The sequence below is a fragment of the Eschrichtius robustus genome, chromosome 14 (assembly GCF_028021215.1).
Source record: "Eschrichtius robustus isolate mEscRob2 chromosome 14, mEscRob2.pri, whole genome shotgun sequence".
In the NCBI taxonomy this organism is placed as follows: Eukaryota; Metazoa; Chordata; class Mammalia; order Artiodactyla; family Eschrichtiidae; genus Eschrichtius; species Eschrichtius robustus.
In genome coordinates, this window is record NC_090837.1 from 95744097 (window position 1) to 95816185 (window position 72089).

Consider the following 72089-nt stretch of genomic DNA (forward strand, 5'->3'; position numbering starts at 1 on the left):
GCTTTTAGGGACTGGGCTTACTGCCAAGTAAACTTTACCAGCTTGGAAGAGTCTACAGGCTCAGGTCTGGGGCAGGTTTGCTGAAGTCATGAGATACTGCAGCTCAGCAGAGATAAAGAGTAACTAGCAGAAGTTAATCAGACTCAGCTCCAAGAGCACAGAACTTTCCTGACCTCTGGGTGTGTAACCAGCCTTGCCCTCCTTTCTGTTTGCAACTGATAACCTTCCACCCTCCCTCGCCCTACATTTTTGGACAGGCTCCAAGGTCTAGGTACTAACCTAGCCTCACCAGCTAACAGGATCCAACATGCTAAGAATATCAGGGGCTTGTCAGATAACGTCTTTCTCCGCCTCTTGCCACTGCTGAGAAACTACTAGAGTCTAAACGCACCTGTACTCCAATATACGAAACTGGGAGCCAGCCTTCTGGCTGCAGTTCTTAAAGCTCAATATCCTTACAGGCTGAGGAGCAGTCTGCCAAGTACCTTCAGCACCACCTTGGACTTGGTGTTATCGCCAAGGCTTTTGGCCAAGAGTGATATCAAAGTGGTGTCTTAGTAAAAATAATCCGATAATGGGAATAAGAGATTAGAAATAGAGATGTGAGGTGGGAGACCAGCTAAGGGACTTCAGTCATTTATTAGTTTAGTTATTCAGTTAACAAATAGACACCTCCTATGTCCCAGGAATTGGACAAGCCTTAAAAGATACGCCATGGAACAGAAATAACAGCATGGTCAGATCCAGATGGGAAAAGCCAGGAAGGATTTGCAGCAAAAATTTAGAAGAGCTGAAGGCCTGAACTAAGGCAGTGACACTGCAGGTGGAGAGGGGAGATGGATTTGGGTAGAGAGTAGACAGACCATTAGAGCTATTTCTTATTTTTAATTGCTAAAGTCATACACTTTCATTCAAATAATATATGAGGACAAAATATAAAGTAAAAAAGCAAGAGTCCCTTCTCTAGCTTCACATCCCACATCTCACAGGAGGCCACTTTTAACAGAGTGCTGATTTCAGGAAGTGATGTTGTGGGTGAGCGGGATGTGAGGAACTCCCGCTGCTGGCATGAACTGGGCGGATGCTTCTAAGACAATGAACACAGGAGAAGACCAATTTCTTGGGGGTAGGGGATGTTTACTTTGTGCTGAATTTTTAAAATAACTGCTTTATTGAACTATATTATAATCCCACACCATACAGGTCGCCCATTTTAAATTATACAATTCAATGTTTTTTAGTACATTCACGGATATGGGCAACCATCACCATAATCAATTTTAGAACATTTTCATCACCACCAAAAGAAACCCCATACACATTAGCAGTCACTCCCCATTTCTCCCCAACCCTAGGCAACCACGGCCTATTCTGAGCATTTCATATAAATGGAATCATACGGTATGTGGCCTTTCGGGACTACTTTCGAAACAGAGCGGGACCCTATGGTCCTTGTCCCCCCACCATGTCCTCAGCCTGCCTTTTGTCTGTGGAAAAACTTTAGCCAAAGAATAAGTTTAATCAGAGAAGTGAGAAAGTGCAGAAACAAAGGAAAACAGTCAAAGGAGACCAAATGATAATAGTTTAGTCATTAAGCATAGTCAAGAACCTTTAGCTCCTCCTTAAGGGCTATAGATAATATTCTGAGCCATATCCTGTGAGCTGTTTTGCAGATACCGAAGCCCCCACCAGGGCGAGGAGGATGACCACATGATGACCAAACTGAAGCCATGACAGAAGTTGCCACAATTCCGAGAACTGGCCTCAAAGAAATGGGAACGAACCCTGGAACTAAAGATTAACCGTACTTAAAACAACCAAGGTGATGCTGATCAGACCACCACATTACTGGTTTCAAGATGACTGTCAGAACAGACTGTGCTGTTCTGCTCCCTCCCTCCCCCTGAAACTCCCCTTTAAAAGCCCCTGTCTCCTGAGCAGCCATCAGGAGTTGGTTCTCCGACAGTGGTCCACCCTCTCCCTGGGCTGCCGGCCTCCGAAATAAAGCAACCTTTCCTTTCCTACCAACACTTGTCTCTCAAGAATTGGCTTTCGAGCCTTGAGCAACCGGACCTGGGTTCGGTAACACTTTCACTTTGCATACGTTTCCAAGATTCACCCATGTTGTAACACGCACGGTACTTTTTGTTCTCAAATAATTCAACATTGCATGAATATAACACATCTTTTATCCATTCATCTGTTGATGAACAAATACTTGGGTTGTTTCCACTTTTTGGCTATTATGAATAATGCTGCTGTGAACATTCATGCACAGGTTTTTGTATCAGTACCTGTTTTCAATTTTCTTGAGCATATCGAATTTTGGGGTCATAGGTAACTCTATGTTTAACTTTTTTTTAATTGAAGTATAGTTGATTAACAATGGTGTGTTAATTTCTGCTGTACAGGAAAGTGATTCGGTTATACATATATATACATTTTAAAAATACTTTTTTCCATTATGGTTTATCATAGGAATGTTTTTTTAAGGAACTGCCATGTTTTCCACAGTGGCTGTACCATTTTACATTCCCACCAGCAATGCACAAGGGTTCCAATCTCTCCACATCTTTGTCAACCCTTGCTATCATCAGATTTTTGTATTATGGCCTTCTCAGTGGGTGTGAAGTGCTATGTCATTGTGGTTTTGACTTTCATTTCCTAATGACTAATGCTGTTGAACATCAATTCATTTACGTGCTCATTGGCTTTGAACATCTTCTTTGGAGAAGTGTATAATCAGATCTTTTGCCAATTTTTCAAATGGGTTATTATTTTTTATAGAGTTTTAAGAGTTCTTCAAAATTTCCTCATTAAATATGATATGCAAATATTTTCTCCCACTCTGTGTGTTGTCTTTTCACTTGCTTGATGGGGTCCTTTAAAACACAGAAGTTGTTAATTCTGAAGAAGTTCAGTTTATCTATTTCTTCTTTTGTAGTTCGTGCTTTTGGTATCATTATCTAAGAAACCATTGCCTACTCCAAAATCGTAAAGAACTACGCCTATGTTTTCTTCCAAGATAATTATGAATCTTTTATTGTTCTTGAACTGGTTAACTGAGAAAACGAATGTGAAAGTAATGCAATTACTTATATATTAAATATTTCCATCTGACAATACTCAAATGACTTCTTCCTGAAGAGCTATTGACGTGACAAGCATAATCATAAAGGTGAAATAAATTCAGTTTATCAATAAAATATTAGGACAATGAAACAAGAGTTTTCAAAGTTGTTGAATGTTCACCACAGGATAAATGTTACTTAAAAGTATCAGGTAAATTCTTTCTACCAGAACTTCTAATTGTTCAGTTATTTCTAGAATTCCCCCATGGCTCCAAGAATATTAAAACAAACAGAATTTTCTTATCTAAAAATGACAATATGTCATTTTAATGGTTTCTTAAATTAATTTGGATTGAAGGTGAATTTTTTGCAATTGCACTTTTTGCATCATTTTTCTGGAGGACCTACGCTGCAGACACAAGCAAATTCGTTTCACTTGCTTCTTTCTTCTTTAAAGGGAATGATGAAGGTGGAGTCAACCCACAGCCCCACCCCTGGAAGTATAACTGTTTCAAGGCCAACCTGAAACCTTGAGTCAACTTCAGCTTGGTCCTTGAGATGCCAAATACCACCAGATGTGGAGAGACCACCCGTGGGATCAGAAAGACCTGCTGCCCACCCACCCTCCTTAAAACAACTAGCCTTTATTTAAGAAATTCTACTTCCAAACTTCACATGGGCTTTGTTTGGTTCATAGTGAATTTCATGACTTATGGGATTCTTTGCGTCACCTGCCTTAGTAGGAAAAAGGAGTGACTAGGCAGAGATACCTGGGCATGAGGCAACAGTAGAGAGAAGCAGGAATACAAGGGTTACCTATTTCTCCATTTTTGGGGACTTTCCCTGACAGGTGCATCATTCCCACCTACAACTGGGGCTTCATTTTCTATCTTGATGGAAATATTCACATTTGACATTCAAAAAACATATAAGACTGTGATTTAGTTTTAGAACTTACATAATGATTTCGTGATCAATGAACTTCTCAAACATCTGTTGATCTTTTACAAAATGTGCCTCCAGATGAACCCTCTGCCCCTCCCCCACTCACTACGGGAATCCCTTGTTATCTTTTTCTACTGTTTCTGAGACTGACGCCAAGCTTCCTGCATAAACATCTTCCTCGCCTGTGGCCCCTCCCCCAGCCTGCCCAGCCTTTGAGCAGTCGGACACAGCAGACATAGAAGTCCAGCCCGATCCCCACCACTATGTCTTCTCTTCCATGCCTGCTCCTCCCAGGAACTTGGTAAGGCTCGCTGAGAGCAGGGACAATATGAAAGCTTGTCCTTGCTAATGCCGATGGCACAGGAGTGGACCCTGATCCCTAAGAGCAATGCTGGACTATCTCAAGTACCAGAGCTCCCCACCCTGATATGGAACCAAACCAAACTGGGCCTCCAGATAAGGTGACAGTGAACACACACGCAGTCAGAGAAAAGCAGAAAGGAGCCTGGAGGCTGGGTCGACCCAGCCTCACAGAGATTTCTGCACACGGACAGGACATGGCTTTTAACTGTAAATTCGCAATTATTGTACGATTTGCTTTGTTCAAATTTCACACACCAAGTATCTCATCCAAATTTAAAGCAAGCTCTTCTCTAAGAGATCCAGATGGGGGACATGCAAACATTCACCGCACGTGTGGGCCAGGGAGAGGAGTGCAAGCTTGGTGGTCATTTCATTCCAAGCTTCAGAGGAACCTGCAGAGCCCCTATCTATGGCGCGGTGGGGTGGGGGAGTGGGAGAGGGCAGATGCAGAAACGCTCACCAGGGCACTAATTTCTTGCCTTAATCCCTTTGGTTATATACCGTTTATTTCCAGACACACCCTTCATAATGATGCTGAAAACCACGCCCGGAACAGTGAACCGACTGCTCTCCTATCTTAGAGGAAGAACTGTGGAACTCGACATGGATATCCTTGATACGGTAGCATCAAAAAGCAGAGTGAAGGTCCCACAGTCACTTTTATTTAGCTACTGACCTATCCATGATTGCACAGTCATGACAGCACGTTACAGCAGAGCCTGCTGACTCATCTGTCGATGTATCAAAACGCAGAGGGATGTGTCGGGCACTTCAAGTCCATTACAAGAGGCATGATTTTGTTCCAGGCTTATGTTTATTAAAATCTAAACAAAGGATTCCTCTGCAACGTATTTTCCCATGTGATAGAGACAGCTGCCCCACTGCCCTCCTACATTCGCTCTAACTTCCAGTGACAAAAAAGGCAGAGGGTGATACATGTCATTGATTATAAAAATCTATGCTCTGTAATTTAAACAAATTCCTTTCCAATGTGTTTAGTTATTTCTGAAGAACTCCATGGCTCGTCAGTCGGCTAGCAGGCCAATGGACAATCATCGCTAACTACAAAGTACTTCGAATCTATAAATTCATCTCTCAAGTTTCGACATTTAAAGAAAAAGGCACTGGGCAGAGAATAATAAACAAAGACGGGATAACTGAATCAATCCACTGAATCAGTCCATACCAGAGTTCTTCATGGCCCATCACCAGAGCTAAATTTCTTCAAAAATCAGATTCCAAATGTCCCACAATCTCTTTCAAATGTGTGTTTTTACAAATTAGGGAATCACCATTTCTTTACAGGAGCACGTAAACAGTTTTCACCTCTGAAGGAGGGGTCTGTAAAACCTGAGAACCTGCATAACTGAGAATCTCTTCGGAATGACATGTTTACGCTGAGAGGAGGGACAGTGGTAATGTTCTCTCATGGTTCACAGGCTTTTGTTGATGTTGCTGGTGTTTTCAATCAAAGAAAAGATGGAGTATCTTTTCTAGGTCTTGCAGGCCACTTTCTCTTTTTATCATCTATATGATTGTTCAAGTAGAACAATTATTAGAAATCTTTAAGCTATTATTTCTGGGCCTTCCTTAATTTACTTGTAAAAAAAAAAACTACATTGGAAGCATGCAATACCTGATTATTCAATTAGATGAAGCAGCACAAGAAGAGATCCCAGGACACCCCTACTCACATCAGACAGACAACTTGGATCTGAAAGATTAGCACATTAAATGACTGCCAAATAATCAGATTCCAAACATTAAAGACAATTACATATCAAACAGACAGCCAAACACAGTGGTATGTTTTAAAAGATTGTGCCCACAATAAGCAAATGACATAGTGATGGAACATCAAAACAAAGCTGATGAATAAAAAGGCACACTCTAAAAGTTCAGGACTAGAAAGAACAGTTCTTCTCGGTTTGTTTTGTGTCTAATGTAGGAGGAAAGGAAAATAGGTGTATTCAAATCATTTTCAGGTGAAGCGTTCTGTCAGTTGAAGCAGTTAACGGTGGCTTCTTTCTCCCCAGACCAAAGCAGTCTTTTCTTCCATTGGCTTCTGAGAACGTGTTTAGTGTTCCGATGTGTAGAAGTGATACATCAGGGCTACAACCAGTGCTGAGATGGCTGGGATCACCCAATTGGTCCACCAGCTGGAAAGAAACAGCAGTGACGCTTGCATGGTGTTCGAAGGAGGGGACTCGAGACTGTGCTCCTTCTCTTTACCATGGAAGTCACCATGGCATGTTTTTATTACCTCTCTAACCTTTTTGGATGAAAAGGTAACTCTGAATTGCTGAAAGTGCAGTGAGTACAACACATGTCCCGGTATACTGGCAACTGGTCTGTCCTTCCAGCCTTATAAGAAAACTAATGTCCTCCCAGTTCCATTTAGATCTGTTTCTACGTACTTATACAAAGAGCTATGAATCACTCCCCCAACAGATGCCACCTAGAACTAGTGACTTATCGAAAAGACATCAACTCTGGGTTATACATCACAAGTTCACGAAAGTGAATATTCCTAGCAGGTTTTATTCTAGTTACACCCGTAAGTGAAGAATTGAAAATGGCACTGAACTGAGAACCAGAAGACCAAGGTTCTCATTTCAAGAGAGCCATCAGCAAGCTCTATAGCCAAGGGCAAATCACACCTCCTGAGCATAAAGTTAAGGAGTTTGAAGCATGGGATTACTACGGTTGCTACTAGCACCACAGCTCAACAATCTGTGATTTTGTTTTGAAAATCTACTCTTTACATGTGTGTAGTAGGTTTAACGTGTTAATAAACAACATGCCCAAATTATTTAATCTGTGGTCCATAGGTATAAATTCACAAAAATCCCTAATTTACACACTGTTCAGTCCTGATGCATAGAATTTTTGATCTACTATAAATGACAGATGATATCAGGGGCAGGGTTAGGATGATCTTCAATACAGATTTGAACCTATAATTTCTTACAAAACAGAAATTAATGTATAGGTTTTAGAACCTGAATAAAGAGCTGGTAACAGCTACGTATATATTTTCTGTCAAAGTTTCTACCCTTTAATATTCTTCACATATCAACCCATTCAAAGATCAAGTTCAAAATAAAGATTTAAACTGCAAAAGGATTACAAGTGTAATTTGGTAGGTTTTCAGTTTCCATTTAGAAGGAGACTGACATTTCAGGGGAAAGCAAGAAGAAATAAGGAAATACTGCAGGGAATGTACCAGAATACCGACAGCCTGGGGGCAGCAAAATTTGACAGGGCGAAATTAATAAGCAGGACTGTGTAGCTTTGAGCTTGGGTCCAAAAAAGATGTATATAATGGCAATTAAACAAGTCAGGATGGTAGAGCTGCCAAAAATGTCATTATGATCTTAAAGTATAATAAAGCAATCTAGTCCCTAGAACAAGTGATTCATGCTACACTTGGATTACTGGGTTCAATTTTAAGACCAACCTAGAAAAGGGACAAGGGAAAACTGAGGCATGCTTAGGGAGATATAATCATGACAATTTAAGAAACTGACCACATATCAAAATGAGGAAGGAAATGAGGAATGTCTGCCTGGAGATTAAAAGATTGCCCGGGCCACAGGACTGCCACAGGGGAACAGGAGACTACATTTGTTCTGTTCCTTAAGGTAGATGCAGCTGGAGGGTGAGATCCGGGGTCGCTCTGAAGTGTCCACGGTCGGAGCTGTCAGACAGTTGAGGAGGGAAGGCCCTGGGTAGTCTGGGTGCTAAGTGGAGATGACCCCTGGCCTGTCCACTGAGAGGCACACGGCGGGAGCCGGAGCAACAGAGGCGCCTCGGATGAGGGGAGAGGCCCCCAGTCCAACTCTGATTTTAGGAGCCTTCTGACCACAGTAATGCTTTTAAAGAAAACTACCACATACCTGGAATTAGAATCAATAGTAGTAATAAGAGTTTCCTGAAACACAAGAGAAAAAGTAAAGTAAGTTAAAGGGAACATCTAAACATTTATTCAATTGACTAAAACCTGTTTTAAAACAAGATCACAATAGTTTATTCAATTCATTCTTCTTATTCAGTGCATTCTTCAAAAAAAGTTGAAAGGGAAAATTATATCATAAACTTCTCACCTGAATACCTAATTTCACCATTTTTTCAGAAGAAGAAAATTAGATAATTTGAAAGAAAATGTTAAAAATAGGCTACCTAAAATATTCTGCACATCTAAATACTTTAACATAGAAACCGAACACAGGTATCATTTATACATACACAGAACCTATCACTGTCTTTAAGGTTTCATTATCTTTAAGTTTCATTCTTCAAAAGCATGAATGAAATGTTCGATAAAAACATCAGTTACTTCATCAAATCTCATATGAAGTAAAAGTGTACCCAGATTATATAAAAAGACATGCCAACCAAAAAGAAAAAATAAGAAGTATCATTTAAATTATAACAGTCTGGACCACCTTTCCTGGCCTTCTTTAACTCTGTCAAGAAGGCTCTAAAAAGACACTGGAGGCCTCACAGGCTGACTTCACACTGTCACCCACCAAGAAACCTTCAAATGCCACGGTCTTTCACAGCTACAGCCTGTATTACTTTCCAGCACTTTCTGAGAGGGGTCCTTCCTGTCAGTACCATGAAAATGAACTATGGATGGCTCTAGGAAGATGCATACTTCCCCAAACAGCGGGGTAACTAAGGCCTAGTGAAATGTAAGCTTTTTCGGGCTTAAAAACTTGTTAAGAAGCATTCTTTTGAAGCGCCACACCAGCAGAAGTATTAGTGCCTCAAAGAAAGGTAGCCAGAAATAAGGCAGCTTCAGAGAGAGCTCTATCTCTGTAGTTTCCCCAAAACACAAGATAAAAAACCATTAGCAAAACAATCAGCGATTTGCAGTGAGGCAGAGCTACACACAGCAAGGCGAGTTAAAGACATTCCCGTGAAAAGGCAGAAACCTTCCAGGAAGAGCAAGCAAAGCAGTTATGAGACCCACCAACCTGGTAACATGGCCTTTAAGATTCCTGACACAGGAGGAGGGAAAAAAATAGTCATTTAAAAGAAAACTTCAGTTATTATCTTTTTAAGCAATATTAAATCTTAGAGACTACAAAAAGTATTCATAACTACTGCAAGATTAGGTTTCAAATTTTGTATAGATGAATAAAATTAATAAGGATTACTAGAAGTAACTGGACAATGAGAAAATATTATTTAGCTATTAGAGACATATAAAGAAAGACATAATCAGTTCTGAAACAAATGCAACAGTTCATTTAAGGTAAAATGTTATTGTCACACTAGAAAGCTAAGCCTGAAATAGTAAACAGAAGGCAAACACGGATCTGTTATTTTGTTATACTGAGCGCATGCATTTCACCAAACATGCTGACAACTCGGCAGGGAAACTTGGCTGGCTTGCCTTCCACTACTAGTGCGTCGTCACCACCAGCAACAACAATGATCCTCTAAAGAGCTGAACTGTAAAAGATAATATGCATTTTTGATAGCTTATTATCTGTTAGGCTCTTAACCCAGGGATGCTTAAGAGTTAAGGCAAGTTTGAATTACCACTTAGCACTTGGGCCACAGTTGGGTATTGGTATGTAACTAACAAATTTGTCAGAACAGGGGAAAAAGACTCTGGTCTTTATTACAGGCTGTGCCTTCTGTTCACTCCGTGACCTTGAGGGGTTCAATTTCAAGTAGGAAAAGGTTAATAATGAAATCAGTACATGATAAGCTCTCAATAAAAGCATGCAAAGCCCATCGAGCTTTTGCAAATCAAAGACACCTCATTTATAACTTCATCTCACTTAGCCTATTTCTTCACTGGAAGGCTTCCCTAAAAACACTGCTGATGGAGTGATGCCTTTTATGCAAAGGCTAGAGCCTACAGAGGCATGAGAGACTTGCAACTGCCAAGCCTTAAGTGGGTGCTAGCAGTGGTTCTGCAGTGTGTGACCTTGAACAAGGTCAAAGCTTGGAACAAGGTTGAGTTGCATTGCCTTCACCTTCCCTAGAAGGTCCAGGGATTCCCCCATGATATCATGAGAACCAAATCAATTCACTAACAGAGCAATGTTCTGAAAACTGCAACCACAAAAATCTATCAGTAGGTATTGCCACTAATGATATCATCCATGTCAAATAGATAGATATGGATTTGCTTACTTAAAAATGCGTCTCTGTGTCTACAAATATCTTAACTTGGCAACTTCACCTGTTTCCCTTTGGGCAGGTTCAAGCTAATAATCTTTGGTGCAGCTTATTGCACAATTCGAATATTTTCAGCAGGCAAAATTTCAAAAATTCAGACCACGGTGTACATTTATCAGACTGGAGATAGATGGAATGTTTATAAGACACACCCAAAAAGGAACACTCTCTTCTGATAAACTAGAAGCACAGAAAAGATAAATCTAGGAAAGTGGTCATGTATTTTCTTTCACTGTGTTTGCTTCTGGCCTCTACGAAAAATAGCAAGTTCCTGTCCTATATTCCTCCAGTTCTGCTCTAAAGTCAGCAGAGTCACGTATGTTCTAAAGGAAGAGTCTGACTCTCAGAAGTAAAACAGTTATGTAGGAGATCTTAGCTCTAACTGGTGCTTTCTGCTGGTAGGAATCGTGGTTCAGGACATGGTTGGACCTACATTAGTTCCAAGTTCAGGTAACAGGCCTTAGCAAATCCTTGTTTTACTACAGCTGAATGATATGCACCAAGCTTACTAACATACTGAACACCTAATGGGAAAAATTACACATTTTCCCCTGACAGACTTTGGAGAAAAAGCAAAAAACTTCATGTATCACAGAATTTCAACCGTCCAAAAAGGAGCCTCAAAAAAGGTACTAAGTCATCTAAGTGAGGTGATCAGTTCAGAGAGAAGGGCTAGTGAACCAGGGCATAAAAGTAGCACTACTAGAATTATTTTCCTTTCTTAAGGAAAAATACATCAAAAAGTTCTTTAATTAGCATTAAATTCAACCAACAAATATTTACCGAACACCTACTATGTCCCAGAGACGTGGAGATGAAGAAGACATAGGTAGTGTCCTTAAAGGTTTAAGTATTAAGACCTCTGCTCAGATTTTAAGTTCTCTGAAAAGAAGGCTTATGTCAAATCTTTCAGATCAGAAGCACAATGCTACTTATAAAAAGTAGCTCTTCAAAAGGTATCTGTTGATAATTATGGTGAAAAAGTTATTTTAAGTATTGAGAGTCTTGTGAAGAGAATACACAAGCTATCCTAATGAAATATACTGACCGGCCTAAACAAATAAAAAATTTTGCTGAGACAACAGGGTACATATTCATCTAACCTAGAAAGACCTATGCTGGCCTCAGGTAAATAAATGCCTTCCACTTTGACAGGTATGAAATACAGTGCAGATAACTAAAGCCACCGAGATACTGGAGATGGTCACACTTACCGAAGGCTTGGTTATCTTTGACCTGTCATCCTGCAATTAAAAAAAAAAAAGTAAGCTCCATTATGAAAGGAAAAACTACCATTTCCAAAGTACTCGCTTCTACTGAGATTTAAAAAAAAAAAATTATTATTCAGTAATTAGCATTTTAGGTTCCATCTAGGTTATCAAATACACAGTTTGACCCACCTGACTGCAAAAATTAATAGCAGGTTAAGTGCCTAGCTTTATTTCAATCTGGCATTCCAAAGTTTAAAATAGCATCCATGATAGTCATATTTATATGCTGATCTGTATATATATTTATGAGACCCGGAGTCTGATCTGTAATTCAGGGAGCAGCTGAGACCTAATTAGATTCTTCCCTTCTATCCTCTGAAATTCACTTTGAGGTGGGGGGGTGGGGTGGGGTGTGTGTGTGTGTGTGTGTGTAATTTGTGTGTGTGTAATTTGTGTGTGTGTAATTTATGTGGTATCCTCAGTGAATTCCTGCAGTCTCCCAATTATAGGGTTATCATCTACTCTCTAAAGGGTGATCACAGGTGAGGCAGAAATGCTGCAGTCACAGCCTGAAATCCCACCTGATCTACCCTCACAAGCTTTGGAATGGAAAGAATAAGGACAGGATGCAACATTTTAAGGGCAGGCCTTTCCAATTACCATACAACTATTTCGCTTTGGTGACACAGAAGATAAAGATGAAAATATGTGGATGAATAAACCTTCCTGACAAATGAAGCTTCCTTTCTCAAAGTACCATCTCCCACCACCAAAAAACCCACGTCCCACTCAACGGAAACTGCTCTAAAACAGATTTCCTACCTTCAGGCATTCCCCAAAGAGCCTACTTCAACCCTTCCTTTATTCACAGTCACTACAAGAAGCATCAATCAGACGCAACAAAACTTTTTGCATGGCTGTTTTTCATATGGTTTCTAGGTGTGCTCACTGGGGTTGAGGCTATTTGCTATGTTTTTTTCTTGTTGGAGCCCGCTTCTAGGAGCACCTCCACCCCTTCAGGTTGGCCACTGGTAACGTGCCCAGAGCTGGGGGAGGAGAAAGGAAGGCACTGGCTCGGAGGAGAGGTCCAGGCTCTCTCTAGAGGTGAGAGGGATCTACCTGTCTGCTCCAGATTCCAAGTTTGCACATCTCCAAGTTTGCAGCTATATTCCGGATAACTTTGGTTGACAGACGAGTGGAGTTATAAATGTACATTTTGAAATGCTGCAGAAGGGCCTAAATTCCTATTACAGCCCTGGGTTTACATAAAAGCCAAAACAAGCCTACGTTTTTGCAAAATCAGTCCATGGCTTGCCACCAAAGGTGATGTTCTCAAAGGTCTCAGGTAGAGTGAGAAGGATGAGGACCACGTGTGGGTTTTACAGAAGGCAGAGTTTATTCATTTAACATAGTTGATTTTTTTAAAATTTCTAAATCATTTTTTAGAATTTAAATATCCTCAAACTAATGAAAGTAGAAAGGAGCTTCTTAAGAAAAATATTTTGGTCAAAGAAGAAAAAAAGACAAAATAACACTACTCTGGGTCAATGCCCCCACCTTCTAAAATCTGCTGCTCAGGGAAACTTCAGAGTCTGAGATGCACTGTCCCCCGGACATGACCCTGGAGTGAGAGGATTCTAAGTGCTGGTGAAAAGTGCAACCAAGGAAATACAAAGAAATTTCTGGTCAATTTATTTCTAAAGTCAGGAGCAATTGTTTTTTGCTTTTTTCCTTTTTAAATTTTGTAATATGCAAGTCTACAGATTTGAGTAAGGTCAACCCACAGCCTTAAAGAGAAACAAGGCCCCCAAAAGGTGCTTACTGGATGCAGCTCCCCAATAATAAACGTTTTGGACAATTCTCGAGCATCCGTAGAGTGTCCGACATCCTCAAAGTTTTCAGTAGCATCACCTCCAGCTTGTTCCCTCAAGACTTCTTCCCCACCGGGGTGCTGTTTGAAGGACAGACAGACAGAAAAATGAGTATGCTTTCCAGGCAAATGAATTAAAAGGAAGTGGCCAGTTTACTTAACCAAATAGCCTACTCCAGAAGTCACAGATGACAATGTAGCAAAATAAATCATTCATAACCTGGGTGAAAACAATTCCTTTGTATTCAATTTCCTACTTGAAAGTGCAGACAAACTTTCTCCAATAGTAAGACATTTATTTCCCGGTTATTCACATGGCAATAAAACCATTAGGCACACATTTTTCATCCTTTGGGAATGTCCTCTTTGCTTTTCCATAAAGCTCTCAAAATCTCAAAAAGCTTTTCTCAGTCTTTATCCAATCTACATCTTGTACGCATTTCCACACTTATTTAAAAGCCTTCCACTGGGCCACAGAATATTAGAGTCCACTTAAACATGGGAAGCCGCCCTGGAGGTACAGGCTGTTGACTGGCTCACTCTGAAAGCCAGCTTGAAGCTTCCTGATGCATCTCCAAGGCCGTGGCAATGACAAATGTGGTTTGTTAATTCTCGAACAGTCTGTTTATTCTTAGGCACAGCCTGACAGGCACAGAAGCAACAATGTGGGAGACACAAAATGACTAACTTACGCAGCACCCACAAATTATGCAAATTCACAGATTGTTGTTTCTTCTGTGTGGGTGGCTTCATTCATGAGTTCCTTAACTTTTGGGTCCTGTTAAAGATATGTGACCATAGACAAGTCTCCCAAATGAAATCATTATTTTCCAATTACAGCCTATCTTCAAAGGAAAATTTCAAATGAGGTTAAAAACATAGATTGGCCTTTTGTAAACAATCATAAAATTATACAAGTTTTAAAAATACAGAATTTTGGGACTTCCCTGGTGGCGCAGTGGTTAAGAATCCGCCTGCCAGTGCAGGGACATGGGTTTGAGCCCTTTTCCAGGAAGATCCCACATGCCGCGGAGTATCTAAGCCCGTGCGCCACAATTACTGAGCCTGCACTCTAGAGCCCACGAGCCACAACTACTGAGCCCACGCGCCACAACTACTGAAGCCTGCGCGCCTACAGCCTGTGCTCTACAACAAGAGAAGCCACCGCAATGAGAAGCCCCGCACACCGCAACGAAGAGTAGCCCCCGCTCGCTGCAACTAGAGAAAGCCCACGTGCAGCAACGAAGACCCAACACAGCCAAAAGTAAGTAAATAAAATAAATTTATTAAAAAATATATATATAGAATTTTATCTTCAAAGTGCTAAAATGAAGTAAACATTCTACTTCATAGACAGTAACACAATAGTCTTCACCTAAAACAAAAGGACAACTTCTCAACTTAATTTCTCGTCAAGCACAGGAAACAAAAAAGTACGTGTCTACATGTATGTATGCACACATGCATTGCATGTGCAAGTGTGCATGCATTATGCATGTGTATGCATGTACACATGTAACCATTTATGATTTAGACGCTGCCTAAACCATTTATAAGGCAGTTTTCTAAGGAAAAAAAAGAGAATGAGAGAAACATCTTGGGTTATATTGGTTTGAATGACCACTGTTTAGGAAAAAACATAGAATAAATGAATTGATGCTAAAATACATTTGTTCTACTTTTTTAGATTTTTTTGGATTTTTTTAAACAATTAGTAAGGAAACAAAGCCTAAAAATTGATTTTTGGAAAAAAATAATTCAAGTCTTGATAAGACAATAAATACGGGACTGGCTTGTTATATGCAGGGAGAGACAAACAGAGAGAGACACATTGCCAAGGAAATCAAGTCTAAATCATGATGGTGTGGAACTCCACAATTCATCTTGTCACTGTCCTCACTCTTGTGACTAAGTTCATGCTGCCGTTTTAATAAGCACCCGTCACATTTGAAGACTAAAAGAAACACTCTTCCTTACCTGCTGGCGCCCGAAAGTCACAAAGAAAACTGGGAATGCTGGTGTTGGCGCCATCTTGGTTATTCCCAGAGACGGTCTATGTCTCCCATTTCTTTCCAGAAACTCTCAGAGAACATACTACTATCTTTGGGGCAGGTTATAGAATTTGGGGTAGCCCAAAGAAAAGGCAAGGCTTTGAAAAAGGAAAGTGATAGAAGAACAGGCATGCAAAGCAAAATTATCTGAGGATTTTCTAAAAGATTAAGGAAAAGACCAAAATGCCTAGTTACAGGCAGGCAAGATTAGAGGTAACAAAAAAGAGTCTGAGACAAACTTTGGTGAAGTCTGTATCAGAAATCTGTCCTGGTAAAGAGTCACTCGCTAGGACCTCCATTCATCCCACCGTGTGCAGGCAGTCAGCCGCTGTAGAGCCCAGAGAGAGAGAAAGACGGGAGGGAACGTCAGGGGTGATGGTAGGAGGACCCAGGAAGGACAGAACCAGCGGCAGCCATGGCAAAACAAGCCATTCCCACTGGAATTGTCCTTCTAACAAAAAATATCCCATTTTTCCAGAGGAAGATTCCATTTTCCATGTGCATAATTCCCTGTCTGCTTCTGTGAAATCTCTACTTATTATAAGGTCCCCAAGTACCACCTTGCGCTGATAACATATGAGAATCTCCAGATACAAACTAGGGAATACCAGTAAAATAACTGGAAATAGCTTTCATTTTTTACATCTTTTTGTATACAAGGGTTATTTGCAAGCAAATAAACAGGAAATAGATTTTAAAAGATGAAACACTGGCATAGTCCATAATTCAGAAGACATCAACTGTCACAATCTCTACCCATTCCTAAGAACACTTTCAGAAAGACACGGTAAATTCTTGTGGTATAAAGAGAATGGTGGCTACCAGGTCCTGAAATTACAACTGTCTTTTCTACTGCTCACGGCATAAATGCTTTCAGCGATGCTGGCACAGTGGATCTGTTCTCCTTGAAATGCTTTCTTCAAGTGGCTTCCAGTACAACAGGCTCTCCTAGTTTCCCTTCAACTTTATTTCCTCTCCTGATCTTCTCCGAGTCTCAACCCCAGTGCTCAGTCCTTGGCGCTCTCCCATTCCACCTGTACTAGCTCTCCTGGTGATCTTACCAGGTCTCCGACCCAGAATATGACCTGTTCTCTAGTGAGTGCAGTTCATTAGGCTTCCTTTGAGCTCCAGACTTCTCCCACATGCAACAGCCTACTTACCTGTTCACTCAATGTCTAATGAGCATCCTGAACATAACATAACCAAAACCGAATGTTTTACTTTGCCCCCAGATACACTTCTTCCCAGTCTTTCTATTCTCAGTGAATGTTGCCACCATGCATACAGTTGCTGCAGCCAAACATCAGAAATCAAACTTCATTCCTCTTTCCTTCTCACTCCCATCCATCAGCAAATCCAGCTGGCTATCTTCAAAACATATTCAGAACCCAACCACCTCTCCCCACTTCCAATGCTACCACCTTAGACCAAACCAGCATCTCCTGAATGGACAACCACAACTGACCCCTAACGGGTCTCCTGCTTCTTCTCGATCCTTCCCACGATCGACTGTGCTTCCTCCATCATGCCGTAAGGATTTTCAGATGTCAGCTTAGTCCAGGGTAGCAGGTCATAGTGGAAGCGAGAGAGGTAACAGGTAAAATCGAAAAGCAAAACAGACACACTTCAGTGACAGGTCTTCTGACAGGCCCTCAGACTTGCCAAACTAGTTCCCCATCTCAGAACCCCTACGTTTGCCTCTGTGTGGAATGCTCTTCTCCCAAACCTTGATGAGATTTCATCTGTCCCCTCGTTTATCCCTGCTCACATGTCAGCTTTTCAGAGCCCTTCGCTGAGTTGCCCGTCCAGAAGGGCCTGCCCCGTCCTCACACCACGGTCTCTATCCCCTCCCTGCTCTTTCCTTCACAGCACCTAGTACTCCTGAAGCTCTATTTTGTCAATCGTTTGTAAGATTCATGAGGACAGAGGCCTTTGTCTGTCTTACTCATCCCTGCTGCCCAATACCTAGTTCAATGCCTGGCACATGGCAGATACAAAGAAATATTTGTAAGCAAGTTTGGATAAATAAAGGAGATGTACACGGCTGATTACACATTGGTCTTAAAACTAGTATATACAACTGGTTAAGTGACTGACAACAACTTTCCCATTCCAACTATTCTAGTTCACACCCCTTTCCTTCTCCTGAACTATAATAGTTCTTACCATTCAGAAACCATATAATTTCATATTCAATTGTTGTTTAATTCATTTAATCAAAATATTTATGAATACTATGTGCAAAGCATTGCATGGGACACACAAAAGTACATGAAAAATAGACATGATTTGATCCTGAAAAAGCATACAATTAATTTGAGGTCAAAGAAGAAAAACACAGGGCTTCCCTGGTCACGCAGTGGTTGAGAATCTGCCTGCCAATGCAGGGGACACGGGTTCGAGCCCTGGTCTGGGAAGATCCCACATGCCACGGAGCAACTAAGCCCGTGAGCCACAACTACTGAGCCTGCACCTCTGGAGCCTGCGCTCCGCAACAAGAGAGGCCACGATAGTGAGAGGCCCACGCACCGCGATGAAGAGTGGCCCCCACTTGCCCCAACTAGAGAAAGCCCTCGCACAGAAACAAAGACCCAACACAGCCATAAATAAATAAATAAATAAATAAATTTTTTTTTTAAAAAAAGAAGAAAAACACAGATATAGCCTCATAGTTTTGCCTATTCATGTGTGACCCACAGCAGTGATTGCTACCATTCTGTCTTCCAGGTCACTTACCTGTTCTTCTGCCTCAGTTATTCTGCTACTGATTCCTTCTAGTGTATTTTTCATTTCACTTATTGTATTGTTCATCTCTGTTTGTTTGTTAATTCTTCTAGGTCTTTGTTAAACATTTCTTGCATCTTCTCGATTTTTGCCTCCATTCTTTTTCCAAGGTCCTGGATCATCTTCACTATCATTATTCTGCATTCTTTTTCTGGAAGGTTGCCTATCTCCACTTCATTTAGTTGTTTTTCTGGGGTTTTACCTTGTTCCTTCATCTGGGACATAATCCTCTGCCTTTTCATTTTGTCTATCTCTCTGTGATTGTGTCTGCCCTCTGGTGGATGAGGCTATCTAAGAGGCTTGTGCAAGCTTCCTGCAGGGAGGGCCTGGTGGTGGGTAGAGCTGGCTGTTGCTCTGGTGGGCAGAGCTCAGTAAAACTTTAATCCGCTTGTCTGCTGATGGGTGGGGCTGGGTTCCCTCCCTGGTGGTTGTTTGGCCAGAGGCGCCCCAGCACTGGAGGCTACAGGCTCTTTGGTGGGACTAATGGTTGACTCCTGGAGGGCTCATGCCAATGAGTACTTCCCAGAACTTCTGCTGCCAGTGTCCTTGTCCCCGCGGTGAGCCACAGCCACCCCCTGCCTCTGCAGGAGACCCTCCAACACCAGCAGGTAGGTCTGGTTCAGCCTCCCGTGGGCTCACCGCTCCTTCCCCCTGGGTCCTGGTACACACAAGACTTTGTGTGTGCCCTCCAAGAGTGCAGTCTCTGTTTCCCCCAGTCCTGTCGAAGTCCTGCAATCAAATCCCACCAGCCTTCAAAGTCCGATTCTCTGGGGATTCCTCCTCCCATTGCCAGACCCCCAGGTTGGGAAGCCTGACGTGGGGCTCAAGAACCTTCACTCCAGTGGGTGGACTTCTGTGGTACTGTTCTCCAGTTTGTGAGCCGCCCACCCAGCGGTTATGGGATTTGATTTTATCGTGATCGTGCCCCTTGTACCGTTTCATTGTGGCTTCTCCTTTGTCTTTAGATGTGGGGTATCATTTTTGGTGAGTTCCAGTGTTTTCCTGTCAATGACTGTTCAGCAGTTAGTTGTGATTCCGGTGCTCTCGCAAGAAGGAGTGCCAGACATTAGAAATTTGGTTTCCAATAAGATGTGACTTCAGAAATGGCTTGGAATAGTGATGTAAATGATTGCACCAAATACCCTATCTGTATGGAAACAAACAAACAAAAACGTGGTTCCTTCACAAAAGCTGCTTTAGTGAGAGCTCCAGATTTGTACTTAGAATGTTTTGCAATGATAGAAATGCTCTATATCTAAACTGTCCAATATGGTGGCCACAAGTGGCTACTGAACATTTGAAATGGAGCTGAAAAATAATGTAAATTTTATTTAATTTATTTAAATTTAACTAGCGATTTTTGTCTATTAGCTACCATATTGGAAAGTGTAGCTATAGACAATGCAAACATTTTTCAAGAGATAGAGACAACCTAGGTGAAAACTGAAAAGGCATTTCATTTGCAGTGAAAGACATGAACATTTATTTATTGTGTGTGTGTGAATAAAGGTGAGCTCAGTACATTGAGAAGGGTGCTCCTTTGCATAATGTGATGATGATTAAAGAAGTGGTGGCATCAGCTTTAATCTGAAAAAACACTCAGTGCAGGTGGAGTTCAAGTGTTCCTGGGATTGCTTCCTTCAGGAGAGATACCAAGGTTATCAGGGTTAACCCCACATTTGCAGCACCTCCCATCAGGGACCACATGATAAGCTTCATTCATAACCAAAGTTCCAAGAATCTCACGCGGCCCACTGAAAACTGAGAAGCTCCATGGTGTATCCCCTAGGACATAACAAAACAGTACGTGACCCAAACCTGATATGCAATGCCCTCATGGCCCAGCAATGCTACACCACACTGTTCAAGAGGCGAAGGCCAGTCCCTAGGAGGATTGCACCTCGTCCTCTAACCCCTGGATATTCTCCACTTCAGGGATAACTAGTACTGAGAGAGAGACCACATACAACATGTAACTTTTTTTCAAATAAAAGTAAGAGTCCAGTTTCCCACATACAGGGGAGAAAGAAAAAAAAAGAGAATATCAAGAGTAAAAGAGCAGAAGGTGCTTTACCAGACCACAAAAGTACAAATATATAAGGGGTCAGGTACAGAGTAAGTGTTACAATCGATGAAGGCAAGGTCTTGGATAACTTTTGTATGTTACGAGGCCAAGAATTCTAAAGTCAACGTAATGAGAGTTATGCCTCACGTCCTTTTTAGAATGAAGCCAAAGAGAAATGCTAAATAAAGCAATAAATGCATTATTAGAGATTCCACAAGATCAAGGATTATTTTATATTATAGGTAAATTCTACTTCATATTTAATAGTACAGTAAATAGCAATAATACATTAAAAATGGATCTAGAAAAGCTGGGAAGGTAAAAAAGATAAACTTACATGCCACTCCTGATACAGATGCTTTCAATAAATACTTAATATGAAGGCAATAATCTTAATCAGAAAGAAAATGTTGTGGGTAAAATCAAAATGTTGAATCACTCTAGATTTGAACATGCAGTCTGTAACTACTATTAATTGGGAAACTGATTATCGAGTGAAAATACCTTCCAGGTCCATTCTGCATTCCTACTGTTTGCTTCTATGGCCATTTACAGTTCCTTAGATTCTCTACCCAGAAAATAAAAATGGGTCTATATTATCTCTTTGAAATTGTCTTTGCTAGTTATATTCCTCTTTAATACAAATAATTTCATAAATGAGATACTTTTAGGCTTGATACAGAAAAATATGTTTTACTTATTCTTTGAACTTAACTCCTAGAATTCCTACATTTTAGAGGCTTTGGAAAAACAAGTTATAAAATTTCGAAGTCAAAGGTTAGAAGGTCTTGTTAGTAAGACAGCAAAGCCCTACATTCTTGTAAATAAACCAGGGAAGTGCTTCTCATCAAATTCATGGCTCCAGCCACCAAACTAGTCTTCCCCTCTCCGATCCCTCAGCACATTCTTAACCACCTTACATATTGCTGCTAGAATATTCATCCCCAAATATTGTTTTGACCCTCCCCCTACCCACTTAAACTTTTAGCTGGGAAATGGCTACTTAGAATAGAAGATTTTCCCAGCCTCCCTTGCAGCTGGGTATGCCATGTGATTAAATTCTGCCTAATGTGAGCAGAAGTGTCAGGAGAACCTTCAGAGTGATGTGCACCCTTTGCCCTTTCTCTTCATCCCTTCCTTCATCTTGCTGTCTGGAAGGGGAACGCAGCCTTTGAGAATAACGATGAGGGCCTGACTCTGGGGATAGGTGAGAAGTGAGCCAGAAGGAGAGCCCCAGGGGACTTGATGGAACACAGCTAGCACACCAGACCTGGACTGCAAAGCTCATTTCTTTATGACAGATGAATAAACATCTACCTTGTTCAAGCACAAGGGGGTTCTTCTGAGCTTAATTCTAATTACTACATCAATCACTTTGTCAAAAAAATACCATGTGGCAGGCACTGTACTAAGTCCTGAACATATAAAAGACATAGATAAACATACTCTGTGTCAAGAAACTTAAAACCAAATTAGGACAATGATCTTTATGTACATTAAAAAATTAGAGAAATATTAAGGGATCATCTTAATGGTTGACTGAACAGAGTAGAAGTCTAGAAAGGTAGATGCTTTTAAAAAATAATCTAGGCTGCTTTAGGAGAGTTAGTATTTGGATAAATAGAGTAGATAAAGATGAATAAGCTCAAGAGGAATATGAACACGAATGAAGGCTTACTGGCTGAAATATGCATGGCATACTTGGGGCAAATGAAGAGATAAGTGTGAATAAAGTAGAATATGTGAGGCTGTGTGATGGCTTACTTTACATGTCAACTTGAGGTGAAACTTGATTTCTGGGAGGTGTTTCTAGATGAGATTAGCATTTGGATCAGTGGACTCAGCGGAGGAGATGGCCCCGCCCAATGTGGGCGGGCACTATCCAATCCATTCAGAGCTTGAATAGAACAAAAGGTGGAGCAAGGAAGAATTCACCTGTTTTCCTGTATCATTATTTGAGTTGGGATCTCTCATCTCTCCTTCCCCTGCCCTCAGCCTCCCATTGACTCCTCTGGTTCTCAGGCCTTCAGACACAGACAATCACTCCACCAGCTCTCCTGGGTCACCAGCTTGCAGATGGCAGACTGGGGGACTTCTCACCCTCCATAATCATGGGAGCCAATTCCTTACAATAAATCTCTTCATACATAAATATATATATGAAGTATGTATGAGTATCTCCTATTGGTTCTATTTCTCTGGAGAACCCTAACACAGGCTGGATGGTTAGAAGGACCAAACCATTAGGGCCTTGAGAGCCAGTGTGAAGTGGAAGACAATGAGGGCCACTGTGGGCTCCTGAAGAGCAGAGCGACCATGACAAAATGCCAGATGGACCTGTCATGGTTAGAACAGAGAGGCTCAAAACCGAGACAGGGAGAGCACCACTGCAGACATGCAGCAATCTGACCAGCATGAACAGCACAAACCCCTCACTCTCCCTCTACCAGCCCACAGGCACCAGTCTTAATAATAAGCCACTCTCGGCTTCCTGAAAGTCGGATGTCCTCCACCTCACCTGTGAGCACAGCATCAAAAGCATAAAACTCAACTGGAGATCTTAACTCAGGCACTGTAAATAACCGGTTTCACATGGATAAAAAGGCACCGCTTGATCATTTTTTCATTTGTTTTTATTTGGGGGAGGCAATGAGAAAAGAGAATCAAGCACATGTCACCTCCCAATTACTATCGATAACCCTTCCCCATATCACTCGACAAAATGTTAAAGCAGACCCCTCAGTAGTCACGTATTTGGCCATAAGCCCCTGCACCTTTGTTGCGGTTTGGTCTCCAGCTGTCTTGGCCTCCACGTCCAGGCAGTACTGTGTTACGGAAGAAGCCCAGGTTTGGAAGCAGAGGAAGCTGAATTCAAGATCCGGCTCTGCCACATCTTAGCAGAGCGACCCAGGAAGGTAGCAGCTCTTCCTGAGCTTCCATTTCTCCATCATTAGATACCTCTCCCACTTACACTACAGAGATTAAGTGATATAACTAGTACAATACCTGGCATGTAATAGGTGTTCCATCAATATCAATTTCGTTCCCTTTCTTATCCAATACTGCCCCATTCAATACTGCCAGAAAGAACCTTGAACAGAACCTCGCACAGTGCCTGGTCCCTGTAACCTGCTGAGGCCAAGTCCAGCACCAAACGCCAAACCCCAAGGGACCCCTTCTTTCCACCCTGCCCTTCATCTTCAAGAGATTTCTGTGGATTAAATCAACTGGCTTGATCCTACTAAGCCACAGACCCAATGACAAGAGTTAATAGAAACAACATACCATAAGGACAAAGAACATTCGCTACATGAAATAATTCTTAAAGGTCATTAGGATGAGAACAGATAAGCAATGCAGCTGTGAGCTGGTAACTATCCTGCAGAGTGCTGTTATAGTGTTCTCTCCTTGAAAAGAAAGAGAAGCAAAATCATTCATGGTTACTCTTAGAGTTGAGACAGTAAATGTTTGGCCCAAAATTTACCATGAATCAAAGATAATTTTGCATTTAGTCAGTGTGCCCTGACCAATATTTTTAATTCTACCATCACTAAACTTATCTCATTAGGTAAAATAAGTGAGTTCATTGGAGACGTAACAACTCCTGGGATCTCTGAAGGAAAGAGTAAGTCCCAGACTGAGAAGTAAGGACCCTGGGGTAGAGGAAGGGGCAGGGACAGGTCTGCCTCCGAGGGACAAGAGCAGGGCACACCGAGGCCAGGAGAGTTAGAACACACACCGCTTGCCTTGTGACCCAGCTCAACCCAACGCTCCTCATAAGAACAAGCAAAGCCACCAAAATTGAGGGCCCAGTGGAAGATGGGTTATGATCTAAGAGGGGCTATTCCTCTATCTACGCTAGGATCCATCTTGAGTTGGAATGGCCAAAAGATGAGAGGACAGGACAGGCTACGATTGAGACTGAAAAGGAGGATTGAGGGTGGAACCAGTCCTCCTCAATACCAAATCATTAGGCCTATTTTTCCTTTTATATCTAGTGTTAAGAATAAAAAAATTTGGCTAAAACAGGCAACTGGAGGCAAGGGAGAAATAAAACAAGCTGTCAGGAAATTATCCACGCTGGCCCAATAGCCATTCTGCATCGATTTTCTAATATTTTACACTTGTAAACTTTCGCTTATTCATTTAATAAATAACTTTATTGAGTCTTTTCTATGTGCCAGCATTGTTCCAGTTGCTGGGATATACCGGGGAATAAAGCAGAAAAAAATTCCTGCATTCACAGAGTCTACATTCCAGTGGAGGGAGACAGATAAGCAGTAAGCATGAGAAATAGGTTACACGGTATGTTAGAAGGTGACATGTGCTATAGGAAAAAGAAAAACCAGAGCAGGGTGGTGGGGTCCAGAATGCAGGGGGCTGAATGCAGATGTCCAGCTGTAAATGGGGGGTCAGGAGAGGCCTCGTTGAGAAAGTGAAGGAGTGAGCATGCTGCTATCGGGGGGATAACCTTCCAGCGCAAAGGGTTATGGTGGAAGGGTTCCTGGCACGTTCTTAGAAGAGCAAGGGCATCAGCATGCATGACGCAGGACGTGCCAGAAGGCGGTGGGACCTTGTAGCTGCCTTACAGTCTTGGCTTTAACCACGAAAGAGAGGGAGCTGATGAACGTGTTTTTTGTTTTAACTCTTTATATTGAAAATAGCTGCAGAGAGGTGCCATGCGCCCATCACTCAGATTCCTTCAATGGGCAACATTTTCCATAACTGTAATGCATCGTCAGAACCAGCAAATATCTTAAATAGGAGTCCCTAGACTGACTTAGAGTTGTTGTGTGCACTTGCGTGTCTGTCTGGTGTATCTTTGGGTCCTGGTCTGTGGCACTTTCCCACATGCAGATTCACAGAACACAGGACCATTCTGTCACCACAAAGGCGCTCCCCCTCCTGCCCCTTTGCAGTCCCCCTCCCCCGCCACCTATCATCTGTTCTTCACTTCTGTGACCTTGTCATTCTGAGAATGTCACAGAAATGGAAGCACACTGTGTGCAATCTTTTGAGACTGTCTTTTTTCACTTAGCGTAATACCCTTGACACCCAGTCAGGTTGCTTTATTCCCTTTTTACTGCTGAGTTGTCTTCCCTCTACGCATGTACCAGTCTAACCAGGGACCCACTGAGGAACATGTGAGTTGTTTCCAGTTCGGGGCTTTACAAATAAAGCTGCCAGCCCAACAGCCACTCTGTATCAATTGTCTGATATTGTTTACACTTATAAACTTTTATTCATTCAATCAACCAATATTGAGTCCTCTCTCTGTGCCAGCATTGTTCTAGTTGCTGGGATTTGCATACAGGCTTTTATGTGGACATAAATTTTCATTTCTCTAGGACAAATGTCAAGGAGTGCTACTGCTGGGTCATATAGTAAGTCTATGTTTAGCTTTTTCAATCAATCAATCAACAGGTAGATTGATTTCCAGAGTGTCTGTACCATTCTGCATTCTCACCAGCAACGCATGACCAATTCAGCATTTCTACATCCTCACCAGAATTTGGGTTACCAGTATTTTTTATTCTAACAAGTATGTTATAGTATCTCACTGTGGTTTTAATTTGCATTTCCTTAGCAGCTAATGATGTTGGACATCTTTTCATGTATTCATTTGCCATTCATATATCTTCTTGGAGGAAATGTCTATTCAAGTCTTTTTCCCATTTTCTATTTGGATTATTTGTTTCCTTATTGTTGAGATTAGAAAATTCTTTATATATTCTGGATATAAGTCCTTTGTCAGATATGAGAAAAAGTTTTCTCCTAGTCATTGGCCCTGTCATTTCATTCTATTAACAGGATCTTTTAAAGAACAGCATTTTTAATTTTTATGAAGTCCAATTTATCCACTTTTTCTTATATGGATCATGCTTTTGCTGTTGTGTCTAAGAACTCTGCCTAATCCTAAGTCTCTTCAAAATTTTAAAATTTTATATTTAGATCTATGATCTACTTGGGGTTAATTTTTATATAAAGTGTGAGGTTTGGGTCAAGATTTATATTTTTGACTACTGTTGTCCAATTGTTCCAGAACCATTTGTTGAAAAGGCTGTCCTTCCTCCATCAAATTGCTTTTGCATCTCTGTCAAAAGTCAGAAGTATTTGCATGGGTCTATTTCTGGTTTCCCTACTCTGTTCCATTGATCTACGTATATGTCTCTTTGCCAGGACCACGCTTTCTGGATTACTGCAGCTATATCCAAAGTCTTAAATTGGGTGGTGTCATTAGCCACTGAAGGGTTTAAATAGGAAAGTGATAGAATCTGACATCTTAAAATAGCACTCTACTACCAAAAGTACACAGTCAGGGGTGAGGGCCACCAGGCTGGAGGTGATGGTGCTCAGAGCAGGGAGACGGCGTAGAGGGGGAAAGATTAGTCGGATTCTGACTCCTTTATAAAAGTTGAGCCCACAGAATGTTCTGGGGGATTCAGTGTGGGAGTGAGAGAGAGAGAAGGATCAGACATGACCCCAGGGTTTTCGACCTGAGCAAATGGGTGGAAGTGTCACCACTGAGATAGGGAAGGTGACAGCAAGATGTGTGAGGGAAGGTCAGTTCAGTCTTTAACACGTTGGGTCTGAGAGGCATGTTAGAGATCTGAGTGGAGATGCGAAGTGAGTTGCGGATACAAGAATCCTGAGTGTAGGAGAGACATCTTTGTGACCTGGAGATAGAAATCCAGGAGCTGTCAGCACATTTAAAGTCGTGACACTGGATGAGACGGCTGAAGGAAAGTGGAAAACACTGGGCCCCGGGGCCTCCGACACTGCAGGATGAGACAGAACATCCCCCTTTCTGGTAAAAGACATTGGGCGGTGACCTGAAGAGGGTGGTGAAAGGAGGGCACACCAGGCAGAAGGGAAACTGCACAAAGGTCTTAAGGCAGAAACGAGCCCGACTTGTTAGGGACACAGAAAGGCGTGGAGGGCAAGGTGACAGTGTTACCAGCTGAGGTGGGAGAGGAAGGAAGGGGCCAGATCACGCAGAGTTTATTACACCAGGAGAGAGATGGCATTTTATTCTAAATGCATTGGGAAGCCATGGAAAGGGACTAAGCAGAGAAATGACAGTCTGTTTCTACAAAATGAAGTTTTTTATGTTCTTCTAGAAATTACATTCTTTAACATAATAACAACATACATTACCTGAACTGAAAACTCATAAATCAACAACCAATGTGATGGAACCACTGAAATCCTGAAGACTATGTCAGGACAGGAGCTCTGAAGAGGAAGATAGTCTAACAACTAGAGCCACAAGAAAGGAAGGTGCAGACGGATGACAGTGTGAAGGAAGGAGGGAGAGACCCTTCCCGAGGCCCCCAGGAACCACGTGTAAGTGAGACAGGGACGTTGGCGGACAAGGAAACACGGTACAACCCACAGCTCAGAGGGCAGGACGGAAATCAGCGAGGGGGTGGGAAGGGGAGGGCAGGGGATTAGCTAAATCCGCAGAAGGATTTTCTCAGAGCAGTAACCTCATCAGATTTCCACTCAGAACAAGCCCTTCCAGGCCAGTTATTTAAGAGGCCTTTAGAAAACAACATTTAACCTCTGCACGCATGCCCAACAATCTCTTTCTTGAATGAAATAATACAGATTCTTAAAATCATCCAGATGTCATCTGTGTTAGGAACAAATGGCATCCTTGAAGACTCCTCCAGAACTTTCTCTACTTAAAAACTCCCCATGGGCAACTGGAATGGCTGTTTTCTCCACCTTCTAGAAGGCAACACAGTAAAACGACAGCAGATGGAAAGAAAAGCACATTTTAGCCCTTTGACCTTCCAAAGGTTTTCTTTTTATTCTTTCACAACTCCCCTCTGCTTTCTCCCCGGTTCCTATGGAGAACCCTGGATATGGGGGTGGGGGGGAATCTCAAAGCAAATAACAGCAGCTGTGTACCAACTGGATGTCTGTTTTCTTTTAAAGCTGTACTAGTTATCTTAGGTCCCCTGCCCTAGTCACAGAGTTAGTGTTTTCCACTTTCCCTCGGCCATCTCATCCAGTGTCACAGCTTTAAATGTGCTCACAGCTCCTGGATTTCTTCAACATATAAATTCTCACATTCACCATTGTGAGATGAGGCTCTGATGCCTATTTACGCAAGATGCCTGAACCACCTTTACCACCAAGGATCCCTTTATATTTTCCTCCTATGGATTTCATATTTGCTGAGTTTTATTTACCAAACTATGTATGTTAAATAATAATAACTTTTCCATTTCACACTCATCAAAGACATATTTGCAACTGCAGCTTTTTAGTAGTATAAGATTCAGGATATTATCAAACTTCCTTGAAAAAAGCAAAGGCATTTGGGATTTTAGCACTAAATATGACAGTCCTACCAACAGTAAAGATGTAGGGTCCTCTGTGTTTTTCAAAATTAAGGACACTGAGTTTCAAGCACCCACACTCTCTTCCTGGCCCCCCAGGGTACTGAGGTCCCCCAGGCTTGGAACCACTCGTCTCTGCAAAGCAGGCAGCCATGTTCAAGGAAAACAACAAAAAGTAAGTCCCTAAAACAAAACCTGCTATAGAGAATACTGCCTAAGACTCAAAAGGCAAAAGTGAGTCAGAAGCCAACAGCTTTGTAAGGCAGAATGCTGTTAAAGAACATCTAAGATGCAGATACAGAGCATCAGAATCCCAAGATCACCAGCAAAAGTTCTACAGAAACAAGTTTCCATTTTGATCATGTAAAGGAGGAGGACAACTTGACACAAAATATTATTCTTTATAATATTTTTCAGGAAGGTGTCTATTTCACAAATTAAACACGTAAAGACTTAAACTGAAAGCAAGTTAATATTACTGCCATCAATTATGTGATATTTTCTTCTCATATTCCACAGCACTCATAAAACCTGAATAAATGCTACTGCCCAAATCACAGAAAGGGAAAAGCAAACCATTTTTCTCCCTGGCCCCAAATGGCTGCATTTTCATTCAAAGTTCTACAATCATTAACCTTGCTAATAATATAACCAGAAATGACAAGACTCAAATTCACAAACATAAGTTCAAAAACTATAACTCAGAATTGAAAAACAAAACCCACCTACTTCAAAATACGTAGGCAGGGACTTCCCTGGTGGCACAGTGGTTAAGAATCTGCCTACCAATGCAGGGGAAACAGGTTCGATCCCTGGTCCGGGAAGATCCCACATGCCACAGGGCAACTAAGCCCGTGCACCACAATTAGTGAGTCTGCACTCTAGAGCCCATGAGCCACAACTACTGAGCCCACATGCCACAACTACTGAAGCCCGCGCGCCTACAGCCCGTGCTTCGCAACAAGAGAAGCCACTGCAATGAGAAGCCCGCGCACCGCAACAAAGAGTAGCCCCCGCTCACCGCAACTAGAGAAAGCCCGCGCGCAGCAACAAAGACCCAACGCAGCCAAAAATAAATAAATATTCAAAAAATACGTAGGCAACAAGGCTCATAATCTCATAGATCAGTATCAGATAGTAACTGAACACCTGCTGCTATTGAGATTGCCAGCAATAAGGAGCCAATCTTCCCGCTCAGGTATCTACCCTTCTCTGGAAAACAAAACAGCTTTATAAGGCTATTATTTCAGGAGGTGGAGCTCACTGAACAACTTAGAAACTTCACTTGTGTTCTTGAGCAGAGGGTACAATTTTTATAATGCTCTCCTGTTTCACACCTTCACCTAAAATCTCATGTTAGCACTCAGCTGCACATGATGCTACAGAAAGAAAGGCACACCACACGCTGACCTGTACAGGTATGGGAGTCTGCATTTACTGTGAAAACCATACACCTGCCATTGTGTTATATGTTTAACCAGCATTATTTTGTTTCTTATCGTAACCCCTCCAAGTTGGCACTATTGTCATCCTCCCATTTTACGTTAAATAAGGCATATGAGGCATAGAGAGCGTAGGCACAGACTAGGACCCCCTTCCACCCATCACAGTATATACTGTCTCAACATGAATACACACATGCATATACATCTATGATATATACGGAGATGTAGCCTATAATGAAAGTTCACTATTTAGAGGTAGGAAGGCAAAAAACAAAAAACAAACAAAAAACTTCTTTCATATTTGGGTAAGTTAGGGAAAGTAGAATATTCTTTAGTTACCACGCAAAAGCTTCATGAATTTCTGGAGCTTTTAAATGATGGAAGAAAGGGGGCAGGGCAAGGGAGGAGAAACAGATCTTCTGGGCTCCTTTCTCTGTTTCAAAAGAAGGGATGAGATAAATAGCACTGCCCTAATAAAGTAATGGAACAGGAGGAATCTAGGAAGAAGTGAAAATTCTGGCAGAGCGCCCTGCAGGTCTCTGAAGGAGATGTGTGTTGAAGATGCAGGAAGCCACTGGCAGGGAATCCTAGGATGGCTAAGCTGGGGCAGGAAGCCAAAGCCTAGGACACTGCATTAATCAGAGATGGTCACAAAAAGTGAAAACAGATAGTGAAAACAGTAAATAGAACATATGTCCCCTAAAAGTAGAATCAGATGTTCTGGGGAGGCTGGCACCGCCGATGACCAGCTAGAACAGGTTGCGTGAGCCTCCTCCTCGCTGCACACCTTCATCCTTCTGATCGGTCCCATTTCACAATGTCAGCCACTGTCCTGTTCTACCTTAATCCAGACCAGCTCTGGGAGCCGGTCTGTCACCGCTGATGTTAGGCCCTACTCACCAGAGTCGATGCCTGACGCCTCACACGGCCACTCCGGGTCCGCTCCCCACCGCTGAACTAGACTCTGGCTGATACAGCACAGCTTTGTGTATAATAATCCCTGCCCATTGCATTGTTTTCTGTGTTATTCCGGCTTCCTCAAACGGAAACTTCTGAGAATAGAACTGATATCTCTTCCTCTCCAGTTCCACAGTCTCCACTATAAGAACTCAGCAGATACAGGATCACTGATCAAAAGGAAGGGCGTGAGTGAGTACCAGAGAGCAGTGGTGTCCCAAACTCAAGTCCAGATAGGCTATTCTGCGGAGTTTCTACCAAGAAGCAATTAAGAAAAGTTTAGTTTATAGGAACTGCTGTAAACTTGTTTTTATGTATCTCACTATAAACAGTAGTTTTGAGTTATCTTGCTATAAGTTATTAGTTATCAAATATTAGTGATAAACTCGACTCATCGCATTTTTCTGGAGAGATGTTCTCCCCAAGCTACTTTTAAAGAAAGAGTATTGAAAACTGAGTGAAAAATAAAGGAATTTGCTGTCAGCTAATTCACCCACTGAGCAGCTGGTTTGCATCTCTTCCCGTTTCGCTTAGAAAACCTTGTGCAATTCCTTTTCTGCCTCATAAGAATGAAATGTAAATGGTTTATAGTAAAGCTTAATAATCTTCTCTTCCTTATCTCCTGACAAATGTACCCATAAAAGTTATGCAAAATATATCTTAGGGCAGTGATTCTTGACTAGCAGTGACTTTGTTGTCCCCAAGGGGACATCTGGCAATAGTTGGAGACATTTTTGGTTGTCACAACGAGGGGAGGGGGTGATACTGGCATCTGGATGGGGGGAGACCATGGAGGCCCCCTGTACAACACAATGAATAGAACCCCACAGAAAAGAAGGAAAAAAGTGGCAAAGCTTCATAACATAAAATATCCTATTACTTTATAAATGCTCTTCTTTTTTATAGACACAAATAAAGAAAGCACACAATGGATCTTAAAATTCTACAATTACATATACCATGGGAAGGGGGAAGGAACAGTTTTAAGCAGACATCTGGTATCAATTAGACCTGATGTTATAATGCAGGATTATTAGTTCAAGAATCTCTAACAGCAAATAAGCTCTGTAGCTCAGCAGAAGGAACAGGACAGATCAGATCTGACTCCCTACTATAAACCACTCTTAACCAGATCAGGACTCTATTTTATCTTCTGGCACATCACCTGAGGACAATTTAACAGTAATATATCTTACTAATAACCATCAACTTCAACCTTTAAAAAAAATTTTTTTAAAACATTCTCTACAAAACCAATGTCCTTTGATATAAATTGTGATCCAGCTCAGACCAGGCCTCTATCTTCATTTTCCTCACAAACTATGTAGAAAATTCCCATTACTAAGCATTCCTGTCTATTGTCTGGGGAAATGAAGGAGAGTAAGTGTAAGATTTATGACTGAAACTCCCCCACAGTGATAAAACACAGCCAGAGGCAGCAAAGAAAAACTCCTTAGAATTTATTGCAAAAATTATAATCAACGCAAAGAATCTTATCAAAAGAATGTTTTCCTCAAAGTTAAGCAAAGTTACTTTACAATTCCCAAAGCTGCTTAACGATGAAGTCGCACTGGCATTTTTCACTTCTCTGTCCCTCTCCCTTGCTTCTCATCAAAGCCACACACATACCCCCATGCTCACTCGCAGGAGTCCAGTACTGTACCTCACCGAAGTCGTCACTGGATACCTTAAATATCACTGGGCGCCTTCTAGGTGAACAGCGGGTGGGTGGGCGTGGATGGTGGGGTGGGCTTGTGGATGCCAGGGGGAGAGCCGGCGCAGACCACACCTGGACCTCCGAACTCAAGGTCCCCTCTTGTGGGGTCCCACAGCTCTCAAGGTGGGTGGTCTCCAACCGGCTCCAATTAGGAATCCACTCCAGGAATAATAAGTGGGACGACCCCTGTCCTAGATGAAGACCTGGTCTATGCACACTCAAGGATAAAAAGGATCTTCAAAAATCCTTCCGTAGTTGCGCTCTCTCGTAGGAAGACAGCTCCAGATGAGATTTTGTTTCCCACGAAGTGCGAAGTGGTGCTCTCCCACATGCCCGCGCAGGGTCTCGGGAGACAGTTTCTGCCCTTCAAGGGCTGCTAAACTGGTTCACCTCGACGCGGCACTGACTTATGCACCTCCAGGTGTGAACACGCGGGCACGCAGCCTCAGGTGTACAAACTTGGGGTCCGCTCCCAGGTGTACAGACTCAGGGGGTGCACACACAAGTATGCAGACGCGGGGAGCCGCTCCCAGGTGTGCAAAGCCGGGTGCGCACGCACTGGTGAACGCACTCAGGCGCGCACATAGAGCCGGGCAGGTCAATCCCACCACGCTGCGAACGACAGGTCTCGACAGGGAACCCCCAAACTCCGGTCGGCATCCTGCCTCCACCAACTCACCTCCTCCAAAAATTTGGTCAAATCGTACACCTTGTAATGCAGGATCAGCCAGGTGCTCTTGCTGTCGTTGTGCTTCTGGATCTCTTCCAGGGTATAGTACTTAACGGCTTTGTCGGACTCCTCTGCCATTTCGGAACGCGTCGAGCCTCAGGCCCTAAAAGGAGCAGCGGAGCCGGGCGGAGATCAGCGGGCGTCTCCGCGAACTCGCCCCGGGACATTCCCCAGGGCCCTGCTCAGCGCCTGGGCAGGGAGGCAGGCACTGGGGTGGGGCGGGGGAGGGGGAAAGGCCGAAGCAAGGCCTCCGATGATTGGCCAAAATTCGTGTCACTCAAGGGTCCCGCCCTCGACCGACACTCCACCAACTCCAACGGGCCGCGCCCAGTGCGCGAGTGTTGATTGGCTGCAGAAGGTGCCCTTCACAATCACAGCTGTGGGACCACGCGGAGGACGGGGCTCCTTTTGCGTCTGCGCAGAAGGTGGTGCCGCGGAGATCCAGCGCCAGGACCTGCGCCCGCGGGTGTGGGTGTTCCTGGCGGACTTGGCGAGGTGGCCGGAGAGGGAGGGTCCGACGGGGCGGGCGCAGAGTCCATCTTGTGCAGGGCAGCGACCCCACATCAAAATCGCCGCGATTTCCCAATCAGGTCAGATCACGCAGAGCCGGGCGTTAATTTGTAACAAAGTCGTTCCGCTGCGAGTGTCGGGGTGGACTGTTAGTGTGAGAGGAGATGTAAACGAGCCTCGTGGACGTTAAAAGACGCAGTTACCTCATTTAGCCTCGACAAAACAAGTGTGCTGCCCAGAACAGTGCTCTGTAATTGCCCGACCCATCCCCAGAACTGCCCCATTCTCACAGGATAAACAAACACAGGGAAATTGTTCTATAAAAGCAAAAACGTCCTAATGTGCGTAGGACGTATGTCGCTCTGAAGTTATTCGCTATTGACCCTGACTAGGCGAGTACTTGTATTAGTGCCTCCTGTCTATTCTCAACAGTATATTGTTTAAGGTAAATCCTAAATAACTGATTGCTCTTGGAATATAGTCTGGAACAGTTACCTCCCCAGCCGGGCACCCATAGGAAGATTTACAAATGTTCTATTTTAAAAAGGCGGGGGAGAGAATTCCAGCATATTAAAAAGTCGTCTGATATTTATTAAGGTCTTTTTCGGCAATGGTATTTAATTCCAAAAAGAACTACACAACAGGTTACACATGTAGGTCATCCTCCCAGAAACTAAGCACAGTTCTTCCACACTAGCTGCTGATGAATGTTAGCTTCCTGTACCCCTGCTTACCTCTTCCATAGGAATGCAAGGCCATGGAAAAGACATTTTCCCAAACATTCCAAATAGTCTTTAACCTTTTCATATGATGGAATACACTGATTTTCAAATACTGCACTAGCTTTGCATCTCTGAAATAAACCCCACTTGCTTACGATGTATAATTCTTTTTTTTATTTGCTTTTAAAAAAAATTGAAGTATAGTTAATATACAATGTTGTGTTAGTTTCTGATGTACAGCAAAGTGATTCAGTTATACATACATATATGTTTTTTCATATTCTTTTCCGTTATAGTGTATTACAAGATATTGAATATAGTTCCCTGTGTTATACAGTAGGACCTTGTTGTTTATCTATTTTATATATAATAGTTTGTATCTGCTAATCCCAAACTCCTAATTTATCCCACCCCCTTTCCCCTTTGGTAACCATAAATTTGTTTTCTATGTCTGTGAGTCTGCTTCTGTTTTGTAAATATGTTCATTTGTATCATATTTTAGAGTCCATGTATAGATATCATATGATATTTATTTTTCTCTGACTTCATTTAGTTGTTAATCTCTAGGTCCATCCATATTGCTGTGTCATAATTTCATTCTATTTTACAGTTGAGTAGTATTCCATTGTACATATATGTGTGTGCATATATATATATATATATATATATATACACACACATATACGACTTCTTTATTCATTCATCTGTCAATGGACATTTAGGTTGCTTCCATGTCTTGGCTATTGTAAGTAGTGCTGCTATGAATATTGATTGGGGTGTATGTCTCTTTTTGAATTAGAGTTTTCTCTGGATATATGCCCAGCAGGACTGCAAGATCATATGGTAACTCTAGTTTTTTTAAGGAACCTCCATACTGTTCTCCATAGTGGCTGCATCAATTTACATTCCCATGGTGTAGGAGGGTTCCATTTTCTCCACACCCTCTCCAGCATTTATTATTTGTAGACTTATTTGTATTGTTTCTGACCTGTGTGAGGTGATAGCTCATTGTAGTTTTGATTTGCATTTCTCTAATAATTAGAAATGTTAAGCATCTTTTCATGTGCTTATTATCCATCTCTATGTTGAAGAAATATCTATTTAGGTCTTCTGCCCATTTTTTGATTGGGTTGTTTGCTCTTTTGTTATTGAGTTGTATGAGCTGTTTGTATACTTTGGAAATTAATCCCTTGCTGGTCACATTGTTTGCGAATATTTTCTCCCATCCTGTGGGTTGTCTTTTCATTTTGTTTATGGTTTCCTTTGCTATGCAAAAGTTTATAAGTTTGATTAGGTCCCATTTGTTTATTTTTGCTTTTATTTCTGTTGCCTTGGGAGACTAACCTAAGAAAACATTGCTACGATTTATGTCAGAGAATGTTTTGCCTATGTTCCCTTCTAGGAGTTTTATGATGTCATGGTTTATATTCAAGTCTTTAAGCCATTTTGAGTTCATTTTTGTGTATGGTGTGAGGGAGTATTCTAACTGCATTGCTTTACATGCGGCTGTCCAGCTTTCCCAACACCACCTAATGAAAAGATATGTAATTCTTTTTATGTATTGCTGAATTATATTTTGTTAAGAGATTTTCTGTCTATATTTATGAGAGATATTGGTGTGTAGTTTTCATTTTATGCATTGTATTTGTCTGGCTTGGCTATCAGAGTAATACTGGCTTCATAGAATGAGTTGTGAAGAATTCCCTTTTCCTCTGTTTTTCTGGAAAAGTATGTGTAGAATTGGTGTTACTCTTCTTTAAAAGCTTGGTAGAATTCTCCAGTGAAATCATATGGGCTGGCAGATGTATTTTTGAGGAAGTTTTAAACTATGAGTTTAATTTCCATAACAGTTATAAGACTATTCAGATCTGTTTCATACTGGCTGAGTTGTGGTAGTCTGTACTTTTCGAGGAATTGGTCCACTTCATCTGAATTGTCAAATCTGTGTATAGAGTTGTTCATAGTTGTCCCTTATTATCTTTTGATGTCTGCAACGTCTGCAGTGATATCCTCTGTTTAATTCCTGGTAGTAGTAATTTGACCACTCTTCTTGTTGTTATTGTTGTCAGCCTTGCCAGAGGTTTGTCAGTTTTATTGATTTTTTCAAAGAGCTAGCTTTCTGTCTCTGATTTTCTCTATTGTTTTTCCTTTTTTTTTTTTAAATGTCACTGATTTCTGCTCTTTATTGAGTCCTTCTTTCTGCTTGCTTTGGGTTTCTTTTTTTTTTCTCCCTAGTCTCTTGGGGTAAGAGTTTAGATTATTGAATTGAGACTTTTCCTCTTTCCAAATGCATGCATTTAGTGTTATAACTTTCTTAAACGCTTTAAAAATAGTAAACCAGGGACTTCCCTGGTGGTCCAGTGGTAAAGAATCTGCCTTCCAATGCAGGGGATGCACGTTCAATGCCTGGTCAGGGAACTAAGATCCCACATGCCACAGGGCAACTAAGCCCTTGCGCCACAACTAGGGAGAGAAAAACCCACATGCCACAACTAGAGAGAAGCCCTAGTGCCACAACAAAAGATCCTGCATGCCTCAATGAAGATCCCGCGTGCCGCAACTAAGGGCCAACGCAGCCAAATAAATAAATATTTAAAAAAAAATAGTAAACCAGATTATGTATACTATTTTCCTAACAGTTCCCTGGTCTGCTGAACCTCCCCGTGACTCTGGCAGAGCAATGAGTCTCTTGAGTGCATGGCTACCTCTATAATCCGACGTCAAGACTGTTTCAGATTTCAGTCCCAGTTCCAAATAACTCCGTAAGTGGTTAAAACAAAACTTTGGTGCCAGTGACCTGGTCCTATCCCTGGATTAGTAACTTATCAAATGCATGACTATGACTTAATCAGTTAACTCATCTAAGCCACTGCTTATAAAATGCTTAGCACAGGGTCTGGCACATAGAAAGCAATCAATAGATTTTCGCAAGTGCTATTATCAATCAAGACTTCCTTATTCTAAAACACAGGTATAAGGAAACATCCTACGTGGAAGGTGCTCCAAGGTGAAGTAAATTTAGGCAAATTTAGAAACAAACAAACCTGAGAAATTTAAGGAACATAAGAATTTATAAACTCTTCCTGACCTCCCCTCCAGCAAAGAAATTTTAATAAACATTTAGAAAACCAACTCTACTCCTAAAGTTCCTCAGGTAAAATATACTGTAGAAAGCACTCAGTCTTCTAACATAAAGCACAAATAAGCAAACATTATTACACTTTTTATTCCTTTTCTAATTCTTTCTGCCACTAATGCACAAGAAACACTTCATCAGCTCTTTCCTTCCCATTGACAAATCATTATATTTGCCATAACCATAGAGAGCAGGTTCCCCCTTAACAAATGGGCACTCTAAAAAGATGGACTCCAAATCAAATTATCTACATGGACAATTGGTATCAAATCCATGTCTTTTAAATATGTTAGCATAGGTTAACCTTTCCCTTCTAAAAGTATCTGTATCTCTAGTATGTGTACCCTATTTAGTTGATTTCCAAACAATTCCCCATCTATTAGCAATAATATCCAAAATTTCCTAAATTTTTAAAATTTTCATTCATTTTAAATAAAGCGTTTATGTCTTGAATTTTTCTTAATCCATGCATATTTATAACACACCAGAATGTCAGTTGATAATCTCTAATCAATTGAATAGCAAAGGCAGAAATGAGCAGAAAACAATAGATATCTGATCACAAAGGCAATACAAAGGTCTTAAGTTCATTGCTGAGGTAGGACAACTTTCCTCAGTAACTTCAGACAAAGAAAAGTTAATTATATGTAGGACATTTTATTGTAAATACGTCTTAGTCACATTTTCCTTGTATGTCCATCTTTAAGTAGGAGCAGGTAAATAAAAAGATTAGATGTTTGATTGTACATGGTTGCAATATTAAACTTCTTTTTAAAAATCTTTTTGTCTCCAGCACAAGTAAACAGAACAAGAGTAAAATGGTATAGATAAGGAAAGTTCCAGATATCCTATTTAACTCTGTAAAGGCTTCAGGGTTCTAGACAGTTCTATGAAATACAGCTGATAGTGTTATCATCATCAGGTCACCCAAGTCAGAAGCTTGGGAATCAGTCAGGTCAGTCTCTCCTCTTTATCCCTACTACCACTGCCCCAGATTTGCCTTTCATGATTACCTGCCTATCTGCTTACAATAACTTCCTAACAGGCTCTTTTGCCTCTAGTCTTGAATTCCTCAGACCCATCTTCCATGAGTAATGGATCCAAAATTAAAATCTGATAATATCACTATTTGCCTAAGACATTCCAGTGTTTCCCAATAACTAAAGTTCAAATTCCTTACCAGAACATCCAAGATCATTCAAAATCTGTCTCTCTCTCTAGCTTCATCCTTTGTCATTTCCCCCTCAAGCCTTATAGCCTAGCAACAGTGAGCTATTTTTAGATCTCCAACACACTGCATTCTTTCCTCATTTCCATACCCTTGCTCAAGCCCTGTCCTTTGCCTCTTACCTTAAGTTTACCTCTTACCTCTTACTCTCCTTACCTCCTTTCTCCTACTTCCTTTATCCTGGCCAAGGACTCAGGATCCTTTTTTTTTTTTTCAGGATCCTTTTTGACTCAGCTTAGGAGTCAACTGTGGAGGAAGCATGTGCTGACCACACCCTTCCCCTCCAAGTAGCGCCCTCTCTGCTCCTTTATTCCCCAATCATGGCTATCATGCACTCACTACATCATCGGTCAACATGTCTGTCTTTCTCACTGGACCAAGAGTCCCTAAAGGACAGGAATGGTTAGTCACATCTGTATCTTCAGAGCCTAGCACAGTGCCTGGCACTCAGCACGTGCTCCAAAAATGTTTTTGAATGAATAATAGTATAAATGTGATATAGGAGATGGCATGTGAGTACTTGGAAAAATCATAATTACACTATAATCATACTGAGAAATGTGGATTCATTTATCTGACACTAGCAAGAGTATTAGCCAAGTTTTTAACTTTTCCCAGGACACCTACTGAAACGGGGTGGGGGTGGTCCTGGTAATCATCAGTTAGATCCATTACACCTGTAACTTGCCGTCACTGATCAAGCTTGCTTTAATTGTTTTTACAAAAACTTGCATGTACTCCAAGTGTCAGCCCAAATAATAAGAGATGTTTGCCCAAGTTGTTTATTAGGAACTTGGAGTCAGCTATGTCCAGTTCAAGCTCCAGACAGTTAAGACTGCTTAAGATGGCGAAAATGTCTCATGTCAGAAGGCCAAAAACTCCTCCCTCAGAACATGCTAATGCCACCATTTTCTGAGCATGTGTCCAAAGAAGACGCCTGTAGCTTAGTTGCACAACGATGATTATCTCACCTTTTTCTTGTCTCTAATTACTTTTCCTCACACTCCCCGTGCTCCTGACACCCCAGCTTTATTCCATAAATATCCCAAGTTCCTTGCCTTTGGGGAAGTGGATTTGAGATTTGTTCTCCCATCTCCTCACTTGGTGGCCTAAAGAATAAACCCTTTCTCTGCTGCAAACCTCAGGGTCTCAGCGTTTGGCTTGCATGTCAGACAAACAAACCTGGCTCGGTAACACTACAAAAAGTAAAACTGTTTTTCTTTCTCAGTCTAGGAAACTGGGGAAAAGAAGCTAAATGCAGCAGCAGCAGCATGAAAATAGTTTAAAATGAATGAGTGTGTGGACCTAACACCAGTCCAAGGTGTTCAATGCAGCCACGTAAGTGTACAAGTAACATGAATGATGGAGAGGGCAGTGGAGTTCTCGAAAGCTGGGAGCCCCATATCAGAAACACAGCTACCTACCTAAATAAAAATACCATCTAGGACCTCTAAGGCTGACGCTAGAAGGAAGTAAAAGTTTCTTCTTTCTAGGTATGCAACTGCATCCCTCCATATCCTTCTTTCCCTGATTCTCTCACTGATTACTGATACCACTCCCCACTGCCTACCACTACGCTACTCTCTTTGACACTCTGGCATAAGTGTGGATAAAGAGCCCTTTCTTTGCTTTCTTACAGCAGAGCCAGAATATTCAAATGAACTTTGCTAAAGGATAACCTAAAAGAATTTTCCACTATGAGAGCCTGACATAGTTCATTCACCTTTAATAAATGAAGCAGGGCTTCCCTGGTGGCACAGTGGTTAAGAATCCACCTGCCAATGCAGGGGACACAGGTTCGAGCCCTGGTCCGGGAAGATCCCACATGCCGGGGAGCAACTAAGCCCGTGCACCACAACTACTGAGCCTGCGCTCTAGAGCCCGCGAGCCACAACTACTGAAGCCCGCACGCCTAGAGCCCATGCTCCGCAACAAGAGAAGTGCCGCAATGAGAAGCCTGCACACCGCAACGAAGAGTAACCCCTGCTCGACGCAACTAAAGAAAGCCTGCACGCAACAACGAAGACCCAACACAGCCATAAATAAATAAATATAATACATAAATAAATTTATTAAAAAAATAAAAAATGAAGCAGTGATGCCAATTCAAAAAGTCTGTCTGATTGTCAAATCTCAAATGACTGTGAAGTGCACACCCAGTGAGGACCCTTTTTAGGGACCCTTCCAAGTCCCAGTCTCCCTCTGTATGTCTGAGGGCAGATGATTATAGTCTACCCATAAGTACAATCTTAGACATCCCAGTTCTTCGAATTCCAGGCCAAGGTTCGTGCTGAACCCAGCCGTAACGCCCATCTAGGTCTTGTCATCTTAGTTCCACTTTCCCGTCTAAAGATCTGACTCTTCCCCAGGTAGTTCTTCTGAGAAATGACCTTCATTTTCATGTGGTACTTGGCTACCCACAAAGTATGGGCTAATCTTTGCATGTCCTAACAGTTTAAACATGATTTAACACAATGCAAGAATCTTAATCTTTATAAAAGATACATACAGGTAACTAGTGGGTGGAATCCTTAAGAGCATTCTTTCCCATCTTGAATGCCTGTGAGTGAGATAAAGGGAAACTTAAGTAACTCATATACTTGGAAAATTGAATAATCTTGCCCACAAGCTTGTCATCAAAATGTATCCTGTGAGGAAAGTTTTTCCCTGGATGAAAATTCTTGCTGGCCCTATAACATTCTGTGGTTTTTTGTTAATTAAAAATTATGATGTAATGTTTTATACATATAAATGGATGTGCGTATATATTTTGAAGCATAGTACTATAAATGAACACCAATGAACCCTTCACTTGACTTGGGGACAGTGGGCTCCTCCCATATCCCATTCTTCTGCCTCCCCAAAATCATTATTATCCTGAATTGTGTTCATGATGTCCTTGCCTATTAAAAAAATGTTTTGCACATATAGATATATCAACAAACAATTTACTCAGCTTTCCTGGAGAACTATTGAGTTTTATAAAAATAGGATTATACTGTATGTAGTCTTCTGGAACTTTCTTCTCCATTCAAAATTATGTTTTAAAAATTCATCCATATTGAATAGAAGGAAATACAAAACAAAAGAACAAGAATGGTCTTCGCAGCATTCTTCATAATAATTCTAAACTGGAAGCACTCAAATTGTCCTTCAACCTCAGGAAGGATAAATATATACACACAATGGAATCCTATCGAGCAATGAAAATGAATAAAATACTGCTGCCCTCAACAATATGGATGAATCTCATGAATATAATATTTACAAAAGAAGCTATACACAAGAGAGTTTGTGTTGTATGATTCCATTAAGTTTTCAAAGCAAGCATGTATGGTGTTAGCAGCTGGGACAGTAGTTACCTTAGATGAAGTGCGCAAGTGGCTGGGAGAGGGCATGAGGAGTACTTCCTGGATACAGGTAATGTTCTATCTTTAGATCTGGGTGGTAGGTATATAAGGGTGGTCATTTTCGAAAAAAATTCGAAAAACCGTCTAAGTGTCTACAGTAAGTCCCCTACATACAAACCTTCAAGTTGCGAACTTTCAAAGATGCGAACGTGCATTCACGTGTCCAGTCACGTAAGTTAGTTCACGTGTCTGGCATACATTGTCACGTGTGTGCATCCTCTACAAGTGGTTGTGCTTTTTTGTACTTTACTGTACGGTACTGCTGCTGTGCAACACAAGGAGCTTACTAATGAAGACCCGATGGAATTGGAGGCTCAGAGAAAGGACGAAGAGAGACAAGAGGAAGAAGAAGTAACTGAAGAACCGAAGAGATTCACGACGCAGGAAATGGCAAGGGGATTTTCTTTATTTGAGGAGGCAATGTTAGTTTTTGAGGCACAGGACCCAAACGTAGAATGGTACACGAAGGTTGCAACAGCCATTCAGAATGCAATCCAGTATTACTGTCATCTATGACGAGAAAAAAAGAGCTACTACCCAGACATCACTGGATCATTTTCCAAGAGGGTAGACAGAATTAAATCCAGCAAGGAACCAGAACCTGTGCCATTAATGTCAGGCCTGAGTGAAACTGCAGCTTGCCCTCCGTCTCCTATTGCTGACGATCCTTCAGCTCTACCATCTCCCACCTCCTCTCCCTCCTCCAGTCAGTAACTTCTTCTGTTCACTCGATGCCAGCCCCTGTATGCCAGCTGTTGTACTATACTACTGTACTTTTCAAGGTACTGTACTGTAAGATTTTAAATGTTTTCTTTATTTTTTGTGTTTGTTTTTTATGTATTATTTGTGTGAAAAGTATTATAAACCTGTTACAGTACAGTACTATATAGCCGATTGTGTTAGTCGGGTACCTAGGCTAACTTTGTTGGACTTACAAACAAATTGGACTTACAAACGTGCTCTTGGAACAGAACTTGTTCGTATGTAGAGGACCTGCTGTACTTATGATATGTTCACGTTTTAATTTTGAAAGTTTTATCCATATTGTTGCATATAAAAGTAGTTCATTATTTTTTTCTTTGCTGTATAATATCCAATTTTGTAAATATAATTCAATTTATCTATCTGTTCCCTTGTCCCTGAACATTTGGGATTTTGTTTGTTTTTTGCATTTACTTATTTTATTCAACAAACAATGCTGCTACAAACATATTTCTTGGTGCACATATGTAAGAGTCTCTTCAGGGGAAGTGTATATAAGGAATTTCTAAGTCTAAGGGTATGTTAATATTCAACTTCAGAAGATTACATCACATTATTTTCAAATTTACATTCCTACATTCCAACAGTGTATGGAGATCTTATTCTGCATCCTTACTAACCCTTAGAATTTTGCCAATACTATGGTATTTCGTTGTGGTCTTATTTAGATTTAATAATTAATGAGGTTGAGTATCTTTTCATAGGCTTATAAGCCATCCTTTTTCTTCCTTCTGCAAAATAACTGTTCATGACCTTAGTGCTTTTTTCTATGACTGACTGTCTTACTCTAATTGATTTGTGAGAGTTCTTTATATAATCTGGAAACTAATCACTTGTGGGTTACTTTTATGAAAATATCTTCTCCCAACTTGTGGCCTGTCTCTTCACTTTATTTTACTTTTGAAAAACAAAAGTTTTTTAAAAGCTTTTTATTATAGAAAAGTTCAAACACACCACAAAAGTGGAGAAGATAGTAAGATACATAAAAGCACAGATAATAGGAACCTTCACTCATTTTCAACAATTATCAAAACATGGCCAATTCTGTTACCTCTTTGTCACCACCCTCATCTCCCATGGGATCATTCTAAAGCAAATCCCAGATATGTCATTTCATCCATAAATACTTCTATACGTCTGTGAAATAAGGATCTTATAAGTATTATCTTTAGATGTTATTTTGCCATCTAGAAAATAATTCCTTAGTACAATTAAATATAGAGTATGCAAATTTCTAACTGTTTCATAAATAGTTTTTATAGTTTATTTAAGTCAAGATCCAAATAAAAGCCATACATTTCACCTTTTATGTGAAGAGAACTGGACTATTTAGTACTTGGATGTTTGATGTAAACTGTTTGTCATAGGAGGCTGATTTTACTCACCAACCTTTACTACAATCTCCCAGTTGGGGTTATAAGTAACCAAACAATATGTAAGTATTGAGCACTTCGTTACCAAGTTAGGATATCTAAAAGCATTCCTCTTTGCCAAAACTCATTTTTCAAATAAAATAAGTAAATTACTCTAATAGATCAAACATTAAACACAATGCAAAACCTCATTCTTTCATAGTATAACTTCTCGAACCTGGTAAGATGTGAGGTTGAAAAGTGGCAAATCTTCTCTTACTTGATAAAAATCTCCTGACATTCCACCCATGAGCTTCCTCCTCCTCATCTCCCTGAACTTATACAGGAGTCTCCCAGGATTCAGTGTGAGGACTTCTTTCTTTCTACCCTTTCACTCTCTTCCAGATCTGTTCTGGTCTCATGATTTTAAATACCATCTATTACATACAGATCTCTCCCCAGAACTCCTCCTCTTCACTTCTCAAAGTTAACGTGTCCCAAAACTGACCTCCTCTTATTTTCATCCACAAACCTTCTCCTCCCAGTCTTCCCCTTAAGTTAATGGCAACCCCATCCTCCCAAGTCAGTACAAAGACCCTGCAGCTATGCTTAACTCTCAGACTCCACATCAATCCATATCCACAGCCTATTAGATCTAACTTCAAAGGATCTTCACAGTGCAATCCCATCTCATCACCTCCACTGCCTCTGCCCTGATCCCAGCCGCATCTTCCCTCTCCTGGACCACTGCCATTGCCTCCTAGCTGCTCTCCTTTCTGTCCCTCTGTTCCCTTCAGGCCATTCTCAGCACAGCGCCTGGGTGCGCCCGTTACAAAACACATGGCTTATCAAGCCTAACACTGTATGACCCGCTTTAACCTCCCGGCCTTGCGTCCCTACCTCTCCTTCCGGCTCCACTGCAGCCAGCTGGTCACCCTCCCGCCTGCCTCAGGCGTTCTGCTTGTACTCGCGATTCCCTCCCTTACAACGTCCTCCCCCGACCTCCGTGTGGCCGCCCACTCCCATCTCCTTTCTGTCCTACATGTCACCTTCTCCATGAGGCCTCGCGACCTCCGAAAGGGCCTCTCCCGGCACTCCGTCTCCCTGTCCCAGCGCACCTATCACCATCTTCCAGACCGACATTTTGCACACTTATCGTATTAATCTATCCCCCAACCCTCAAGAAAAATGTAAGCTCCAGGAGGACAGGGAATGCTCTTAGTTCAATGCTCCATTAGTGACTCCTAGAAAAGCTCCGGGCACACAGCAGGCGCTTAACAAATACCTAGGAACTAGCCCTTGCGCCGGGCTTCCGCTCCACGCCACGCTGCAGGGCGCCCCACTCAGGAAGTTCCACCGCCAGACGTTCAGCGGATCCAAGGGCCGCCCTGCGCATGAGGCCGGACAGCCCGTCAGTGCAGCGAGCGCGGGGCTCGGCACCTGTGGCTCCCCACCGGCCATACCGCGCGGATGCATCCTACCTCTCTCTGGAAGACAGCAAGGGCCTCGAGACGGGCCACACCGGGGCCAACGCCGCCTCTTCTCTCGGGGAACCACGGGCTCCGGCAGAACAGCGCAGGCCGCCAAAAGCTTTGGCGGGAAAAACTGGGGCGCGCGGGGCATTCTGGGAGCGCTCGGGGGTACGCTTGGGGTCGCGGGGCGCGCGGGGCATTCTGGGGGTTCTCGGGGTAGGCTGGGAGCGCTGGCTGGGGGATGGTGAGGAAACCGCTGAGATCGCGGGGCATGCTGGGAGCGGTACCTCAGAGCCGCCGGGAAGACGCTGAGGAGCGCGGGCCCGCGGCGCGGGAGACTGAGGTGAGGAGGCCGTGACCCGGGAGACCAGCTTCTTGTCTGAGCCAGAGACTGAGAGGGCGAGCGGGGGAGGTCGCTGCAGGCCGGACCGCCTCACCGCGAGGCTTGTGCGTTCGCGTCAGGGGGCGACGGCTCTGAGGGCGTTGCTTTGACAGGACGCGCGTGCTGAAGAGCTAGTTCTAGCTTGTGAAAAGGAAAAAGGAAAGGAACAAAGAGTCATTCTTTCACGAAGGCCCACAGGTTCCAATAGTAGGGCACCTCATTTAATCGGTAACTTATAGAACCGCCATGCTGTGCGTTAAGAAGACGGGGCCCGGCGGTGCGGGGGGGGAAACTGGCCTGTTGACCTTGGAAGCCATCGGTGGGGCAGCAGGAATCCGACCTGCAGGCAGGCTGTTTCCCACCGAGGGCCCCAACAGAGGGAGAAACTGCAGCTCCAGAGGGGCTGAAAGTTGCTTAGACCTCACAGCCTGGGCGTTCACAGCGAGTTTGGGTCTCCTGGGGTTTTTGAGTCATCACATGGAGAATCTTGTAGGTACCTGTTCCTTACTGGTAACACTTCACCAAGGCAGAAATGTGGTCAAAATTTTATTTTGGAGTCAGCAAGTTTTCCATTTGTCAGCTTGGACGTGAAAGATGCTAGTCTCTGATCAGTATGTTAATTAACAGTTCATCCGTATGTGTTTTATGTAGTATATCCGAGTTCCAGGCCTTAACATTACAGTTCGTATACAATCTAGGGAAAGTAAACAAACTCTTAATTTGTAAGTTTTGCCAATTATGAACTGAAAAAAAAAAATTTGTTTTAATGTAGTTCTAAATAGTAAAATTAAATAAATTCTCACCTATTCCTGAACAGGGCAGTGTTGTTTACATACAATTTTCCGAGCACTCTTGGAAGATTGACAAGAGGTGGGCAGGACCACTCACAGGAATTTCTTGGTGACTTTGTTGGAAGATATTTAAAGGAAAAGTGAGGCAGAAAGTAATTTTAGTGGGAAATGTGTTTTAGAAATGGAAGTAACAAATCCCTAACTTTCACCCATGTCTTTGACCTATTTCCATTAAAATATGCACAGTTGTACCTCTGGGCCCAAGCCATAATCAGTTCTTTGTTTTATATTTTACTTTATTTATTATTGATGCCCTTTACTAAAACGCTTCAGAGGAAGTGAATTTTAGCAGAACTGTGAAGTAGATTGTGTTGGTCTTGGAACTTTGTACTTCATTTTTATTTTATTTTATTTATTTATATTTTTGGCTACGTTGGGTCTGCGTTGCTGAATGCGGGCTTTCTCTAGTTGCGGCGAGCAGGGGCTCCTCTTTGTTGCGGTGCGCGGGCTTCTCACTGCAGTGGCTTCTCTTGTTGCGGAGCACGGGTTCTAGGCACACGGGCTTCAGTAGCTGTGGCACATGGGCTCAGTAGTTGTGGCTCGTGGGCTCCAGAGCGCAGGCTCAGTAGTTGTGGCACGCGGGCTCCAGTAGTTGTGGCTCGTGGGCTCCAGAGCACATGCTTAGTAGTTGTGGCACACGGGCTTAGTTGCGCCGCAGCATGTGGGATCTTCCCGGACCGGGGCTCGAACCCGTGTCCCCTGCATTGGCAGGCGGATTCTTAACCACTGCGCCACCAGGGAAGCCCTGTACTTCATTTTTTTAAAAAAATTTCACAACAGTAAGCATTTACATAGGAGAGAGAGTAGAAAAGCAGAGAGAAGGAAGGACTGTTTCTATTTTTAATATCAGAAATCATCTTGATTAGGAATTTAACACCTTGTGTGACTTTGTTTGTGTTAATCATTTCCAAGAGTACTTCCACTTTTAAAAGAACCTAAGTGATCTTTAATGATGAAAATTTCAAGCACTGTGGTGCTTGAGCGAGAAAGATGTGTGGGGAGCAGAAGGGCATTGCCACTATTCCTCCAGTGGCACCACAGAGGCATTTGGTTACTGAGATCAGACCTAAGGCTGGTCACACTCCAGGTTCCAGGACTGATATGTTACTGCTTTTCTTCTTAAAGAGAGAAAATATGTAGGTGTTTAAAGGTTTGAAGTACTAGAATACCAGTTACCTTCCCTGGATGTATTTGTGTGCCCTGGAGAAATTGAGCTTAAATTATATGCTTTACTTTTACATTGCAGTTTTCCTTTCTGTCGTACATAAGATAGACTCCAAAGGTATGCCCTGTGAATTATCAACTCTAAAATGTGTCCCACATAGAAGTTTGAAAGCCAGGTAATTAGTGGAAAAGGAAACTAGATAAAAATTTAGAGATCTCAGTAAACATTTTCTTTCGTGTAAAATAATGAAAATATATTCTTCAACTTTGAAGTGCTTTATAGAGATAACCTGAAACAGCAGAGGACTTTGCTATACATTTTGATTTTTTAAAAATTATTCTTGTCATAGGAAAGATTTCATTTTCCTGAAAACAAAATGAAACTGAAGAATAGCCAGAAACTTTAGAAGGAATTTGTTAAATAAAAACAATATAGTAGAAAAGTATCTAGTACCCAGAACAGAGTAGGCATTTAATACACATTGCTGGGAGTTTTTTGTATTATTTGTACTCAAATTATTCTATTTGTTGTATAGAACTGCAGGTTTAAAATTCTAACTTATATTTTTGGGGTGACAAAAGTGTTCTAAAATGTATCGTGATGGTTGCAACTCTGTGCATATAATAAAAACCATTTAATTGTACACTTTAAATAGGTGAATTGTATGTTATATGAATTACATCCTTATAAAACTTGTACCCACCCCCAAATTCTAGATTATCATTAGAAAACCTCAAAGGTAAAATGTGAATGATATTTAACTGCTGATGTTTGCTAACTTGTTTTTATCATCTTATACTAACACAATATCAAATATTCTGTAATGGATTGGTATTGAAACCCTATTGGTAAAATAGTTTGCTACCCTTTTATTGTTGTTTATTTTTAAAGGCCTGATTACTGAGACATTCAGTCAACAAGAAAGTATGAATGACTCTAGGCAGCAGTCACTGTTCTTCATCACACTTCCAGATTTACACAGACTCTGTGCTGTCAGGATAATATTGAGTAATGGAGTGGCAGATACTGAGATGAGGAGCACCCAGGTGAAGATATGCAGGTAAAAAAACACATCGTATAACTAAGACTTCATAAACTTTTTGAGACCTTTAAGAACTGTTTTAGTAGTATCTCCTTTAAAGCAAAATACTCATTTACTTAATCTGTTTATATAATTTTGAAATAAAGGAATTCAGTTTTGTTCTAATCAGGTATATTGAATTACATTTAGGGGAGGACTTGAAATACTTGAGATAGACTATCTCACTGTTGAGTTTTTATATTTGCGGCTTCTTGTGTGATATTTTAATTTAAATATTTTATAGACATTGATGAATTAAATCAGGCTCCCAAAACATAGAGGTAGTAATTAATAAATATATATGAAGTACCTGCTGTTTATGAAGCACTTTAGGAGATACTGTAAACATTTTAGAATAATATAATTTTTAAATTTTCAGGTTGATATAAGAGTATTTCTGAAGAGTATTTCTCCAAGAACTATCTTGAAATATCTGACCCAAGATAGTCTTTGAAAAACAGCTTAGTTGAAGCCTAAAGTGTAACACTGTGATTACTGAGGACCCACCATGTATTAGTCCCTTAAATTGTTTGAGACATTCAAAAAAGAACTCTTAGAATACGTAACAATATTATATCTGTAACTGAATTTCTTGGAGAGGAACAAACACGTATAAGATTGCCAGGGGCCGGAAATAAGACACTCTTGGGTGTCCTCCATTTTGCTCTTATTTATAACACTTTTCTTCTGCCCACTGTATATTTTCCCACTCAAGTGCAGCCAGGAGTCTGTACCCTTCCTGCTAAGGTACAATTTGATACCCATTGAGCATTCACTTGTGACCCCTTTGGGAAACAAATAAGTAGAAAACCTTAAGAGAGATTTTTTGCTGTTCACCCTCATATGGGTCATGCCCATAGAGAGGGGTGTTTTGACTCATCATTCCAATCACTGACAAAGAGGCTGGAACTGAGAGAGCAGAGCCGTGGTTGTGTCAGACAAAGGCAGGCCTTGCAAAAGCACGTACCTGCTGCACCACAGTTCCAACAAAGACGAGGCCACCAGAAACAGATTGACCTATCTCACTTTTTGATGTAATCCCACACACACACACTCCTGGTTTTTAAAATTTGTTTCCTTGATGATTAATAATTTTGAGAATTTTTACATTTCCACCTCTATTCCCTTTTATGTTTTTCCCATTTTTTCCAACAAAATTATTGATGGTAACTTGAATTGTAATGGTTGTTGTTGTAAGTTCATTTGGCTTTTGAATACTGAAATAAAACCGCTACCCACTTCATTCTGACTTGGAAAAAAATTCCTTTTTGAAGAAAAAGAATCTAGTCAATAGTTCTCACACTAAAGTAGTTGATAACTTCGCTGGTGGGTGAATCCTTAGACTCTTTCCTCCAGTGCTTCTGACCACTACTTTAAAAATTAAAAAAAAGGAAAATGGGAGAAACAGGAATTCAAAGAGCTGGATTCTTCACAGTGGTTAGACTTTTTCAAGTCTATACTTAAGATAGAATTGAAGTTTTAAAAGAGAAATTTGGGGACTTCCCTGGTGGTCCAGTGGGTAAGACTCTGCGCTCCCAATGCAGGGGGCCTGGGTTCGATCCTGGGTGGGGGAACTAGATCCTGCATGCATGCCACAACTAAGAGTTTGCATGCTGCAACTAAGAGTCCGCATGCCGCAACGAAGGTCCCACGTGCCGCAACGAAGGTCCCACGTGCTGCAACTAAGACCTGGCGCAGCCAAAATAAATAAATAAAATTAAAGAGAAATTTTGGTTCACAGATGAAAGGAGTTAGGAAACAGATGCATGGACAAGTTTTCATATTAATATATCTAAAACTTTATAATTCTCTTAATTCAAATCTTGCCTGATTGCTTACAATGTTCAAGGTAACATGCTAAGCATGGGGAGAGATACAGAAATCTATCATACAGTCCTTGGCTAGAAGAAACTTAAGCTTTTGATTGGAACTAAGCAATTTTTAAATGTTCTGGTAAAGTAAAAACAGAGAGTGGGCAGTCCACTTTAAAATTAATACATTTCATCTCCACAGGCAATTGCTGTTTTTGCACCAAGATATCCTGACATCACCTGTACCTGAAATATTTACCCAAATTTGGGTGGTGATGGCGGTTAGTATTTTAACATTTTATAATGTATTATTACTAATTATTGGGAGCAATGTTGATAAACATTAATTCAGGTATTAATTATAGCTCAAATTGAACATGGTTTATGAAGACAAATTATGTTGTGTTGTAGGTTGATCAAACCATTAACAGACTTTAACTTTGATATACCTGATGTTTAAGATCCATTTTTGTGGCTCTAAATTAATATTTAGTTTTCCCTGTCATTAATGTTAAGATAAAGATTATCAATGAATAAAATAACGTTACAGCATAATTTTTAAGATAGCACAGACTTAATCCTTTTCTTATATTTTATTCTTTAGAATTACATTTAATATAAAAGAAGTTTCTTGTTCCAGCAAATCTCCAATTGTTTTTAAAGAACTTAGGTCAATAGGTTTTTTTTTTCTTTTGAATATTTGAATTTTATTTTATTTATTTTTTTATACAGCAGGTTCTTATTAGTTATCCATTTTATACATATTAGTGTATATATGTCAATCCCAGTCTCCCAATTCATCATACCACCACCTGCTCAATAGTTTTTTTTTAATTTGGAAATTTCATTAAAATTTTTTCTTAGTAAAATTAGAACAAGAAATATATTTTCCAGTGCTGTATATAACTGGGAATGATAAATGAAGTACCAAGAATCTTTATAAAAATTATATTATCCTGAGATTTTTGTCAAAAATCTTTCTGAAAAATCCTCTTTTTCTGAGATTTTAATTCCCCAGAATCCAGTGAAATCACTATTTAACAACAGTGCTGATAGACCATTCAAAATCTTCTTCAGGTCTTTTATTTCTCTTCTAGGTTTTATGGTTGTATGTCCATCTTTTATCTTTTCATCTTTAATATAGCTTTTAAGAAAGACAAGCTGTTGGTGAACAAGTAGACAGTAAAGTCTCTTATTTGTGTTCTTTTCTACCTGAAAAATTTATGAAACAAGGAGGACATTGTTTTAGCGTTCTAGTAAATTCTAGTATCCTAATCTTAGCAAGAATAGTAAGAGGAAAATTGCCATCTAAAAATATGTTTTACTTTCTTACAAAGATACTACATGCTGTAAAAATTTTTACAAAAATATTTAAAATAGAAAATGGGATTATTATACATACTATTTTGAAACTTACCTTTTATTTCCCCTTTAACAGCCTGGGTATTGTTCTGTGTCAGTACATATATTTTACTCATTTTTAAGGATGTGAAATATTTCATTGTATGGGTATGTAATAATTTACTTATTACCTTCTAATGCTCATCTGAGTTTCTAGTCTTGTGCTATTATAAACAATGCTTCAGAAAGTGGAAATTATATCATTTTTATTTATCTGGTAGTTTCTGTGGGTTACAGTCTTAGAGTTTGGATTGCAGTACATTTTAAACTATAATCTACATGCTGCTAAATTGTGCTCTGAAAAGCTTGGACTAGATTACATTTAATAAATAGTGTATGAGGGAACCTATATTTCCACATCCTCACAAACACTGAATATTAGCAGTCTTTGCATATCTGCCAATTTGTTAGGTTAAAAATATCAATAATATCTTCTTTTAATTTCTGTTTCATTGGTTAGTTGGAACACCTTGGCCTTTTGAACTTTCTCTTGATCTTCTACTTGTGTCCATTTTCCTTATTCACGTCTAAGAAATTATTGTTTATTAAGAAAGGTATTAAATATTTATTATACGAAATTTATTGGCCTTTTCATTTATATGGTTTCTGGATTCAGGTCACTCCCAGAAAGGCTTTCCTCACTTTGGAATGTACCCACAGATTCTATTTCAGGAAGAGAATGATTATTACCTACTTCTTTCTCCTGGGCATAGAAACTGTTAGGATGATGGCCCTCTGCTTTGCTCTGCTCTATAATGTTTAAATTCTTTATGTAGTGCATTATTTAATAATATATTTATGTTAAGTCCTTCTTATCAATGTGGATTTTTTTAATAGATACCATTTTATAAAGCTGGAAAACTTAATGCCTATATTGAAAAATATGGAGCTAAGGTAAGTTTTAAAAAGGATAATAATTCCAGATGTTGTTTATATTGATTTTGTATTCAACTTCTTTTGTCAGTAAACAAAAATTAGAGTATCTTTCTCATAAGTTATTGCTATGCATGTGAAAGAACCCAACATTTTTTTTCCCAGAACAATTATTTTATGCCCATTTAGTAGAGAAAGAGGGGAAGAGTCTTAATTTTGTTGGGTACTTCCTTGCAGGCATTTTATGTGGCATAATTTCACTTATCATCTGTATCTTCCAAGAAGTGAATATCCCCATTTTTACAGATGAAGAAAATGAAACCCAGAGAGGTGAAAATATTGTCCACAATCATATAGCTAATAAGTAGGGGAACAAAACAGTATGGATTGTATTTCCCGTGGTGGTGAGTATCTGGATCTTAGCAAGAAAAAAAAATGAATACGTGGAGTTGAGCACCTGTCATGTCTCAGTTACTCAGGCCGTGGAGACTTTGCTGGAGCTCCCTTCATGTCTCTGCATTGATCTCTGAGGCACTGTATCCTTGGTTATTCTAGCAGTCCATCCAGGCATCACTGCTGGCCTCTGTTCCTAGACCTAGTGAGGTTCGGGTTAATGAGGTTTTTAGTCATCTCCAAGATGAGATGCTTTCTTTAAGTTCTAGGAGGATGATAAGATCTCAGCAATACCCGGAGATTCTTTGCAGTTCCCTGCGAAATGTTTGAATAACCTGAAAGCTGGTTTTAGCCGTCATTTACAATCTGTGGGAAGGCAGTATTCTTTCCCACCCTTGTGGAGCCTTCGTGATTATGCTCAATTTTTCTTTATATAGATATTTTCTACATGATAATAATCACAGCAAATATTTATTGCACATCTATAATATACTGAGCACTTTACTTGTTTCTGGAGATAAAGCTGTGAACCAGATAAACTTCCTGCCTTCAGGAATCTTAAAGTAGGAAATAATTCCCTCCTTTTTACTTATTGGGTGACAGTTATCTTTGGCTCGCTCACTTTTCTACATGCTAGCAAAGGCAATGGCAGTGTTTTCTTCTGGGCTACATTTGTAAGGACGTTTGTATAGCAAACAGCCCTGAGAAGTTTCCTCATATGCGTGTGCTATTCCATATGCAACTGAATACTCAAGGAGGGACTCCGCTGATCTCAGAGTTTTCTCTCTATGCAGCTCTCTTCTCTCAATACTTAACCCCCAAACTCTAGCTCCTTTGGCCTCCCTGGACTCTCAGTTCTGTCTGCTCAACCCACAGAGCCCACTGCCTCTTCCAGGATTCCTCCTCCCTACACTGCAGCCTGGAAACCCTCTTTAATCAATATGCTGGGGGTACTCATGAGTTTCCCATCTGATCATTAAAAATTCTGTACAAGTAGAGATACTCTGCTGGTTGCATGTGTGCCCATGTAAATATTTAATTGTTTTCTGATATTGAACTAGAGTGAAACATGATGAGAAATATTACAATATAGTTCTGGACTTGTTTCCTTTGTGTACAGCAAAATACAAAGTAAAGTTTAAGGTCCTAGCACCGGAGCTCCAAAAATTTAGGCTTATTGAGCCAGGATAAGCAGGTAGAATTTGCCCATTATAGTCATAGTTTCAAAGTGAATATATTTTAACACTTCTTTAACTTTAGAACCAGGTAGGATTAGCTGTAGTGATGACTATAACTTATATCCAGGATAGCCCAGTTTGTTAGGTGGTGATCTAAACACACAGACATTTTTCTCTGAGTTTATAGGGACATAACAATTGCTGTGAACTTGCCCATATTTTGTGCTTTAATATTTTAGGTGGAGGCTCCACAACAAGTAATTCCTGTAATTCTTCAAAACTGCCTTTCATATTCACTCACAGCTAGACTTGCTCCAGCCTGGAATAAAGCTGGCCATCTCTTGGTGCAAGGTGACTTTATCTCTTTCAGTCATTGGGGCTTTCTGAACTAGCTTACTGCTATTATGTACATGTGTTTTTAATTTTAAGATATGTTATTTTTAGGGAATGGTTCTTAAAGCATAGCCCCAACCAAGCATTCTCAAGCAAGCCCACATCAACATAAGTGTCATGTCCTTACTTTGGGATTATATCCAGAGGGCTCCTAGTGTTTCTTTGAAAAAAATGTTTTTATTATAGAATACTTGACATTTAAAGAAGAATAAATATAAGTTATGGAGCATTATAATAAAATGAACACAAATTACCAGTATTGTTGGACCCAAAAGTCTGTTCGAATTTTGTGTTGAGATCTAACTGTTTTCTAAATATTTTATACCAGGAATAAATATTTGAGGGAAGAACTGGGTATTTCTGTCCTTTTAATTGAAGAGATACTTTTTGAGTGATTATATTTTTTCTCTGAATTGTCATTAGATATTCATATAAAACCTCATTTTATTTATTTTTAAAATTTTATTTATTTATTCATTTATTTATTTTGGCTGTGTTGGGTCTTCATTGCTCCGCGGGCTTTCTCTAGTTGAGGTGAGCGGGGGCTACTCTTCGTTGCAGTGCGCTGGCTTCTCACTGACGTGGCTTCTCTTGTTGCGGAGCACGGGCTCTAGGCACACGGGTTTCAGTAGTTGTGGCACGCAGGCTCAGTAGTTGTGGCTCACGGGCTCTAGAGCGCAGGCTCAGCAGTTGTGGCACATGGAATTAGTTGCTCCGTGGCATGTGGGATCTTCCCAGACCAGGGCTCGAACCCGTGTCCCCTGCATTGGCAGGCGGATTCTTAACCACTGCACCACCAGGGAAGTCCCTAAAACTGTATTTTAAAGCATTTTCCATAGCTTTGATAATTTTACATAAAAAGGTTATATTAAGCATGATTTATAAGTTTTAATAATATGGCATATCCTATGAATTTTTTAAGGAAGAGAATTTCTTTCTCAGATGGGAAAGCAAAGTGCTGTTGGTAAGTAAAAATACGTAAGTTAATAGTTAAAACATTAATATAATAACAGTTGTTTAAAGAATGGTACAGATGGTTAGGTTGTTAAAATCTTGATGATTAGGTTATATCAGAATTTAATCATATATTGTTATAATCACAGTTTTACTCAGGAAATCACCTCTGGTTCAAAATATACATTCTACTTACATAAGAAAAAAAATTCTCTTAATTGGAATGAAAGCTATATTTTTAATTTCTCTACTTAAAGAAAACTGTGACCCAAAAGGGGTTTAATTCTGCAGGCATTTATAAAGTATAGTTTCCAGAGCTATATCATAAGAATTCTTTAGTACTGTTGTAAGTAAGAACTTTATTTCTTTTGAGTACATGATTCTTCTTCTTCTTAAAAAAAAATATTGTCTAAAGAGACACAGATGATCTAAAATACACAGTTTACAATATGGTTTAATCTAATTCTTTCATTGATGTGCATGGTTGTATTGCAGGTAGACATGTTCCTAAATAGTAGTCCAGAGATAGCAGATAGGGGGAAATCCTAAGCCAAGTAGACATTATTGTCAATCATGGTAGCTTTTACCACCATTTGGCCATAGCCTTAAATCTCGGACTAGCACCTACAATCCACAGGGTATTTGCTCTGAGTTGACTTTCAAGCTGAAGCCTATTTGCCCTCCTTGCTCTGGTTTTATGTTTATGTTGGACAGTGGCAGTCACTGTGCTTTAGCTCTGGATGAAGTTCCATCCCCAAACACTGTCAGGAGACTACAGCTGTCAGAGGTTAAAGATAACAGCTTAGGAGAGCAAAATTCCTCACTCGTGTTAGAATTTTTTCTTCTAGTTTTACTGAATGTAATATTCTATGGCAAAACTGACAAATTGTAGATGTATAACACTACCAGTACACCAGAAGCCCCCTCGTGCTTTATTCCAAGTACCACGATCTGACTTGTATAAGTAATTTTAATCACAAGAAAGCAAGATAGAAGCCTTGGGGCTCTGAAAGATCTGGAATATATCTGCCAGTATATTTGAGGACATTTGTTAGTAAGACTAGTGAAGTCAAAATCATGGCCTGGTACCTCTTCTAATTTAAGAAGAGCCTGCATCTTTCACATAAAATAGATGTCAGACTTCTAAAAAGTATTTGTTGAGTTTTCCTCTCAATTGTGGGATGTCTCATTTTTCTTATTGTAACCCTACCTTACACATACATACCCACATATGCTTTTGTCTTCTTTTAGATGTCTCATCTATAGACCATCAAATATTATATGGTGATTATTTGAATTTTACCATGTGTGAAAAAAATCCGTTCTTAACTGAGTTTCCAACTTGAATAAATTGAGTTAAATTAATTTCTTTTGTTACTAAAATACTTAATTTGATAGGATGGAGTAATAATTCCAGAAAGTTCACAGTTAGTAATTTTATTTTCAGTATTAGACATCAATGTAACAGAAACTCAAGTTTGTCTAAGCATAGAAGCTTACACAATCAGACTGCCACCGCCTCAGGTACCACATATTTTGATTTCTATAATTAACCTTACTATACTTACTATATAATTAATATATTCATTATTATTACTGATATGCTAGGAGGTTTTAATTTTTAACAAGAAGAGTGATAAGAAAGTTTTTATTATCAAAATCCATATTATTAAATGCTTGCTATACTGATATTGTCCTAAATCTGTTTACCAAAGAAAACACGACTCTGTCAGTTTAACACAGATCGAATTATATTACTCCCTTGCTCAAAAATCTTTTTAGGTGGCATTCAAGACTCCACAACCCTGCCCTGCCTCGGCACCCACTTCGTGCCTCTTCTTTCATCTCCAAATATTAAAAATGCGATTTCAGCTCATACTAAATGTAATAACCCCCCACTGGCTTTTTATAGCTTTTTTTTCCATCTATTTTTTACACATAACAGTTTTTTCCTTCTTAGTGGAAGGATATGTCTTTTATTTTGCTAATTCTCGTAGCACCCAGCATAGAATCTTACACATTAATGGTAACTCAGTAAATGGTATTTTCCTTCTTCTATGACAGTGGTTCTCAACAGAGAAGGGTGGAGGGTAAAATTAGTGATTTTGTTCCCCGTGAGACATTTGTAATGTCTGGAGAAAACTTGGTTATCACAAAGTGGGAGGGGTGTGTTGCTACTGGCATTTAGTGGATAGAGGCCAGGATGCTGGTAAATATTCTACAGTACACAGGACAGCAACCCCACTGCCATCCCCACAAAGAGTTTTCCAGCCCAAGCTGTCAGTAGTGTCCAGATTGAGAAACCCCACTCATAGCACAGATGACTCTTCCTTTGCTTAGAGTGCCCCTCTGATTGGCTATACATTATGCTTATTCTTTAAGGGCCAGCTCAAATGCTACTTTATTCATTTCTCTATAATTTTTTGATTACCTGTTATGTTGAGGCAATAGACTTGTCAAAAATGAATAGGATCTACTTTCTGGCCCTCAAGAGTTATGTAAGCCAGTAGGAAAGCTGACCTGAATATAAATAATTGGAATTGTTACTGAGTCAAAGCTCATACTGCCCGCTGCACGACAGTCCAGTAAATTGAAAGATGAGGCGTTGGGGCAAGGAGTAGTCACTTGCCAGCAGACCGAGACTGTGGTGGGCTAGTGTCCCAGAGACCCATCTTACCCGAGTTAGAGTTCAGGCTTCTTTTATACTAAAAAGGGAGGGCTGTGGCTAGTTGTTGCAAACTTCTCGGTGCCCGAATCCTTTGTTCTTGCAGCTGTCCATGTAGGTCAGGTCACGATGTTCCTGTAAACCTCCAACAGGACAAATGTTATTCTCTGTTCCACAACTTTTTATCTCTATATGAACGAAAAGTGTTATACCTTTAAAGGTCAAACCTGGGAGGCAGAGCCTTGAGAGTGGGCCATCGTGTATATTTCAGGTTTGTTCTTCTCTGTTACAGAATGGGCGGCATAACGTGAATATCTGGTACTGATGAGGAACCTTCCCAAGGCTCCAAACCCACTGTGATCTCTCACCCTCTTTTAAACCTTCACACTACTCTTCACCATGCTCACATACTTATTTGTATTTTTATTTATCTATTTACTTTAATATTTATTTATTTATTTGGCTGTGCCAGGTCTTAGTTGCGGCACGGGGGATCTTTGTTGGGGCATGCGGAATGTTTAGTTGCGGCATGCAAACTCTTAGTTGCGGCATGTAGGATCTTGTTCCCTGACCAGGGATCGAACCCGGGCCCCCTGCATTGGGAGCACGGAGTCTTAGCCACTGGACCACCAGGGAGGTCCCCCTCTTTGTATTTTTAGAGTTATACTCATTTCTGTATCTCCAACTTGCCTTATAATAAGCTTCTTAGGGACCAATATTGTGTCTTACTGCCCTTTGAATTTTCTACAGATGATACTTCTGTTTTATATATCTGAGATTTGAACCAATTAGAGAATGACAAAGAAGAGTATGACATATAGAGATCAGAACACCACCTTTATTACTAGGATGAGAATATAATTTATCATCCAAAATGAACACTTTTGAGAGTGAAAGGGACACTAGCTAACCTAATGGGATACTGGCCCAATGTGTATGAACTGGGATATGTTAAAAGTTAAAATCAGATCAATCAAAATTGTATTTATTAAGAGTTTATTGTGCATAAAACTATAGTTTGTGAACTGAGAGTCTTCAAACCAATAGTGGAATGAAGCTCAGAGGTGTGTTTTTATAGGACAGCTTATATAGCAAAAATGTGGAAGCTGTTTAATCTTTATAATGACTGGTTATAGCAGTGGGGTTTCCAAATGACAGGGGATTGGTTAAAAGTTATTGTAGCATACCACTTTGGAAAACAGTGTGGTTCATTTATGATTTTTGGAGACATTTACAAGAAATAATCTAAGTTAAATTTCGCTTGTGTTGCAGAATAAGCTAAATTAGGCTTTGCCTTTGTAGCTTGACTGGTATTGTCTGCCTAAGGAATTTTCAAGTTTGGTCTCCATTTTAATTATTTTAACAGATATACGGTCACACTGTTTATTACTGAAAAAGAAAAACAGCTACTGGAGAATGTGACCTGTCTGAACCCTAGAATTAGGTAGATTGACCCACCAACTTATGGCAGTAACAGAAACCCACAGATTCACTTGGGAGATCAGGCACTATTCCCAGTATGACTGAGAGAATACAGAACACCACTCTTTGCCAGCAGGCCAGCTCCCAAGAGGACGAGGTAGGAGTTGTCCCAGTTTTACCAACCAGATAAGCCATCCCATCTGCCCTGGGAGGAGTGAATGAAGGAGGAGAGTGACATCATGAATATGTGTTAGTAGACCGTTCTCGACATGGAAGCAAACACCAGAAATGGGGGCGATATGCTCTTCTCTTCTGTTCAACATTTACACTCAACAGATGCTTGTTCAGTTTATTTAAATTGATTCCCTAAATTATAATTGCTCATCAGTTCCTCTAAATCTCACTTTACTTACACTTTTGATATGTCATTTTTCACCTCCAGACTGCTATAAAAATTAGTTTCATACATGTCTATGTTCCTACTAAGTTGTAATTTCTCTGAGAGTCTGGGTCCTGCCTTATTTACCTTTGTTCCCAATATACTAAAAGATAATTGGATTGAATTTTCATTTTATCAAAATCTAGTATTGGTTATAGGTCCGGAGCAGGGAATAAAGGTGAGGAGGAGGATATTTACCATCTCTCTCCTTTCCAGTTCATCTTCTACACTTTCATTCTCCTTATTAAAAATCTACCATGAAAAAAAAAAAATCTACCATGGCTTCTATTATCAATAAGATGAAATCTCAACTCTTTAGTATAATATACCAGTTGACCCAAATTTACCTTATGCATAACCTCATCTCCCCCATCATTGCTCTCCAAGTAGCCAAACTACTAATTGTTTCTCAAAGATAACATGGTCTTTCATACTTACACGTGTTTGTTCATACTGTTCTCCAAGCTTGTCGTGTCCGTTCTCTGGCTCATCTTCCCACTCGTCTTTCAAGGCTTATTTCAGATATAACCCCTCTGTGAAGACTTACACAACTCCCAAGACTCATCTCTCACCGTGCTCCCCTGGCCGTGTGTATCACATATTCTTGTCCACGTAACTATCTCATTAAACTTAGAAGTCTTAGAAGGAAGGGCCTGTGTCTTAATTGATTTTTCTATCATCAGAGCCTACCATAGTACCTGTCACTCCAGTAAATATTTGTGGAATGAGTGGAAGGTTGAGTGGAGTGGAAGACTAATTTATATGTTGAACTAAGTGACATTTGTTTCTATATCCTATTTAACTCCTGTGGGCTACAAATTGTAGTAGTTTTCTAAATTCTGATCTTTGATCCTATCTAGGCAAATTTTAAGACAGTTTATCATAATTCATTATGAGAAATGGGATTTTAGCCTTTATCTTTAGGGTTTAAATGGATTCAAGAAGTATTTGAAACAGTAATTTACTCATTTATCGAATTTTAGACTATTTTAAACTTTAAAATAATGCATTCCTGACAGTTAAGTGTTTAAAAAGAAATGTATATGCATAAACTGCCGTTTTACTGGTTGATGCTTTGAGATTATAACTGAATCCACAGTTACATGAGGAATATATTCCAGAATAGCATTATGTAATCTTAAGCTATTTGCCTTGATCATTTAATTATATGGAAAATTTGGGAAATGGGCACCTGGAAACAAATTTGTATTTATTCCATAGACAACTATTTATTGGTTGTCATTATGTATACATGCACGGTGCTGATGGAAGACATCTTTTCCTTCCAGAAGTTTTTATCTTGGTCAGAAGAAAAGGCATGCACACACAACTTACCAGGAGAAAGAAACATTTCCTCAGCACCGGTTAAATTCACGCACCGAAAAAATTCATTGTAGGCTTAGAACTACATTAAAGTCCCCAGTTCTGCACTTATTAGCAGTGCCTCTTTGGGCATGTTACTAAATTGCCCTGGATCTCTTATAAATTGAAGGTAATGATATTTACCTCATACAATGTTAGGAGGTTAATGGGATAAAGTACATTAAGTGTACATAGTAGAGGTTCAAAAAGGATGGCTATTGTTATTACTTTATAAGTAAATTGAGACACAGAGTTTAAGTAACTTGCTGTAGGTCATAAAGGTAAATAGATTCAGGATTTAGATTTTGTCCTTCCACTCTCTTCTTTCTACTACACTACATCATACTTCCTTTACCTAGCCTTGGGTTCCTTGGCTCAAATTTTTATATCCCAAAGAGCCTTACAGAAGTACATACCTAATAAGTATTGAGTAAAAAACACAACAATTGAATAGCAGTTTTTTGGCAATAGAGTATCAAAATAATTGTTATAGGAACTATGTTTCTTTAGGAGTTCAGAGAAAAAGGAGATGTCTGAGGGAATTCATATTTGAAACCTTTGGAACTTTGACAAAGTTTTCCTCTCTTCTTGAATCAACTCCTTTTTTGATTTCTCTGAAACTGTTTTGGTTTTTTTTTCCCCCAGAATCTCCTCCATTCATTCATGGCTCATCTTTCTCTTATCACAGTGTAAATGTTGCTTATCACACTGTAAATGGAACCCTTGGGTTCCATTTTCAGCCCTCTTTTCTTCTCCTTCACAGGCTCACCCATTCCAGTGGTGAACCTATACAGTGATACCTCCCAGACATCCTTGTATAATTTCAGCTTGTCTGTCCTTTCTCTGATACTTTCACATGAATATACTAATGGTACTCAGACCCAGTTGTGTCTGAAACTGAATTATTTACTTGTCACCCTCCCCAGCCCCAACTCTGCTCCTCCTTTGAATTTACTCTTTTGGTCACTGGCATCAACAGCCAGTAAGTTACCCAGCCAGAGGCTTCAGGGTCATCTTTGGTTCTTGCTTGCTATATCCAATCGCTCTTTAATAGTCTGCCTTTGTCTCTGAAATCTCTTCCTCTCTGTCTTCATTTCCAGTGCTCTAATCTAGACTCCTTTCCTTTGCTTGAACTATTAAAATGGTCTCCATTTTGGCCTTCCTGTTTCCAGCATTTTTCCTTCTTGTTCTCTAAATTTTCCTCACAGTGTCAACAGAGTTCTCTTTCTAAAACAGAGGTCCCCAACGTAAATATCTCTAGTATCTCAATGTTGCCTAGGGAAGATAAAGTCCAAATTCTTTAAGTTGGCATTATAAGGAGGAAGTGATATTTATTGAGTACCTTCTTATGTGGGTTTGCTCACATAAGGACACAAATATTTGTTAAGTAAATAAATGCAAAGAGTTAATAAATGATAGGTAAATCAGAGTCTGTTGGGGTGTATAGTGAAGAGGTGAGTGGTTTGCTGGTCTTCAGAAAACTCTTAAGTTGAGAAAGACCAATATAAACATAGTGCTCGTATCATGGAGATCCTGCAGGAATTGCCTTGAGTCCCTGAATAGTTTAGAAAATAGAAGGATATAAACTCAAGCTGTGTAAATAGATGTATGTGAGAACTCATAAACTGCAAACATTAGGAACTGATACCCACCTTCTCTGAATTCGATTTCAGGTTCTGTTTTTCCTTAAATAATTTATTGATCCACCTGCAGCCAGTCTTTTCTAACAGTAATAGCCATTCCTGCACTGACCATCTTTTTCTTAACACACAGCTTAGGCAACTAATCTCTTAAGCACAGAATATCACAGCACAAGATTTATTTCCAGTGTACAGCACAATAGGTATCTTTTCATTCTTGGTGTCCTTTCAACATGACCAGCACTTATCATCTTCCTCTTCCTACATCCATGGTTTTTTGCTCTGTCCTGCTCCCCATTTCCATTAATCTAATAAATGCAATGGAAATTTAGAGAAGGGTAAGTCACTGAATGTGGAGGAGAAGGGTCTAGATTTAGGCCCGTAAGGTTTGTATTGGTAGAACTCAGGTAAATCAGAGCGGGGGCAATGCTTTAAGCCAGTGCATTGTTAAAATGCTTATGACTTGTCCAGGCAATAAAAAGTTGGCCAGGTTAGCTGGAGTTCATTGAAAAGCAGTAGGCAATAAAGTTAGAATGTTGTTTCCCAAAAGATGGATGATAAGGGCAAATGATTGTGAACCATTCTCTCTAATCTTAATACAGTGTCCTCTCACCCATTAATACTTATTTTCCACCTCACTTGAGGTCTCTCTAATCTCTGGCTCACTGTAAGAAAATGCCCCACACTTCCCAGGGTGAGAAAACTGTAAGTGGCAAGTTGTTGGCTGCCTACAGGCTTAAATACCCTACAGACAGGGCACCTGAGGACCAGAGAAAAAAGCATTCCAAGACATGGAAAAGGGATACAAAAGGAGAGTGGGAGTATTGGCTCTGTCCTCTCCCCTCCAAAAGACCAGATAGAGGTATAACTCCCTAACAAATCCTCCAGTTAAAAAAATTTTTTTTAATTTAGTTAAGATGCTATTCTGACAAAATGTAAATACCTTCCTCTGGACAGAGATTCAACTTCTTATAAATTAACATAATTAAAGAAACTGAAAACCAGTTCAAATAAGTACAAAATAGGAGTTTGGGTTTGGAAGATAAGAGGGAAAGCATGAAATATTTGATATACTGTATAGAGGAGAAACAGGGTGAGCTGAAACACTGATTACATTATGTAAAGTGGTTATGTATGATTTAGTGTAATAGCCTTTGAAACTATATAATGTATAACTGACTCTGTAATAAATCTGTGTTGTTTAATGTTTCTTTTTGTTTGCCAAATTCTTTTGAGGACTTATGCATTAAAATCTTACTTCTATTAAAAGCTAAGAGAATTTGATATTTCTCCAAGTATTATAAAGGATTTTGAAACTAACAAGAATGCTGTTATTGCGGGACATTCGATTTTGAGCAACTGGTGCTATGTTTTGCCAAGGTGAGATTTCAATTTGTAATATCTAGGGTGGGTTCAAGATAGTAGTTGTCTCTTATTTTGCTTCAACATTGATATGTGCAAAAGTATAAACCATTTTTGTGAATTTTTGAAACTGAATTATCACTTTAAAAAGGTATTGAAACAATATTGTCATACAGAAGCCATCAAATTACTAAAATAATTTTGTTATACATCTACATTTTTTTTTTTTTGCTGAACATATATCCAACAAAGCACCTTTACTGAGAATACATAATATATTGAATATATAAAGTACTCTTATAATTCAACAATATACAATTCATTTAAAAAATAATTAAAGATTTAAACAAGTAATTCACCAAAAAGATATATGGGTGGCAAGTAAGCACATTAAAAGATGCTCAACATCATTAGCAGTCATTAGGAAAATGCAAATCAAAACCACAATAAGATACTGCTACACACCTACTAGTATAGCCAAAACTAAAAAGCCTGATATAATATTGATGAGAATGTGGAGGAACTGGAAAACTTAAACATGATTGGGAGGAATGTAAAATGGTACAACCACTTTGGAAAACAGTTTGGCAGTGTCTTTAAAAAGTTAAACATATACCTACCATTGCAGTTCAGCCATTCTACTCCTAGGGGTTTACCCAAGAGAAAGGAAAGCATATGTCCATACACAGATTGACATGTATACACTGATGTGTATAAAATTGATGACTAATAAGAACCTGCTGTATAAAAAAATAAATAAAAATTAAATTAAAATTTATTAAAAAAAAAAAAAAGACACAAATGTTCACAGCAGCTTTATTTGTAATAGCCAAAAACTGGAAACAACCAAATGCCCATTAAAAAGTGAATAGGTAAACAAACTGTGGTATATCCACACAATGGAATATTATTTGGCAATAAAAAGGAATGAAATATTGATACCACAACAACATGACTGAAGAATCCAGACCAAAAAATAGTACGTATTATTCCATTTATATAAAAATCTAGAAAATGCAAACTAAGGAAGAATTAGAGGGAGGGATTACAAGGACAGTTTGGAGGGCGATGAGTATGCCTGCTATTTTGATTGTGGTGATGGTTTCATGGTGCACACGTAGGTCAAAATGTACCAAGTCGTACAGTTTAAATATACATAGTTTATTGAGAGTCAGTCATACCTCAATAAAACCGTAACCAAAAAACTACCTTATTTCAACTCATTTTTTGTTTTTTTGAGATTATGAAATGTTCTAAAATTGACTGTGGTGGGAGTTCCCTTGTAGCCTAGTGGTTAGGAATCCAGGCTTTCACTGCTTCGGCCCAGGTTCAATCCCTGTTCGGGGAACTGAGATTCTGCAAGCCACGTGGCACGGCCAAAAAAATTTTAAAATAAACAAAAATAAAATTGACTGTGGTGATGGTTGCACATATCTGGGAATATACTAAAAACCACTGAATTTTATACTTTAAATGGGTGAATTAATTGTATGGTATGTGAGTTAACATCTCAATTAAACTGCTTAAAAATATCTATCTATTGGGAATTCCTTGGTGGTCCAGTGGTGAGGACTCTGCGCTTCCACTGCAGGGGGCACGGGTTTGATCCCTGGTCGGGGAACTAAGATGCCACATGCCACTGGGTGTGGCCAAAAAAATAAAATATCTATCTCCTTTTTTTTTTTTTTTTTTTAAATTTACGTAAGAGTTTAACAAACTTTTTTTTACCTGGAGGAGATACTATAGGCAAGTACATGATTAAAAGTGGGAATGTACATATAGCCTAGAAAATGACAATAACAAGTAGAAACAAGAACTCAAATAGCTCCCCACTCTGGGTCAGCAAACAGCTTGAAAAACCTCAAACTGCCATGAAGGGAGAGCATCATTTTACTGTGTACACGTAGTACCTGGGACTATACTGATAAGCCAAAAATGCCTACTCTATTTGGTAAACTCTGCTAAACAGACCACGTAAACACAGTACACTTTAGAGAGAGAATCTTAAAGTGCACGACTCTAAAGGCCTCTGATATACATTTACATTTTTGTTAGACCTAGTTTTAAAAGAGTAAAATTTCTAGGTATCTCATTATGAAATTACAACTATTATAATAATATCAATAGAATCTTATAAACTTGTACATATAATTAATGATTCATTATCATTTGATATGAGCCGTTTTAAGTTTATACTGTCTTCAGGGGAAAAAATGACTTGTTATTAACATAAATATGACTATTGGCATGAAATTTTAACCTGATTAGGCAAAAGAACTTTTCAAGCAGCATATGCACAATGCCTTGATCATTGAAGCCAAGGAGAGGTAGGTAGGGAACACAGATTTGACTGATTCATTCAGCTCTTAACAGACTTTTCCCTAAAGTCTAACAACTACCAGGCATACCTCTGTGTGGCAACACTGTATTAGTCATTAGTTTGTGCTTATAACTGGCTTATTGTTTGCATCAGTTCAACTTAGTTTTTTCTAACAATTCTAGTTGTTAAGAATTTAGTACAATGTTAATTTAGAACTGGGAGCAAATGAGTAGCTTATTACTTATGTGTTGATAGTTGCTAAAATTTTTGAATGCTTTCCAAATTGCATAGTTAAACTGTATCTAAGCATTGGCTGATAATACTTCACCACCTCTATCTTTTATAGTATGAAAATGGGACAAATAACAAGTATTCTTCACACCATACCCCCTGACTGTCCTTTTCACTCATATGAAGATTTCCAGATGCACTGGGATGACCTGGTAAGGAATAGAAACATATATTACATTAGTAGCTACTTGACTTTACTTCTTGTAATTTAACCTTAAGTTTAGCTTTCTCAAGAGAATTTCAACTTTGTTCTTAATTTTTAGTATAGCTATAAGCTTCCAGAAAATTGTGGAACTACTAAAATATACTGCAACATCTACTTCAAAATGATAGGAAGAAGGATCTTCACATATCCTTTACAGATGCTCTCTGCCCACCTTATGATCCAGGCTTACTCCTGCCCTGCTGTCATCATTTTCAACCTTCTCTAAGTTCAAATGAAGCTACTTTCCCTCTACTTCTTTTTATCTGAATAAGTGTTTTTTGTTTTCCTTAGAATTTTGCTATTTTTATTTGAGGATGAGCTTAATAAAAATATTTTTTCCCCTTAAACACTACTGCAACAATTTAGACGGCAGAAGAAACTTTAGAGTAGATAGGAAAAATGTTTACATGATTCCTTGTAGAAAGTAAGAAAATAATTGCAGGCTTCTCCTTAGCCAAGGGCTCCCTCCTGTGGCATGCTGGATATTACTGAAAGGGTAGAATTAAAAGAACTAGTCATTTAATGAAATTTTCTTTTCAGAGTAATTTTACGGTCAAAGTTTAGAGGATTTGAGTTGCCCTTAATGCACCCCATTGATACAAGAAAATATTTTTCTTAATGTTATTTTTTAAAATCTACATACAAAAAGAGCGCAAGCGCTCAGGTGAAACTCTTCCATCTTAATTCGTACTTATTTCACCATCTCTGTCTCTTTGTATTCTGACCAGCTGGAGTTTCCAAATGGAAGAGGGAGGAGCCTAGTGTTCTCTTTCTGTATTCTACATTTCCTAACCCAAATCTTAATATAAAGTTGAGGTTGACAGGTATCAATTTTTCCCCTTCATTAGATGCTAAGACAGTATTCCAAGTCTTCAGAACATTTTTCATCTGAAAAAGTAACTGCTTTTCTCAGAGAACTGCTTTCAGAGCTTGAATACAATCTAGACATGTTGTTTCTCTGTACTGAATTTTTACTGCTCTTAGAGATGCAACCTGTTTATTGTTTACTGTAAACACTTATTTTTATAATCTATAAAGGTCATAGTATCTTTTTTATAAATCATTTTTTTATAAATCTTAGTTTGCCAGTCTGTGTAGAAAGCCATATAGTAAGGGTACTGTGAGTTGTCTTTATGGTGAGTGTTAAAATTTAAGCAATTAAGATTCCTGTGAGAAAACGTTCTCTATAGCTTTGGATAATAAAGAATAAGCAATATATAAAATAGTTAGGATTTAGTTGTGTGCCTTTTTAGCAGTTACTATTTTAAGACCTTTTTACTTCCATTACAAAATGCTGTCTTCTGTCTACAAAAAATGTCCCACTGTTCTTTAACAATGTTCAGATACCCTCTCAGTTGCATCAGAAGTCAGCCCATACAGTTCTTTCCAAGGGTAGATATGGAAAGTGTGTTGAAAAGTTTTGTTTCAGATTTAAAATCTAAACTGCCCCATATATGTGGATTTCCCATAAAGATGACAACTAAGCCGTGCTACTACACACAAGAACTAACTAAACTGTATCTGCAGGTAAGAGATTTCATATCCTACCAAGTTCTCTAAGACATGCTATGCACCTTTTGCCTTCAGTGATGGACTACCTACCCACTGTGCTATAAGTCTTTTCTTTCAGTTCAATGTTTCCCTAATACTATTTGTCATTGTTGTACTTAACCATTTGTTATTGTCATTCTTATTATTATTGTATTTAACTTGGTATTATGGTAGTAGTTGTTTACTGTTCTATTTCTTCTAATTTAACATGACTTCCTAGAGGGCAAAGAGCATATTCATCTTCTTATTCCAAGTTCCTGTTACTTAATAGGTGTTCATTAAATGTTTTTTCAAAGAATAAATGAATAAATGATCATATAGGATAGTTTGGAAACATTTGCCTCATACAAATCCAAGTTTTCTTTGAAATTCTGCCACTTCATTTGCGTCTGATTGATTGAAAAAGCCTTTGAATAATTCCATTTATAGAAATTGAATTAACTTGGTAGCATTTTCATTGTAAGATGATATGCTAAGTGAAATCTTATTTATGAAAGAAAGGAATAAGTAGGAATTAAGCAATATTGATGAAGAAAATATGATGGCCTATCTTCACACTCAATAAAAGAAGATTTCTTTGTCAAAAGGAAACAAAATTAAAAGGGAAGTTTTTGAAGAACAAGTGAAAATTCAATTTAAATTTTTCAACAATGATCTTTCTTTTAAATGACAAATATGTGTGTTTTCATCAAAAGGAAAGATAGAGGTTTGAATAATTTGAACAGTTCGAAATGTAATATGAATTATTTCAATATTTCTGTGTCTTCTGAGTCTCCTTTCTTGACTTAGAATGCTAGCGTCTTGTTTTGTCATAGCTTCCACTGCTCCAGTGATTTAGGCTTTCATGTGGTGTTGACTTGCTATGGCTCAAACACTATGCCTCATGGCATTTTTGCAGCTTTTGCTGCCGTACTACTTGCTTCATTCTCTTTATAATCCTCAAGTAAAATTCACCAGAGCCAGTATTTGATAGACCCCTTTTATCTTTTCTAGCCGGGTCACACATCTGTCACTAGCCACTAGCCTGTGGATCTGGTATCCTTGGGTTAGGGGCTAACACCTCATATAAATGCTATAAAAACATAACAGCCAAAATATCAGGTGCTATAGGCAAGGCCATTTCCTTAGAAGGGAGTGTGGGTGGACAAATACCAATTGACATCTTTATGATCTTTATGAATCTTAAAATTTTTCCCTGACATAACATTTTAAAAGGTTTAGTTGTTGGCCAAGTCCAAATCTGAGGAATTTAGAAGATATGTCATTACATCATGCATTTTTATTGAATATATTTATTGAATACCTTATATTTCCAGCCTACATCTGTTTTGAAAGTGGTGAGTCCAGACAATATATTTGTGAAAATTTGCTTCTTAAATGTAAAATAACACTTATTAGGAAATTCTGGTCTTTATAGTGCCTCTGACAATTGGTACATCGACAATAAGAATTTCTCCTCAGTTTTATTGAGTGCCTTCTCTGTGCCTTCTCACTTAATCATCAAAATAGACTCTTGGGGTAAAAAATTGTTTTCTCAGTTTTGCAGAAGAAGAAACTTGAAGCTCACAGCATTCAAGTAATTTAACCAAAACCACACAGTTAAATACATTGCAGAATTAAAACTGAAACCCAAAGAATGGATTCTTAGTTCTAAAATTGGAAAAAGTTTAGATTTGTGGTTAAGAGCCAGGCTCTAGAGACAGGCTGCCTAGGTTTGAACTCCTTACTACTTGTATAATCTTGGGCAAGTTATTTGATCTCCCTGTGCCTCAGTTTCTCCAGTTGTAAAATGGGGCATAGTAGTAGTGGTAGTAATAGCACTTGTCACAAATTGGGCTCTCTAGGAGGCCTACTCTGAAATGGAGTCCAGTGCGTGTGATGCTTATTGAGAAGTGCCCTTGGAATCAACACCTACAGACAGCAGGGAAGGAAGAATAATGGGTAAAGGGAGAAGTTAAAAGCAAAGCAGGTGCCATATAGCCATGGCCAACCTTCTG

The 72089-nt window shown here is 39.8% G+C and overlaps 2 protein-coding genes and 1 long non-coding RNA gene across 4 annotated transcripts in view; 2 read left to right on the forward strand and 1 right to left on the reverse strand.

The window, feature by feature from the left end:
* Positions 1-5174: 5174 nt before the first annotated feature.
* Positions 5175-33974, reverse strand: CYB5A (cytochrome b5 type A). Of its 2 annotated transcripts, XM_068562222.1 has the most exons (5): positions 33711-33974; positions 13614-13742; positions 11795-11824; positions 8279-8313; positions 5175-6538 (listed from the first exon to the last, which is right to left on the reverse strand). In XM_068562222.1, the coding sequence occupies exons 1-5, from the start codon at positions 33837-33839 to the stop codon at positions 6457-6459; spliced, it is 405 nt and encodes a 134-aa protein (XP_068418323.1). In that variant the 5' UTR covers positions 33840-33974; the 3' UTR covers positions 5175-6456. The 2 variants fall into 2 exon arrangements, with proteins under 2 accessions (XP_068418323.1, XP_068418325.1); XM_068562224.1 differs by lacking the exon at positions 8279-8313 and having other exon boundaries at positions 33711-33973.
* Positions 33975-34187: 213 nt separating this feature from the next.
* Positions 34188-43558, forward strand: LOC137776103 (uncharacterized). The gene is made up of 4 exons (XR_011076174.1): positions 34188-34351; positions 37633-37755; positions 40586-40695; positions 40997-43558. It is a non-coding gene; the product is annotated as an uncharacterized lncRNA (long non-coding RNA).
* Positions 43559-49677: 6119 nt separating this feature from the next.
* The window catches only part of C14H18orf63 (chromosome 14 C18orf63 homolog), a 30953-nt gene continuing 8541 nt past the window's right edge, over positions 49678-72089 (forward strand). Inside the window, exons 1-10 of the mRNA XM_068563699.1 lie at positions 49678-49811; positions 51846-51924; positions 53882-53938; positions 55728-55839; positions 56804-56845; positions 58283-58359; positions 65634-65743; positions 68392-68488; positions 68600-68685; positions 69885-70068. Of these exons, the coding sequence (XP_068419800.1) occupies positions 49678-49811; positions 51846-51924; positions 53882-53938; positions 55728-55839; positions 56804-56845; positions 58283-58359; positions 65634-65743; positions 68392-68488; positions 68600-68685; positions 69885-70068 (978 nt within the window). The remainder of the gene's footprint in view (positions 49812-51845; positions 51925-53881; positions 53939-55727; positions 55840-56803; positions 56846-58282; positions 58360-65633; positions 65744-68391; positions 68489-68599; positions 68686-69884; positions 70069-72089) is intronic.

Excerpts from the sequence above, each read along its gene's own strand:
- CYB5A (XM_068562224.1), bottom strand. The coding sequence starts at position 33,839 with ATGGCAGAGGAGTCCGACAAAGCCGTTAAGTACTATACCCTGGAAGAG. Across the intron at positions 13,743-33,710 it reads TGACCAAATTTTTGGAGGAG|CACCCCGGTGGGGAAGAAGT; the intron begins GTGAGTTGGTGG and ends TCCTTCAAACAG. Across the intron at positions 6,539-11,794 it reads CAAAGATAACCAAGCCTTCG|CTGGTGGACCAATTGGGTGA; the intron begins GTAAGTGTGACC and ends GTTTCTTTCCAG.